Source organism: Vicugna pacos, chromosome 14 (genome assembly GCF_048564905.1).
Source record: "Vicugna pacos chromosome 14, VicPac4, whole genome shotgun sequence".
Taxonomy (NCBI): Eukaryota; Metazoa; Chordata; class Mammalia; order Artiodactyla; family Camelidae; genus Vicugna; species Vicugna pacos.
The window spans coordinates 17,873,753-17,939,809 of NC_133000.1; the positions used below are offsets into that span (position 1 = coordinate 17,873,753).

General features: G+C 37.8%; 1 protein-coding gene and 1 non-coding gene across 3 annotated transcripts; both read right to left on the bottom strand.

The window, feature by feature from the left end:
* Positions 1-3,540: 3,540 nt before the first annotated feature.
* On the bottom strand, positions 3,541-55,501 carry COG3 (component of oligomeric golgi complex 3). Of its 2 annotated transcripts, none has more exons than XM_072976278.1 (23): positions 55,187-55,501; positions 46,227-46,373; positions 44,507-44,568; positions 43,371-43,536; positions 42,636-42,710; positions 41,758-41,850; positions 40,991-41,116; positions 39,645-39,725; positions 36,703-36,746; positions 36,137-36,263; positions 35,437-35,528; positions 34,214-34,353; positions 32,628-32,788; positions 25,206-25,314; positions 24,402-24,532; positions 22,137-22,226; positions 18,868-18,988; positions 16,344-16,432; positions 16,100-16,234; positions 11,541-11,616; positions 7,746-7,873; positions 6,854-6,952; positions 3,541-3,917 (listed from the first exon to the last, which is right to left on the bottom strand). In XM_072976278.1, exons 1-23 carry the CDS (start codon positions 55,358-55,360, stop codon positions 3,888-3,890), a joined length of 2,496 nt encoding a protein of 831 aa, XP_072832379.1. In that variant the 5' UTR covers positions 55,361-55,501; the 3' UTR covers positions 3,541-3,887. The 2 variants fall into 2 exon arrangements, with proteins under 2 accessions (XP_072832379.1, XP_006209498.1); XM_006209436.3 differs by having other exon boundaries at positions 24,402-24,526; positions 55,187-55,500.
* On the bottom strand, positions 47,933-48,005 carry TRNAT-AGU (transfer RNA threonine (anticodon AGU)). Its single transcript has one exon. It is a non-coding gene; the product is annotated as a tRNA-Thr (tRNA).
* Positions 55,502-66,057: the final 10,556 nt, after the last annotated feature.

The window sequence follows — 66,057 nt, forward strand, 5'->3', positions numbered from 1 at the left end:
TCCTAGTGGAGGGAGGCCTCCAGGAGCCAGGGGGGGACTTTTGTTCTTGTGTCTGCAACACTCACGTTCTTCCAAAGGCATGTTTTCTGTGCATCTCGGTTCACACGGCTTTCTCTCCTCACCTTTCTCAGAAGAACCCCGTAGTCTCCAACTGACCTGGCTTGATCCGGAGGCCACTCTTGGCGCGATCATGTGGTAAGGGAGGTGGGGTTATGTTTTGTAAACACAGCTCCTAGCTGATGCCAAGCATGGTCGGGGGTAGTCTCTAGAAAAGGGAGACTCGGGAGCTGGTTGGCCTCCTCTAGTGTGACTTATAGATTCCTGAGACACTGCAGGATTCCCAGGATGGCTTCCACTGCAACCTGAACAGAAAGAGTGTAGAAAACTCCTTCTTAACTCAGCCCAGCAAACCAGCCATTCCCTGCGGTGAGCAGACACCCGAGCCCCATGTCGCGGCCCTGCTCTCCTGATCTCACACTGCCTGCCACCAACCCTCACCAAAGTCCTGCCATCACCCCAACCCCGAATGCTGCGCGGCTGCGGTGGTACCAGGCTGTAAGGCCGGTGGTGGAGGGGCGTTACACGGTCACTTCCCCTTCGGGACTGTCACACGTTGGCAAACGGCATCATCAGCTAAGACAACAGTTATTTTGTTGCCAGACAGTGAGCCACAGATGACCACTGCAAGAGCAAACCCTCACAAGCCAACCTTGACATTTTAGGGAGCGGGTTAGTTTCCACCTCTGCTCAGTGTGCGTGGGGCCCCCTCCCTTACCAGTTGCTAGAGACAAGCTCCGGAGTCGGGTCTGGGCTACAAACAAATCCTCCCAAGCTTGTGGCGTCTCAGAGAATTGAGCCCACCGGGGAACTGAAAGCACATGTGCCCTTGAAGCAGACAAGCCTGGTCTGCTTCTTGGATGGTCTTGGAACCATCACCACCACCTGCTGGCTGTGCGGCCCTGGCCAAGGCAGTAAGCCCCTCTGGGACTCAGTTTCCTCGTCTGTAACAGGAATACAAGCAAGGAACACACCTCATGGAGTTACGGTGAGGAAGAATAGGGGTGGCCGCGGTGTGCTCTCAGCTTACAGGGGGCTTAACCCACGTGGGCTCTGAGGTTCACCAGCCAGTTCCTCTCCCTGGTCTTTCTCCTTCCATAAAACCTAAACACGTGACTCCGTTAATGCAGAGGTTGTCCACAGGTGGCCTCAAAGAGGCATTGTGTTTGGTCGGCCCCGTTTTCAAATATTTTGTTGCCAACCCTTATAAGGCACGCTATTTCCAACCTCTCTTGTGGTTGCTGCTCTGTACAAATGTTATCAAAGACAGGACAGAAAACTCAGTGCCCAGGGGCTATTTCATAAGGAAAAATGAGTCACCTCACAGGTTGCGGAGTAAGTAGTGAAAGCAGCCAGATGAGCGGGAACTATAAAACTTCAGCACCCTCTGGCCTGCATTCGTTTGCTAGAGCTGCTGTAACAAAGGACCACACCCTGGGTGGCTCACACAACAGCAATTTATTGACTCACAATCCTAGAGGCCGGAAGTCCAAGACCAAGGGCCAGAGAAGGATGTGGTCAAGGCCCCTCTCCCAGCTTCTACCAGTACCTTTGTCTCGTGGCAGCATTAATTCAGTCTTCATGTGGCATTTTCCCTGTGCATGTCTCTGTATCAAATTATCGTTCAACTAATGAAGCATTAAGAAGCTTCAAAAAATGTCTTTCTACAATAATCACCTTGCCAAAAGAATCCACAGAGTACAAGGAAAACAGAGGAAGGCGGGGTAACGCTGATGGAGCCCACTGAACTCAATAACCTGCTTGTGATACAACTTGTTAACGTTCTGCAAGATGACATCACTGGGAGAAATCTGGTAACGGAACACGGGATCTCTCTGTATTACTGCTTACAACCGCATGTCAATCTACAGGTTATCTCAATAAAAACTTCAGCTAAAAATTTTTTTTAAAGAACCCACACACATAATGGACCCATGAGGACAAGGTAGGAAGCAAAAATCTTTATTTAAAAAAAAATTCACATTTATTAAAAACAGCAATTTCTAGCCAAATAATATAAGGCATTTTAAGTTAATTATTTGAAAGTATGTACACTCTGTATAAGTAAATACTTGAAACTGTACAGATTTAAACAAACAGTCATTTAGCAAACAAACGGGATCACTATCACCTAACTCAGCACTTCTGTCAGGTGTTTGAGTGTTTCAGACATAAAAGATTCAAAACACAAGAATGAGTGCCGTCAAATATTTTTATCCTTAAGAACAGACTCGCTCTGTACACCAAATTAGTCACAGTACTGTACAATAATCATGCCCTCATTTCTTTGGAAAGGCGATTAAAAATCAAATGTACATATAATATACAAAACTGGATATTTTACAGTTTATTTCATTAAACACATATTTAAAATAGTAAAAGTACATATAATCTTTCTAATTCACTCATTTCCTGTCAGAGAATGAATATGGACCCTCTTTACCTTTTAGTTTCCCAAGATCCAGAGTATTAAGCTCTGTCAAGCAACATCCATCACCAAGTTAAACCGAGCTGAAAAACAAGTGACCTGTTTAAAATGACAGGCATCACAAGATGTACACACGGCGGGAGGAGAAATGCTAGTCGCACAGAATGAGGCCTGCTGGCTACCTTCCAGAACCCTTGTTAGCGTTCTATCTCTAAACTAGTGTCTGAATAACTCAAAATCCCTTGTGAACCAAAACACAGGTTACATTTACTGTAACATCAGAGGCAAAACCAAACCAATCCAAACAGGAAACAGGTATTTGTAGGAAAACTCATAGACGTGCATCATTTATCTGATGATCGCTGATACCCTGTGGTGGGTGGGTCTGAAGGGATGGGCGGTCTTCATCACCCTCTCTGTTAGTAAAATGCATTCCGCAGTAGCAGGGCTGGCGCGGCACAGCCACTGTGAAGTACAGGACATGAAAGTGTTCACTTTTCAAAGAACCACGGAAACGGAAGGCAGTGTGCAGAAGGCAGGCAGCCCGACCTCCGTGCCAGGTGCACCATTCATCAGGCTTCCTTCCCTCCTTCCTGCGCCAGACTGAAGATGCCTTAATTGGTATTTCCCACTCACAAACACTGCCTATTGTACCGTGAAGATTCTCATTAAAGATACGACACATTTCTATCATAAGGAGGCTGCTGCTCCCTGCCTGCTTTTCAACGCCCTGCCCCTAAGCAATTCACGGAGTACAGATCCCGGGACTTTACGCCAGGTCCCTGCATCTTGAAACTCCCTCACATCAAACACACAGAAAGATAACACCCTGAATTCCCAGAAAAGCAGAGCGTGTTCTCAGAAGCATCCAATCTACTCCCAACTAAACTTCAAAGTGATAGGAGAAACATTACATTAAATAGAGTGTAAAGATAACATTTCTGGAAATAAAAAAATTAGTCACCATGGAATGTTCAGTGGTTAAAAAGATTGCAGTGTTTCACACTTTAACAGACCTTTCTCTTAGCTTTCTAATTAGCTGTATTTCCATAAAGTTCTTCTTTGCACTATTTATTGTCACCTATTTTCATTGCACACTTTTTCTTAGAACCATTTCACTGAGTGCACACCATAAATTCCTCTTAACTTACACTGCTCGTGACCATTTAAATGAGACAGTTATCAGCACTCATAGATTAATCTTTGGCATTTTGATGTTTTTCAGAGGGAAACATCAATCATTTCACTCTTTGCTTCTATGTCATTCTGCAGTCAGCACTGAGCAGCACGCCGTGTGGTTCTCGGGACATCCTTCGTACAGTTCCCCGGGGGGTGCAGGCCGAGGGACACCTCAGCCCGCTCCCACCAGACAGGCCTTTTACACACAGCCCGACAGGCCTGGTTACTTGGAAACTGACAGCAGGAGGTTCAGCTGAAAAACAAAGAGAAGGCTATGTTAGTTCTGCTGCAGAATACCATACTCAAGAAAACTATTTAGATTCTCAAAAACAGAATGAGAGGGAAAGTCCAAGATTTGTAAGAGACCAGTAAACATGGCTGCAAGGTGTAAACTGGACCTGCAATGCTGGTCTGATTTCTGAAGCAGCCTCTGGGTGCAGCACATCATGGAGGCCTGTGGGGAGTCACACCCCATCACAAACCTAGGCCCTCGGCTCACTTAGAATCCAGTGAGGAAGACAGAAAAAAAACCACACACCAACAATGACAAATTAAATAATCAATCTCACCTTTTCCTACGCAGAGTGTGTTTTGGGGAGAATCCTACATAGCCGAATTCTTTAAATGAATTCCCCTCCTTCCCGGCTGCCCCCCAAGGACAAGCCTCCCCTGCAGCCTCCTCAAGTGATAGGATTTTCTCTTCCACACGCCTGGAGGTGGGATCAGAGGCCCCCCGTTCCTCACTGGCATTTCCAGCCCATTCTCCTTCCCTGTCGCAGCACCTTCCACAGCTTTCCTGGCCCTGGTATCAGACCATGCCAGGCTTCACTTCTCCATCTGAGACCCCTTGGCCATCAGCCTGCCCTGCATTTCGGGCAGATCTCAGAGCATGATCACTCTTTTCTGCAACTACTCCTGCAGGAATTCTTGATGATTTCAACATCCAGACAGATAACACTTCCGGTGTGGAGGTCTCTCAGTCCTGCAGCTCCTTTCCTCCCACAGTCTCGTCTTCCATCACCCACGTCAGCCAGCCATGCATGGAGACACCCTCACCCTCGTGACCCTGACTGCAGCCCCTCCGTCAAGCATCTCACTCTTTGATCACAATGTCTTCCCAGCTCATCCTCTCCTCCTCCAACTCCAGTGACACTCTGACTCCGCCAGGCCTAGAATCCATGGTTCCTCCTACCTCTTCACACTCTTCCCTCAGCTCCCTCTTGCTCCTCGTCCGCTCAAGTTCTGTGGCAATGGTTTAAATCACTCCCTTCTTTAAACACTTCTCTCTCCTGCCCCCACGCCCCTCCCCCTGGTCCCTACTGGCAAAACCACAGTCCTGATGACTACAACCCTCCAGCCACCCTGCATCGACCTTCACACAACTGTGACTGGAGAAAACAAATGAGACAACTATGTTGAATGGTCTCTATTGGGCTCATAACCACAGAACTCAACAGAACCCTTCTCCCAAATCTCTAGCACCTTTCACTCTCAGTGATAACCATGCTTCCTGGTTCAAAGAAGAGCGCCCGGGAGCTCCCACCACACCCACCAGCTCCCTGCATGTGCGCCCACACACCTTGCCTTCTCCCCTCTTCCCACGCTGAACCCCGCAGGCATCCAGCAAAGGCCCCACCCTCCAATTGTCCCTGAGATCCACCCCCACTTCTCTTCTCAGGAACATTTTCCCAGCAGCAATTTTCTCCTCAATTTAGATCTTCCCCATGAATACACAAACATGCATTCCCCCAACTTAGAAAAAAAAAAAAAAAAAGGAAGGGTAATCCAATAACAAATACAAGTAACTATCTAAGGAGGAGAGAGGGGAAGGCTGGAGGGACTAGAAAAGGAAGCAAGACCCCTTCAAATTCACCTTGTTCCATAATTCTGACTCGGGAACCATGTGAATATCTCATATAATTAAAAACAAAATTAAATAAAAACAAGAGGGGAAAATCTCTAACTACTGAAAACAAACCCAACTATGTATTAAGTTAATGGTATAATTACATAGAGTATAATCACTGCAAATGACTTAGAAAAAAGGATCTTGACCATACATCCCTAGAACTACAGAGACAGTTTATCTTTTTAAAATACAACCCCCAGAGCCATCCAAAGACACACACACAGCCAAGAGGGAGAATGAAGCCCTGATACACACTGCAACACAGATAAGCCTTAAAAACATTATGCTGATAGAAAGAAGCCAGTCATGAAGGCCATGTACAGTACAATTGCACCTGATGAACTGCCTGGGACAGGCAAATCCAGAGGCCACAGCAGATGAGCAGAAGGCAGGTGCGTGCGCGTGTGTGTGGAATCTGCTAATAACAGGTAGGGATTTCTTTTGGGGGATGAAAATGTTCTGGAATTAGACAGTGGTGATGGCTGAACAATGCAGTGAATGTACTAAAAACCACTGAATTGTCCACTTTAAAAGGGGGAATTTTATGGCATATGAATTATATCTCAATTTAAAAATGACCCTATTTCTCCTCCAGCTACCACCCCACTTCCCCTCTCCCCATGTAGTAAAACTCCTCTGAAGACTCACCACAGTCCCTGCCTCCGGGCTCCCTCCCCGCAGGCTGCACCCACTCCACTAGCCCTCACCACCCTGACCACAGGCTAACCTCCCGCACTAAACCAAACTTAAAACCGGAAATAAAACACCCTCCACGGCACCAGCCTACTCCTACTCAATAAAACACTTGCCGACTGAACTGAATAAATGAGTAACAGTAAACACAGACTGAGCTCTCTATTTAGTTTCTTTTAATTTAAGAAGAGAGAAAACAGAAACACTGCTCTCTGGGGTCTATCTGAATCCCTCAAATAACTTCCATTTTTTTTTTTTCATTTGAGACATGTTCCACTACCATGCATGTTGCAAATAAATTATTCAGCAATCTAAGGATCACTATTTGAATCCTTCACAAATGGCTTATTCGTCTTAAACACAGCAACCTTCAATGTCAGAAAGCATTAAAAAGCAATTAAAAATTCTAAAGACATCAACAAATATTTGAGAGAGCAATTCAAAGCTTGAACTCTTGCTCATCAAAATAAAACAATGTACAATTTTTAAAATTACATCTAAAAACATGGTTACTCAGAGACATGGTCTATTCAAGTAAAATAACTAAGAGGTTATAAAAGTAACAAAATCTTCAGACTATGGATTACCTGTTCCATAGAAGGACAAGCAATGATCTGGATATCTTCAGGGCTGAACTCTTCCTTTAACAAAACATGGAACTTCTGGAAAATCTGCTGAATATTATTCTTAGAAAGAAGAGGCAATCATATTACACGAGTCACAGAAAACATATGCAGTCACCTCAGACATGAAGCACTAATAATGTTAAATCTTACTATTTGCCAAAACAAGTGGAGGAAATGTATCTTCCGTGGAGTCACCAAACACTTACAATTTACACTAAATATTTCACATGCTAGCACAACCTAAGACTTATCAGACAGTACTTCCTAAAAAAACTAAACTCTAGCAAGCTCTGTCCCCAACAGAGAATAATACGAGTCTTCAGCAGCAATTTCTTACACAAAAGATAATAAAGTTCCAGACACATAAAATGTACTTTAAAAATCAACCAACACCGTGTGAGCTCAACACAGCACTGGAAGCTATGAACACTAAACTGGCCTTGACATTTAATTCCTCGGTGGCCACTGCCAGCCATTTATTTCCACTGCTCACCAGCAAAATGGGGCATAATTCTTGAAATGCTGTCCTCTCAAGTGTTGGGCCACATCTAATGTGAGTCTGATTACTTATTTATTATTAATTTCTACTTGTAGGTGGAAATTACCTTCGTGCCAAAGGTAATGGAAATTAAGGAAAAGGAAATTAAGATAAAGTGAGGGTAGGGGAAAAAAAGATACAATCAGATGATTGTAAGTTTTGTAAGTCTTTCAAGAATCATGGTGATTTTTAATCAACTGCACTAGAAGAGCATACCAACATTTCAAAATGTTTACAGGAAGAGAAAGATGGTAGACAAGGCAAGAACACGTGAAGAGACTGCCCAACCCTCAAGCAGATTATCACAATACTCACCCTAACAGGTTTAAAAAGGATGAACTCAGTATCTTTGTTGGATAGGTACAATGACATACTTCTCAATGTCAGGGGCAGCTTTGCTTTTATTGTCTTGTAGGCACTTGCCACAAGGTCACCAACCTTTGCTGGAAAGAAATTAACCTCATTAGTGTCACAAAGAAAAAGAGAAGAAACATTTCCATTTTAATTCAGAGGGGAATAAAAGGAGAAGAAAATAGCAAAATAAAATACTCTTTATTTCCCCAAAGAATTTCTTTCACTTGTTTATTTATCAAGTTTAATCATAAGCCCTATAAACATTTATTAAATTTCTATTATATACAAAATTCTAATCCTAAGGGATAGGGCAACAAAAGAATTCCCCCAGCATGGCTCAGGACACTCAGGGGCTGTAATACGGTACCTTTGGAATCTGGAGTAAGAGGTAAGGTAAAATAAAAAGTCATTTGCAGTGAGACACTGGTAAGAATTACTTTATAATGAACAAGCTTATTCATTTGCAGAACCAACTCACAGTAAGAGATGCTGTCTTATGAGATCATTCAGAAAATACCCACACATACTTAATGGGAACTAAAAATCCATTTGTACATTCTTATACTGTATTATCAGAAAGGGAATAGAATTCCAGAAAATTGGAATTGAAATAATTAGTAGCCCAGGTGTGCGTCTGAAAAGACGTGCAAATGGAAAAGAAGAGCAGTAATCTGTATGAAGTATTTAAAAGAAGAAATTACCTAGAAAGCTATAAAGGAAAAGACTGATAATTTCGAAGATGCTCAAACTCACTCATAATTAAAGAAATACATATGAAAACAACTGAGATATTTCAGATTGGTAAAAATTACTAAGATTGTGAATATCCTTATTTGGCAGGGGTGTAGGGAACAGGTACCCTCATCCACTGTTGATGGGAGTATAAATTGGTTCAACCTCTTTGAAGGGATATTAGGCAATGTCTAGCAAAACTGAAAATACATGTACTCTTTCACTTAACACTTCTACTGCTCGGTAGAGCTGAATATTCTGGTACAGAAAGGGCTCCTAGATGTGGAATTAAAAAAAAAAAAGCAAGGGATATAGTATAATTGTATTTGTATAACATGCCTCAAGTCCATATATGCTAGTACATCCATAAATAATTTGGGGAAAGCAACCATTAATAGTGGTTACCTTTGAGAGGACTAGTTCTGAGGTGGAGAATAGAATTACTCCTCATTTTATACTTTTCTACAGTTCAAATTTAATATCATGTTAAAAAAACATTTGTTTTAATTGAGGAGGGTTGTGGTAGAGCAGGGTAAGAAGGCGCAGATGCTCTCAAGAAGAAAGAACAAACAATCTAAGAATTGCTTCCTTTTCATAAATAAAAGAAAACTCCTTTAAGACAACGAATTCCACAGGCTGTGGTCCTATCATCACTGACACTTCAGGGATCAGTAGGTCAGTCTTCAGAGCCCTTCATATTTAAAAGTTATGTGTGGAGACTGCTAGTAAAATATCCTAATTCTTAAAAGGGTACACTTCCCAGAGTAAATTAAACTGGCGTTCTAATTTATAACTCCATCTCCTGTGAGTTTATCATGAAATGACCCTGAATGTAATCAAGTCTGCATGAACCAGTAACCCTGCTTTTCCAGGGGCCCAAGACAAGTTCCTAGATTGTTCCTGGTGCTCCCACCCCAAAGGCCCAAAAACTTTTGACATTTAAGTGTGGGCTTCTCATATTACAGATCAAGAAAAAGCAACTCCATAGCTCCCTGGGGCTAAATGGCTCAATGGGACAGAAGATACATCGAGGTAAACTGAAGTGTCACTGCTACAATCACCAGGATCTCCTTGCTTAGAAAGAAATGAAATGGGCTAAATGACAAACAGCAAGCCCTACTTCATCCAGGCCTTGTGTCAGCCTCCTTTCATCTACTCCTACTTTCTAACAACAACTCTAGCAATGCTCAAGAGCACAACACACCCACCAGCGGGAGTTCTACTAGGGTTCCACTTGAGAAGATGACAGCCCCCGTTTTGAGTAAGAGGATCTTTCCAAAGGGGAAAGAAAATACATTAATTATGCATCAAGCCCCTGGGCTTAGCTGTGCTAACTACGCCTATGCCAATTCAGTGGTTCCTACCTATTTTAAGAAAGATTTATTGCACCCAAGAGTTTCATTTACACCAACACTTGAAATAAAATCAGTTATTTCCAAGCTCTGTAAGTGGCTGAAACCTTGAGCCAAAAGCCCAATTAATCCAAAGATGATCAGAATTCCTTCTAGAATCGATGCTGAGTTACGGACCAACAAGCCTGCTCCTGACCCTGAGGGGTCAGAATAAGTGGTCACCACCAGGCTGTGGTTAGAATTTCCAATCTACGTCCAGCACTGTCTGTCCTTTAGTAAAATGGTGGAGATTTCAATCTCATACATGTACAAAGGCTTAAACTAATAAAGACAGTGTAACATTTACTGTCTCCACCACAGTAAACAAAAGGCCTATTAAGCATGTCACAGATTTTATTTACAATGAAGCAAATCAATGCAAACCTATACTGACATCATCAAAGTTCACATGACAAACTTTTGCATGAAATTCTGCCTTCCATTCAAATACAAGTGGTAATTCTCCACATTTATCTGTCTTCCTAAGAGACACATAGCTATTCTTACAATTTCTTCGCTCTACTTAATCTTCAAATTAACCTGAGGCATTAATAATAATAACTGAAAATTTTAGAATGGCTCCAATTCTTTTTCCCAAAAGAAATAAATACCTGGCAGACATATATTCTTCCACTATGGAAAATCAGTCAAGTTAAAAACCTAATTCCAGTTTAGGTGCCTGTAGACAATTTTCTATGACTGCTAAGCCAGAATCATTCTTTGGATCTCTCTATGAGCAAAAAGCTTCCCTATCAACTTGGACACAACTTAACCATAATTAAAACACTAATTCTTTTGCCATCTTGCCTTTCCAGTTTCAAAAGATCTCTGTCACAATATGGGCCAGGGAATGGCCAGAAATACTAACAAAATGATTTACTCTGGCTTAATGGCAACTTAAAATGTCACAAAATGTACCAAAAATAACCCACAAAACTAGTCGTGATTTTCAGTGTCTAATGTCTAATGCCAAAGAAGGAAAAAAAAAAAAAAGAAGAACCTAGCAGAAAAAAATTTACATTTAGGAAAGAGTTAGGACTGGAAACATCTCAAGCCTTTCTGCCAATTACATGATGATATTACCTGCCAACTGCCAACTGATACCATAATTTTTTTGATATTGCATTTTTTTATAATTTTTTTCAAACACTTTAAAACATTAAAGAGGATGTAACTTGCATAAAATGTAATGTGTCCAACATTTCTTCATATAATATTTGAAAACAGTAGCATCCCCTCCATAATTTCAGACTATCAAACACAGTTTTCACTACAGTTCTCAGACAATGAAAAGCAGGTGTACAGAAACCAACAGACTCTAAAGTGTTTCCATCTAAGCCACATTTTATTTTTAACCCTATGTGTGTGTATACATATATGTATGTATGTATGTATATACACACACACACACACACCACACATACGTAGTTTTTATTTCTTCTTCCTTGGAATGCTTGTTGAAACACAGGTAGCGTTGGCCAATTAAGACCTATCAGCTCCAAACTGAATCATGTATTAACCTAAACCACAGCAGGGGTAGGAAACAAACGCTAAGCTATTAAAGCAGGACTATATAAATGCAAATTAACTGGCATCCTAAAGAAAAAAATCCCAAATAGTAAAATGTGGATACCTGGTTGTGCCCAAGGCTGCTGAGAGAGAGTATACTTGGGTCCTCCCTGACTGGCCATTGTTTTTAATGCGGAAACCTAGCAGAGGAAATAAAAAGTTTCATTTCACTGATGACAAATTAAACCAGTACTGCTCTCATAGGATACACCATTTAAACCTATGAAAACATAATGATAATCAAATGTGCAGCCCTGAAAGAAATCCAACATATCTCTCAGTCCTTTACAACTAATAAAATATTTCAGCAAAACTTTTGTGATTTCAAGGCGTATGTTGTTTTGCAAAACAAACAGAAAACAAAACAAAACAAAACAAAACAAAACAAAACATACCAATATCCCAAGGCATTCTGCCTGAAACATTTCAGTGTAGAAAGACAAGAACGAAGACAGAGAAACATCAACACAAAACAGCCCTCTAAGTAGACGTTGAGGTTAACATTAAATTATTACTGTATAGTATTATAAAAATGTCACAGCAGCAGGACAAAATCTCCTTTATATGCCTAGAGGGTTCTTTTCTTCATTATAGGCAGAGAGAATGTTATTTAAGGGGAAAAAAACAACAGACTTTCAGATAGCATCAAAGGGCACATTTGCCCAACCAGTGCTATAGGTACAGAACTGGATGCCCACCCTCTATTCACCTTTCTCTTCATCCCTCAGCATCAGTACAGGGAAGTAAAATCAAGAAAGTACATTTTGTTTCTTGGACAAGAATGTTCTTAATATGGCAAATTACAGTGGGGCTAAGGTGTAGCCAGGGAGAGTGAAGGACACAAACTATATAAAACATTAAAAAACAAAAAGATTGCTAGGTGCCAGAAGTCCAGGCCATGACCTTGGCCTCACTAGATAGTCTCCTTAGGAAAACTTGGGCACCAACTCTTTAGATTTCTCATAAAGAAGGCCACACTAATATTTAGGCAAAGGATGGGCACAGACAGGATATAATGTTAACTCAGCCCTCTTCAGCCCTCTCTCTGTTTCTACCAAGTTCATATTCCTGGACCACCTAAGACTTTTGCTCATGTTGCCATGTGTATAAAATCAGCCCTTTTTACTGTCACTCAGTTCCTCTCTTTGTCTATTTTTTATTGTGAGATGCAGCTTTTAAAAGTGAGTCAAACACACAATTATAGACAATGCTAAAAAAAATTTATGTTTAGTATGTATTATCCCATATATTTCCCAGTGTAAATATATAAACACACTAATGTGTCTACATTTACAAAAATAGGAACACAGTGCCCTGAAAACTTTTTTCTAAATCTAAATCCTGGCCATTTTTCTGTATCCAACAGTTATGTTTTAATAGTAATGGCTGCCTGTTAGTTCACTGATTGCGCCAGAATTTAACCAATTTCATAATAACATATACTGTATATGGTATTTTTATATCAAAAGCAAATACAGACTTGTATGTTCATCTCAATTTACTATCTAATTTCCTTATCTTTAAGTTAAGCCTCAAGGAGCTTTTTCTTCGAAAGGTTTAGCCCCACCTTTTTAAAAAAAAAACCCTACAGGATAAAGACAGATCATTGTCTATAATGACACTGCTGTACACATCTTAATGTCTACATAATTTTCTATCTTGATTTCCCATTAGGTTATAACTCCTTGAGAACAGAAATTAAATTTATAGGTCAAATTCTATTACACAAACTATGTCTCAAGAAAAAAAAATTAAATTTATAGTGTTGCTGAGGAAATTAGTAACTTCAGAGGGAACATTAAAAATAACCTTGCAATACTTTAGCAAATTGCTTGAGAGGAAGTGATATTGCTAAATACAAGTCTGCATAAACTTGTCCCACCTGGGGAAACACTTTGAGCTTAGCTATAAACTTGAAATTATACTTCCTTTAAAATGTTTTCATTTAGACTTTTTGCTAATGCAAAATCTTCACTTCAAACTTGTATTTTACTATAAAATAACATTTCTGTTGCACTTACATATGAGATTGTCTTTTGGTCCTCATGATAACCTTAAGTGGGGAGGAGGGGTGTGATGGCTATCTCCACTGCAGAGCTTAGAAAACCGAGGCTTGGAGAAACTAAGAGACTGCCTACCATTCCAGGCAGGAGGTGCGGAAGGTGGTCTAGAGCTCAGCTTTCGTGGCTCAAAATGCTATGCTCCTTCAACTACACCCATGACTACTCCAAGCCCTACTTGTCAGATTGTTTCAAGCAATATTCAGTATGATGAAATTCTAAAACAATAAAAAAAAGCAGCTTTATAAATATCTGACTTAATGTTTTAATATGAACCTCTGCTCCTAACACTTAGAGAATAGTATTACACTCCCTAGGGCTGTTCAAATACTGAGAGAAAAGGTTATTTTTCAAGGAGCAGAAAATAAGGCAATAGTTCTTCTTATATTGTTCTCAAGAAATTTCATTAACTGTGCCAAAAAATCAGGAAGGGTATTTACACCAGACAGATTAAGCTGTGGTAGAAATGTTTACCTCGTGTATAATGGGTCACTCTGCAAAACTTGAGCTTCTAACTTTAGCTTTAGTCTCTGAAATGAAGATGTTCTACTTACTCCAGGTACCAGGGATGTAATAAGAACTAATGAAAACAAAGTATCTCAACAGAGAAAGCCGGAGGAAGGAGCTACATAAAACAAAAAAGGCAATTCACAACAAGTCAAAGGGCACCAGAATCACATCTGGAGTCTTAGGGCTCAAACACAAGTCTTCTGACAACCTAAGAATGTCTTCTACACACTCTGACACTTCGTTTTATTATGCAAACCATGTATACTTTAAAGATCAGTCCAAACTTAGAAACAAGCTGAGGACATTTTGTTGGTAAGGCTTACATCCAAAGAGTAAGTACTAAGACCTACAAGCACACACTCAAATGGAAGGTAAAAACTGGTTCCTTCCAGCACCTATGGATGCTGGTTTTCCTGCAATCATTTACCAAGGTACAAGAACCGGCTGCCTTAAAATGCCAACTATAATAAAAGGGGTATATGATTCTGCACTTGCAGAATTACCCTTAAAGAAAATCATTTTAAACTTTTAAAATCATTTATTCTGTTTCTGCTGTGCAGAATACTAGTAACACTGACCAGGTGAAAAGTGAAAAATGTTTGGAGAAAAACGTTTGTTCAGAGTCTTCCAAATGCACAATTACAGAGTCATACCAAATTTACCAAGCTTATGCTAAGGTCGATTTGGACAACTGCATCAGTGAATTTTCATTCTCTTAAAACCCCTTTAATCCTAGATTTCTTTATAACCAACTTGCTTCTATCAGAAGATTTGTTCTGCTGCTGTTATTGGAGAATATTCATCTAAGATATTTCCCACCAGTATTAATGTGGATGCCCTCCCAAAAATATATACTACAATCTACACGTTGGTTTTCCATGAGGATAATTTCAGTAAAAAGTATAATGACTTATTTGTAACTTATAAACTATCAATATTTGCACCCTTTTTAAGAAAATCAAAACCTAGTAGAAAATATTTCCACCACCCTCCTTTTACATTTATGTAGTAGGGAAAAAACACACATACACATACTCCAAATACCTCATGAATGGACTAAAATCCAGTAAACAAGTAATGTACCCCAATGATAAACAAAGGAATAGTTTGTTCTAACATTTCTATATTTACTTTTCAGGGGGTATCATTTATAATTTTTAAAAGCTAGTATCTTCTGTCTTTATGACAGGACCTAGCAACAAGTTACTGGTGCACAATCTCCTTAGCTGCCTCTTGTCATTCCATGGATATAGTACACTTTGTCTCCCCAGTTAAGACTTAGATAAGTAAATCTGAGAAGAAAGACTGTCAAATTCTTATTCTTTTTTAATGTCCTTTAACACGAGTCTGGACAGACAGCAGAGGCTTAATAAATGAAAGTTTATTTCAAGACGTTTTAAACATCTTTATGAGGTAAGTCCTTAGTAACACCACTTATTTTTTTTAAAAAAATGGTTATGTTGAAACAGGAAAGTCAAAACCTCCACGATCTGATTTTTTCATTGCTGGCATTTCCAGTTGACGGTTTTTAGATAGGAGACAGAAAGACAGACTATTATAAATCCATATATCTTGTGATTAACAATGTCATTATGTAAAATCTTCAATTTTCAATTACCTATACAAAATGAAAGGACGGGATAACACGTAAAACTAAGAGGAAAAATAAATCACTCATTTAAGTAACAGGAGAAACCCTAACAGACAGGACTATGATTACCGCCATGCAGGTCCTGATCCAGGGAAAGCTGGAGTCCCAGACCACATGCAGATACCTACTATGTGGATAAAGAGAACAGAGCTAACTGGAGGTCTGCTGTAACTAGCTTTGCAGTATCTGCACACTTTCTCTTTAAAACTGAAAAACTCTGCAAGCATATCTGAAAGTCCAAACCAGAAAGCTTCCATAATTGGAAACAAGGTGATTTCTTAGAATCATTAAGATGTGTGTTTTACTATCTCCTTCTGTCAGAGTTTTCACAAGAGCATAATTCAAAATGAAATCTAGAGAAGAATTCAAAATCACTTTACCAGACATCACCAGGGTCTATACCTTTGTCATGAACTCCTCCAGCTGCTCTATAAACAGCGTGGTCTGCTGCTGAATAAACTGCTCACAGGCCGATTTCAGATGACGATCTACGTCTTTCTTAGAATCAAGATAATGTTCTCTGATCTCAGGAGTACCCTTAAAAAGAAGATGACAATTTCCTCCTGTTTTTATGTGCCTAGAAATTACCAGACATGTAAATAATGTCGTTTATCTCCCACCACCAAGGAAACAGACTCCGTCTCACCTCCAACAAGAACTCTATCAAGGCATTGTTGCTATTCAGCCTAAAAAATCTTGGAACAGTCATAGGATTCAGGATTTTAAATGCTGCATCTGTGAAACAAAATTACTCATCCAGTGAACATGTACAGTTTCAACAGAAAAGCCGAGTTACTATTTCAGTGTGTGAACATACGCTAGTTCTCTACAGCACGAAGCCAAGAGCGCTTTGATTTTCACCAGCTCACCTCCATGAGTGGGTGAAGTCAGTGCCAGTGATGGCTACAGAACTCACACATGATTATTTGCTAGTAGTCAGAAATGCAAAATGACTATTAATCTCAACTGTTCATTCAGAAAAAAAGGAAAAAGGATAAATGGTAATCGATACCTTAAAATTTCACTGCTTTACTTTCATGATGACAAATAGGTTTAAAAAAATAATTCATATACTTACCCAACTTCTTTTGTTTAAGATCCAGCTGTCACAGAAATTTACTCACATTTGAAGCAGAGTAAGTAAACTAATGTGTCAGCCAGAAAGAAAACACCAAAAGGACATATTTACCCCTTAACCTCCAGACTAACTAGAATCTATGCAAAAGTACTAACAGGTCTCATTGATGTTCAAATGCAATAAGATATAACATTAGTCGTGAGAGGTTAGAGGCTTAAAAGTAAAGATAGCAAATATTATTAAGGGATAGAAAAGACCATTTCTTCGCTTTGCCTTGCCAGGCTGAAGAAAGCAAAGCATGAAATGCTTCCAACCTTGGTTTTACAAGTACACACCACGTCGTACTTACTGGCTTGACCCTGATCTTGCTGGAAAAAACTCTCTATTAGATTCAGGGTATTCAGAGTAAAGCTTTAGTAAATGGCTCTTTGTTTCTGCTGTCTTTTCTACAAGACACATGAAAAACTGTAGGTGATTGAATGGTAGGGTTACATAAGCTTCATAATGTTTTAGGGAAAACAATACTTCCAACCAAAATTTGCCAAAAGTTTAGAGTATTTCATTTTCTCACTCCTCAGGGGCTCTGTAGTAAAATGAAGCAGCAACAAATCATGAATTAGAAAAAACATGAAAGAAAATAGATCAGCTGTGCTTTATTCCATCACTTAAATAAAGGACGGACGACAGTGCCTGGCAGAGCACCATCCCACTGAACACTGAAAGGAAAGCGGGAAACCAACGAGAATGGCTGGGCGATGGAAGCCTCTGATAAGAATAAGCTCTAAAAACATGACACATTCTATAAAGGCAAAGGCCAGGAAATCTGGCTGCTGTGGAAAAAAAAAAGAGAAAAAAGATTACAAAGCATGTGAAGAGCACACAGGCTTACTATCCAAATTCCACCAGAACCAAAAGGTATTCTCTGCGGTGAAAAGGAGAGAGTGTTAGAAAGAGAAAAAGATAAGCTGTTTTAATATGACTCGTGATGAGACCACTCTGGCTCTCAGGTGAGTTAAATCGAGCCGACTATTTTATAAGCACAGTCATTAGGAAAGTAACAATCCAGCCCCCTTGGAAATCCCACATTTGGAGTTCCTCTAAACCACAGAATACAGAAAATAACCTGAGTGACTATGAATTTTCTTAATTCCCCCAATTCATAAGAGAGAAATTCATTCATTTTAAATGGATGGTTTAAGGCATTAGAGCTTAATTCTCTTGGGAATGGTTAAGAAAAATTAAAGTTAAGATACATTTCTAAGTAATGAAGGGAGACGGACATTTATGGTGTATCCTTAACTGCTTAAGATCAACATCTTAGAAAATGACTACGTTGATCTTTTAGAAATCAGATTCGGAAACTTAATTCAGTCGGAAACAAATCACTAGGATGGATGAAGCATCCTTCTCAAGATGATAAAATGCTTGTTACCCACTCAAAGATCCTGTCTACAGGATTACTTAACCACCAGCTGATTTAATAATACAATTTAAACTTATTTAAGCACGTTAATAATATATATTCTTGTTCATTTTCATTCTTAACGATCTTGGTAATCTGGTGAAAGCATCATGACAAGTTGATTCTGCTCATCTGACCAGGGGTAGGAAAGCTAAAACACGTACCTAAGATCCTAAGAGCCAGGAAATGATGGGCCAGGAATAGACCCTGATTCTTTCAGACTCTTAGATTAGTACTCTTCCTGTTTTACGCAGCTGGCTTCCTGAGTTTCTACAAACTGACAAACTCAACCCAATGTTTAAAATCACTCCAGTTAGCTGACACTCTAAGTAGTTATTTTACTGATTTTTTATTTTTTAACTGGTTATGGTAATAGATGGCAGAGTCTAAAAGGTAATACTGTGTTACAAGCTGAAATGCTCAGATACAGTTCCCTTCATAAAGAAAATACAGCAAGTTAGATGTAATTAGGGTGTTGCCCAGCTTAGTATGAACAAGAAACATGCTTAGTTAGCAAGCACAGCATGCAAAAAAAAATTGCAGATGAACATAAAATAAACCTATAACCTGTGCTGACACATTTGGACAGGTCAAACACACCCAACTGTGCCAGTCAGGACATTAAAGTACCTCTAGTTTTCTTGAGGTCCAGGGAAATTTCCTTAATGGTGAATTCAGTGTGAAATGGAGCAATTTGTTCACGAAGAATCAAAAGGTGTTTTATTAAGAAAAGTTGTCCATCAATCGGAGTCTAAATTATAAGATAAGAAAAATGGATACTATCACAGATTAAATAAAAATAGGAGCGCATAACACATACACATTATCAATCAACATTTATCTATCTAGGTCAATGGCCCTTAACCTAACTATACAGTACCAATACTCTCTTGCTATGCAAGGAACTCTCCCCATATTTCCATGTTAGAATTACCTGGAAAAATCTTGCTTCAGATCCTTACTAACTCTATCACATGCTCTACTTAGTAAATCCAAGGAAGTAAATCAAACGGTTGTAAAGCAACATATTTAGAAAGAGAAGTCAAATCTATCCTAAGTTGGTGCAGGGACAGAAGAGATGCTGTGGCCCAACACCAGCAGAGAGCAGGAAGTGAAAGCTCCAAGTGCGAGCACAGTTCTGCCCTCCCACGGCTTTCTGGTTTCTCTCAGTAACCTGGCTTTCACTCTTTGGTCAAAGTAGTTTCAATATCCAGAATATCAGAAACATTCGTATTTATACAAAAGTACAAAAGGAGTCAACAAATGTAAAATGATTTGGGGTTACTATTTTGGATTTTCCTGCCAGTAACAGGGCACTGACTACCCAGAGCCCCTGGGAGTCTCTGCATTTCCCTCTGCCCTCTCAGGACGCATCCACAAGAGTCCTGTGACTCAAACTTAGTTCTCAAAGCTCTGACCCAGTTCCGAAACTGTGAATAATCATAGCTCTCATTTCAGAAGACAGACTGTATATTAAGAGAGCAAAGCTGTGTTTGCTGTGCTACTCAAGACAGAATCTTACTTGGAAAATATTTTCAATGAAATTATACTGCATTAGGAAAAAAATAAAGCTGTCCTTGTAAGCAATACAGGCATACCTCAGAGATATTTTGGGTTCAGTTTCAGACCACTGCAATCAAATGATTACTGCAACATAGCAATTCACAGGAATCTTTTGGTTTCCCAGTGCACACAAGTTACATTTACACCATTCTGCAGTCTATTAAGTGTAATCATCTTTTTGCAATAGTAACATCAAAGATCTGCTCAGTGATCACCATACCAAATATAGTAATAATGAAAAAGTTTGAAATATTAAGAGAATTACCAAAATGTGACACAGAGACACTAAGTGAGCAAATGCTTTTGGAAAAATGGTGCCAATAGACTTGTTCCATGCAGGGTTGCCACAACCTTCAATTTGTGGGGAAAAAAAAAAAAAGCAGTATGTACAGAGCGCAATAAAATGAAGCATATAAAATGAGGTGTGCCTGTATAAACTTTAACGAGGTTATTAAGATGATTCCTTTCTGGTCTCTCTTCCTCCCTCTAAATATACACACAATCAATGTACATAAGTATGACTTATATGATGGAAACTCACTTGGCACTCTGGAATACAGAGCATTAGATAAGGAGAAATGCTACACATTTTGAATGCTTGCTCTATTTTTAAAAGAACAACTCTGATGGGGTAAAATAGTATAAGACAGATTTAATTTACTTAACTGAAGCTGTTGTAATCCAGCAGATAGTATCATGCTAGTTGACTGATACACTAGGTGCTCAACTTAAGTATGTAAGAACAATTTCTTGCCTTAAGAAATTCTAAGACATTAAACCATTTTCACTGATCACTGTTTAAAAAGTCTGAAAGTCAAAAAGCACACGAGCTCAGCTATGAAAATAAATTTGCTAATTCTTAACAAACTGAGGGCTTCTTCATACATACTTAAACCTCTTATAATATGTAGGAAACAGAATTAGGTAAAAAAAAAAAAAAGAGTGGCCTTATAGGCAATGAGGACAAAAGACTAATCAAAAGGCTTTTCATTCCTCCCTTTAAAAAGAGGACAGTGGTACAAAAGGACATAAGTATATGAACTTTTTCTCTTAATTAGGTCATTTTTTCCCACTAATAATCCAAGAAATACATGCTCACTGTAGAAAATCTGGAACATAAAGAAAAGTGTAAGGAAAAGAAAGAAAAATCACCCATAGTCATGTAAAAGCTTTCCCCATTACTTTTTTTTAATGCGTATGTTCACTACATAAAGTCACAGTGTGGTGATTTGTATCCTGCTTTTTTCTTTCTTTTTTTGCCTTAACATATTTTAGTTAAATTTTATCATTTCATTTTTAAGAAATTTAATGACTGGGTAATATATTAGGCACATGTTTCCTAAATTCACCTCTCATAAAAAAAATGTGAAAGCTCAGACTTGGAAATACTCTTTAAAGTTCAATCTGCCTGTCTGTATCTTAGCCTTCCATCCTCTTCTAGTCCCCATATCAAAATTTCATTTCAACTCTCGATTCCACAAATGAGAGAATACAGTGGTCACAGACAAAGGTAGAGCCTTTCTAGCAAGAGGATCCCAGCTAAATTCCTTTATGAGGTTTTTGTTTTGTTTTGTTTTTCAGTTTATCTAAAGCCTAGAAATTAGAAACCAACTTTGTAAATATGGAAGTCCAGAAAGGTTCACAAGGTTTGAAAACTCCCAGCAGCTATGAAATTCTGGTTGGAAACAGACCCCAATGCTTCCTCCCTACAGGCAACAGGTATTTTTAAGCAGAGAATTAAGCAGAGCAACAGTCTGAATCATGCTGTACTTCTTGAGGAAGAAAACATCAGGGGCCATGGAAGAACAAGGGCCAGCAACTTTTAGGCCCAGATCCCTTCTTGATTAAAAACTTAAAGTCACAAAATCATGGCCACTACCTCTAATCACACAACCCACAGGCCACAACTGCCTGTCTTCCAAACTGACTGGCTGACTGCCTCCAAGTGAGGTTATTCGACTATTTAAAACCTCATTGTAGGGATGATTATAAATTGCTACGTCTCCTTGAAAACAACATTTTGGTATTCCAAGGGAACAGCGGTTCACTGCCTCCCCAGCTGCTAAGGCTCTAACAAGAAACCTTTATCCTACAGATTTCATAACCTAAGTATCATTTTTGGTACTTCAGCAAAGCTGGCACTCTCTTATACAACATAGTCTTTATTTAGCACTAAAATGAAATACTAGCTTCTCTCAAAGGACCTCAAAATTAAATCATATTACATAAACAAATCCTACTGCCCAAATAGCTTTAAATTTCTGTGCCTATAAATTAATGATCAAGTCCACAATATTACTGTAGGTGACAAGACTTCACCTAACACTTCATCAAACCTTGTTTTTGCTGATAGACTCTGATGCTCCAAGTAACGACTGAATGCAGGCAGACAAGGCTTCCTGTGATAATCCTTGGAACACTGCCCTCTGGTGAAATAAAAGAGAAACATCACCTTGTGGCGCTTCACAAAATAGAAAAAAGGAAATTGTAGGCTACAAGTACAGTGAACAATGCTTGCTCGCCCTCATCTGATGAATTAATTTATTACTGGCAATATTACTCCTGAGTTTCCTATTCCCATGTAACCTTTCTAGGCCAGCACGTAGTTTCCTAATTTGCATCCTTCTAAACACTCATGTGAACTCTTCAACAGTATTTCCTGAGCACCTGTTTCATGCCAGGCTCTGTGTTAGATGCTGGAAGTACAGTGCACAGGAGACGCAGTTCTGACTTCACGGAGTGCTCACTCTGGCACAATCTCACATTATAGGCTGTCTTTTAAATATGCAAAATCAACTTTAAAACAAAGCCTCAGCAAATCCACTTCTAAGAATGTATCCCAAGTAATTAATCAGTATTGTATTCTAAAAGTCATGCACATGGCTCTTCATCACAGTATATTTAAAGCATCAGAAAACTGTAAATAACTTAAATGTTCAATGATGGGGGGTGCTAACAAGAAAAATACTAGTAATCTAAATTACAGAACACTGTGCATGAAATCAAAGAATGCTAAATAGGCGGTGACGAAGTTCTTACAAAATATAACTAAGTAAAAGCAAAATCAGGTTACAAAATGGTATGTGAAGTATGATTCCTCATTTAACTCTACCATTTCTATATCTTCCTAGAGGTGCAGCCTATTGGTCTGGGCAGGGACTCCTGTCAGTTCCCTTGCAGAATTCCTCTCTGCCTCCATTCCACCCAAAATGGAACTGATGTGGATGGATGTGAGCAAAATATTTATTATTGGCCACAGTCCTAAGCTCTAGTCTCCTACTTGATATTATTCTCTTTCTGTACTGTTTCTTCTCTTTTGTTTCCCATGAGGTCACTGTATAGTAAGAAGAGATTAGAGCTGCCTCTTACTAGGTCCCTGACCATTGCCTTAGGAAGACCAAAGGTGGGCCGCTCAGACTGAGGCCCTCTCTTTCTCCTGGTCAGCCGTAATAGGGTTTTCATTGGATTTGTCTTTCCTTACGTCTGGTAAGACAGAGAGGGATAAGAGTTGGATGCTAGGTGAAAATGGAATAGGCAGATCTAGGGCACAAAATAAAAACAGGTAGAGTGATGTCCTTAGGCCTACCCTGTTTGGCTAAAATCCCTGTTAAGCACCTAAGAGATTTCACCAGGGTCTGTGATGACAATGGGTTCTATGTGGAATACGGTTCCCGCATACTTCCCTTGGGATCCTGCTCCACTGTAGGAAGTTTCTGAATCCCAATCTAATTTCTAAGAAATAGTGGCATCTGGACAATTAATTACATGACTATTGCATTTAATCACTTCTCTCTTTATATGCTGTTTCAGCTGTAACAATCAAATTAATTTTTTAAAAGTGAATTAAAATCACTGAATTTTATAAACTATTTTGGTTTAGCGGCAAACCACTGACAATAAATAAACATAGACAAATCTGACCATTCAGGGATTGATATTCATAACATTAAACTGGAATGCTTAAAATAACTGTTACCTAAAACCAATGTACAGTATAGTTGGGACTAAAAGATAAAATAAAATAAAAGGGTATGGCTAATTTCAGGAAATTAAAATTAGTCCATGGGTAGAAACTCATGTAACCTCACTACTTCTTAATAAGGAAGCTAATTTAAATTGAGTGCAAAACTAATTTAAAGTAGCCATATTTAGTACTAAACGAATATTATACCCATGTGACGTTGGACATATTACTTAACCTTTCTGCACCTTTTTCTTCATCTACACACTAAGATGAATTAATTAGTAGTTTCAAGGGTACCTGTAGTCATAGGCCCTGTGAGAAGCAATAAAAGCTATAGCTCTTTCCCTCATAAAGACACAAATATAAACATACATATAAAATTTTACCCACAACTTCAAAGTGTTCATAGATTATTCAAAGCCCATTAGAGGATTCTAAGAGGCTACAGAATGCTCAGGTTCAGAATCTCTAAATTAGGTTGATCTTAAAGTTATTTCTGTATCTAAAAATACTATGATTCTAATCAAATACCAAACTATATTGTATCAAGATCTTAAAATAAAATTAAAATTTAAAAAATATTTTAAGTGAAAGAGCAAGCAATTTACAATAAAGACACAAGACTTTACACACGTACATCTATGCATCTGTACAATTTGGAGAGACAGACGAGAGTTCGTCGAACTGTAGGATACCACATCCCATGAAGATCTGCTGGGGAAATTGTGGTCTGTGATCTGGCATTGAAAGATTCTGTTGAACCTAAAACTCAAATGGAAAAGAAGACATTTTACACGCATGGAGGTCTGTCTTATTTGCATGACAATTTTGCTCAGTGCGTAACATGAACCCTATTCCAAGCTTTCCCATACAGTTCTGCCAATTTTTTGCCCCAGACCCAGGCACTCAGTACATTTACAAACTGCAAATCTGATGATACAATTAGCTAGACATTCAAACTCCATGAGATTATTACCTGACACCTATCACAATCTGGCCTGATTTACCTGCTTCTTCTGTACAAATAACCTGTGCCCAAACATACCAAACCACTTGACTTTCCCAAAGCAACAATGATCTTCCATTCTTGTATGCCTTCCTCCATGCTATTCTATCTTAAACAACCTCATTTCACCTGGCTTTCTCATATTCATAAACATTACAGCTTTCAGGTGCCACACCTCTCACTGAATCTGCCTTCTTGTACTCAAAGTTCATCTTCCTTCATAATTTTGATGCCCTTCTTCCATAGTCAAGAGTGCCCTGTGCATACTTTACCCTGTCACCACTGAATTATGCCTTGGCTTGCCAATCTCCCCTACTAAAAGTGTAGGCTCTTCAAATGTACAAGCTGTTTTTCAAGCCTGAGACATGAAACGTCCACAATAAAAGTTTATTAAATGAAAGAGCAAAAGTTAGAAGTTAAAACATCATAACATACCAGATTTTGTTAAATTATTAGGAGATTCTGCTTCTTCTAACCGAACATCTGAAAACGAAGATTCTGAAGGTACCTTCTTCTGTTCATCTTTTAAACTCTGTGCAATTTGCTATATAAAGAAATCAGAAATAACATTAGAGTGTAGTTTTCAGCAGTGTTTAGCAACATGATCATTTTTTATCTTCCTATAAGGTAAAAAATATATATACTAGTTAATAAATAAATGGACTAATCAAGAGAAATATGCCAAAACAACACGTAAAAATGAAAAAGTTAAATTGGTATAGAGTATTTCTATTCTCTTAAACACATACATAGCTTTTTCTGAACCTCTAATTTCAGAACCATTATAAGATATCTGCTGAAGGGTCAAACATACAAGGCTCAGATAAGAAGTTTAATTTTCGACTTTACATTTAGAAACAAAGATTCAGTAGGGAAGGGTACAGCTCAGTGGTAGAGTGCGTGCCTAGCAAGCACAAGGTCCTGGGTTCAATCCCCAGTATCTCCATTTAATAAATAAATAAATAAAACCTAATTACCCCCCAACCCCTAAAAAAGTACACAGTGCTATATGTCAACTATGTCTCAATAAAACTTGTACGGAAAAGAAAGAAAAGAAAAGAAACAAAGATTTAGATTTAAGACTGAATGCATTCTGAATGTCAGAAATGCTCTTATCAAGTTGCTGGCCAACCTGAACCATAAATTTTCTCTTTATATGAGAACAGCTACAGTTTGCCATTTTTTAAATAGATTCTTTAAAATTATCTTATGGACTGAAAAAAAAATTTTTTTAATTATCTTATGGCCTGAAACTATTTAACCCTTCTTCACTGCCCAAAGAATATCATCAAATATACACAGGTCACTAACTACTAAGTTAGTAATGAAAGTCCCACTAATTCATGTTGGTTATGAAGGTGGAAATATACAGAAATGAAGGCCTAACAGATTCCGAGCTACTGCCCAAAGAATGGCCCAAGAACTGTATGAGAGACAAAGTCTATATGAATCAGGCTGGTCCTTTCATTCTGTGTGCAGAAACCAGAAAGTATAGCTAATCCCTAAATGGAATACAGATGTCATATTCAGCTCACATCTCTCACTAAAAGAAAAACAAAGCAAGCGTATTTACTGAAAGCAGTACCGTTAAATCAAGAGGTCTACACAAGAAAGCATTCAAGATACTGGCCATGTGATGACTAAATGTACCACTAAATTAAATTGCGGAGGGGGTGTACAGTAAACTTGATCACCTAGCATCCTATCAGACAGAAATATTAAATCAGGTATTCTACCCAGAATATAAAAAACTGATATTCACAAAGACAAGTCAAGGAGCGGAGGAAGGGGAGAGAGCACAAATGCCTGGATCAGGCCGAGAAACAGACCTAGTTTTCATCATATCCACTTTGTGGCCTTCAAAGTCAAAGTAACTCCTGTAGACAGACTATCTATCTGCTCTCTGAAATTATTAGCAATACCCAGACACCAAAAGAATTCCTACCATGAGCCTGCAGAATAAGAAAAGTTGAACAATAAACAAACAGCCCCAATACTACATGTCCTTCCTACTATATACCTGATCCCTAAAGGGTGATTTCACATATTATTTTTAAAGTATTAGGCAAATAATTAATACAACTATCCAAAAAATAATAAATTTAAATAGAAGTGAGGAGAAAGGATTAAAGTTGAGGAAAACATTCTTAAAACAAAAGGTAAGGACATCAATTAAACAGGGTGGTGTATTTCAAGCCTATTAGCTTTAAAACAAGCATATCTATTACTACGTATTTATTAGTGTAAGCACTGAAATAGGTTAAAATGCTGGTGAGGGTGTGGAGCAATAGGAATGAGCTAGTATACACACATATATTTCTTTGCTCTGTCAGCTGAGAGGACCCAGAAGCACCAATACCCCATAGCAATGAGCATACCAAGAACCCAGATCTTGGTTTCTAATACCATTCTCCAATAAAAGAAGCCAGGACTCCTTGAAAAAAACAGCTAATTCTAGGGCTGAGGCAGGAAACAGACAAGGTAGGTCTGGAGCATCCTGTAGTGCCAGGAAATGGGAAGTGCTCAAAACAAACAAACCAATCTATATAGAGGGAATTATACATAGGGACATAGGAATCTACTGGAAAAGCACCCACTGGCCAAGGCTAGAGGTATTTGATCAATAAAATAAAGTAGCAAAAGACTATAACCCAAAGTATAAAATAAACATCCATGAGTTCACACTGATATCAATAAGTGATTAAATAAAAAAATACATAAATAAATGGAAAAAGGGCAAATCTCCCTTGCAGAAAAAATAATTTATGTAGATACTCTGCTCTCAAGAAGTAGCATAACTCCCATTCTTTACATATGGGTTACACACAGTACAGAAAAGGGGAGGAAAAAGTAACTTTTCAGTGGAGAAACCTGATAGTACTACCTCAATTAGGTGATCAAGGTCAATATCAACGTTGATAAGTCATGTTGAAAGTATGCACTTTTGATATAATGTGATAAAAATTGTACTTTACCTCTACCGTTTTCCTTTCCAAAACATGTAACATCAATCTAATCATGAGAAAAATATCAGACAAATTCCAAGAGAGAGGCATCCTACAAAATATTCAACCAGTTCTTCTCAAAACTATTAAAAATCATCAAAAATAAGGAAGTCTGAGAAACTGTCCCAGCCAAGAGAAAACAAAGAAGACACGAAAAACAAATGTAACACGGTACTGTAAATAAGATCTTGGAACAGAAAAAGACACCAGATAAAAACTAAGGAAATCTGAATGAAGTCTGGACTTCAGTTAACACTAACGTATCATTACTGGGCCACTAACAGTGGCAAATGCACTACACTAATATAAGATGCTAATTAACAGAAGAAACTAGGTGTGAGATATATAGGAACTCTCTGTACTAAATTCTCAATTTTTCAGAAAATCAAAAGCTGTTCTAAAAAATAAAATCTATAAAAAAAAAAAAAAAAAACTTCTATTCAACACTGCACCAGAGGTTCTAGCCAGGGCAATTTAGGCAAGAGAAAGGAATAAAAGGCATTGAGATTAGAAAGGAAGTAAAACTATCTCTATTTGCAGACAACATGATCTTGTAAAGAGAGAAATCCTACAGAATCCACAAAAAAACTATCAGAACTAATAAGCTAATTTGCAAGGCTGAATGATACAAGATCAACATAGAAAAATCAAATATATTTCTATACACTTGCAATGATTCAAAATCCAGAAATGGAATTAAGAAAACAATTCCATTTACTATGTAGCATCAAAAAGAATAAAATAATTAGGAATACGTTAGACAAAAGAAGTGTAAAATTTATACTCTGAAAACTATAAAACATTATTGAAAGAAATTAAAGAATATCTAAATAACTGAAAAATATTCCAAGCTCATGAATCAGATTTAACACTGTTAAGATAGCACTGCTGTCCAAATTGATCTACAGATGCAATACAGTCCCTAACAAATCCTAGTTGTCTTCTTCATAGAAACTGATAAGCTGATTCTAAAATTCATATGGAATTTCAAGGAACCAAGAACAGACAAAACAATCTTGAAAAAGAAGAACAAAATATGAGAACTCACACTTTCTGATTTCAAAATTTATTTACAAAACAATAATCAAGGCAGTCTGGTACTGACACAAAAACAGACATAAACATCAATGGAATAGAATTGAGAATTCAGAAGTAAACCCATTAATCTGTGATCAACTGATTTTCAACAAGGGTGCTAAGATTATCTAACAGAAAAAGAATAACCTTTTCAATAAATGATGCTGGGACAACTGAACAGAATGATGGAACAACAAGCAAATCAAAACTACAATTAGACATCACTTTACACCCACTAAGATGCCGAGAATCAAAAAGTCAAATACTAATCAGGGTCAGCTGAAATGAGAACTTTCATACATCTCTGATGGGGATGTAAAATAGTGCAGCCACTTTCACTAACAGTCTGGCAGTTCCTCATGATTAAACAGTTACTATAAGCCCAGCAATTCCACTTCTAGGCACACACACACAAAACATAGGTACACACAAAAATGTGTGCATGAATGTTTATAGCAGTATTGTTTACAATAGCCAACAGGTGGAAGCAACCCAAGAGTCCCTCAATGGACAAATGGATAAACAAAATGTGATATGTCCATACAATGGAATATTGTCTAGCCATGAAAAGAAATGAAGTATTAATATATGTCACAACATGGATGAATGGTGAAAACACTACACGAAGTGAAACACATCACAAAAGACCACATATTGTTATTATTACATTCATATGAAATTTCCAGAACAGGGCAATCAATAAGAGACAGAAATTAGTGTTTGCCCTGGGCTGGGGTAGAGGGGGATAGTTAAAGGGTACAGGGTTTCCTTCTGAGATGATGAAAATAGTCTAAAATTGACTGCAGTGATGGTTACACATACCTATGAATGTATTAAAAACCAACGAATTATAAACTCTAAATGGATAAACTGTATGGTTTGTAAACTATATCTCAAAAATTAAGAAAAAAAAAAAAGAAGTACTCTAAGATTATGGGGACATGCCAAAAGGACAAAGAAGGCAATCTAAAGGGGCTTCCGCTAGACAAATATTTTGAACACCAAAAAAAATAATGACGGCAATGGATTATAACTTGAAAAAAAATCTGCTAGTCTACAAGAGATAGGAGCAGGGAAAAGAGGAGTTAAAAAGGGAAATTAATTCCTTACAGCAAAATGCCAATTAATCACTGAAGAAGAAATGGCAGATGGGAAAATCACCACTTGCTGCCCTCAACATAATAACTGGTTTAGGCAAGGATCATTAATGTTTACCACTGGGTGAGATAATGTTGGGGAACCACATAATTTCTAAGTGTCGTTCATCATTACTTATTAATTACAAAGCAGGGAGTAGATTTTTATAATGAACAGAGTTAGCAATCACTATCTTAACCAACAGTGGAACAACCTGCCATGTGCCTTTGATGTGATGAAGTAAGAAGTACACACATCAACTACATACTATTCTTGCAAAAAAAAAGTTTAACCTGAATCTAAACATACTGAAAACAATCAGACAAATCGAGAATGTGACACATCCTATAAAACTGGCTTGGTCTCTTCAAAAAAATCAGTATCATAAAAAAAGGAGGGGAAAGACAGCAACCTTGACTGGATCCCACTTTTTAAATTTTTTGATCTGGTTATAAAAGACATTTGAAGGAAAACCAGGGATATTTGAATATGAATGGTATATAAATAATACTGCTGAATTAATGTTCTTTTTCACATATGTAAAAATGGCATTATGGTTATGTGGAGAATAAGAACTGAAGTCCTTAGGAGTGAAGTATCATGTTTGTAACTTACTTTCAAATGGTTCACCAACAGAGCAGACACAGACACATACACAAAGAAAAAGTAAATGCAACAAAACATTAGTGAATCTGAAGAAATTTTAAATTCAACTGAATATTTGGTGATATTAAGGAAGTAAAATAACGTTTTTAGGTGTAACTATATTGTGGTTGTGTTCAAGATAAAAGTGCCCTTATCAAAATAAACAACTAGGACTACATCACACTAAAAAGCTTCTGTACAGCAAAAGAAACCATCAACAAAGTAAGAAGACAACCTATGGAATAAGAAAATGTATTTGCAAATGAGTTGTATGAGTTCTTTATATATTTTTGGATTTTAACCCATTATGTATGTAGTTCTGCTCAAAAAAACAAATAATCCAATTAAAAACTGGGCAAAGGGCCGGAACAGACATCTCCAAAGACAATACATGAATAGCCAACAGGTACATAAAGAGATGCTCAGTATCTCTAGCCATCAGGAAAATGCAAATTAAAACCAAAATGAGGTTATCACCTTACACCTATTAGAATAGCCATCATCAAAAAGACAAAAGATAACAAATGTTGCCATGGATGTGGAGAAAGGGGAACCCTTGTGCACTGTTGGTGAGATTGTAAACTGGTGCAGACACTGTGGAAAACAGTATGAAAGCTCCTCAAAAAATTAAAAATTGAACTATCATATGATCCAGCAACTTCACTCCTGGGAATATATTCAAAGGACACAAAACACTAACTTAAAAAGATATTTGCCCCTCCATGTTCACTGCAGCATTATTTACAATAGCCAAGACATGGAAACAACCTAAGTGTCCATCAATGGATGAATGGATATATACACAATAGAATATTATTTAGCCATCAAAAAAAAAGGAAATCCTACCATTTTCACAACATGACTATAATTAAACTGCTGTATGATATACAGGAAAGTTGTTAAGAGAGTAGATCCTGTGAGTTCTCATCACAAGGAGAAATTTTTCTTTTTTTTTCATTATATCTATATGACTGATGAATATTCACTAAACCTAGTGTGGTAATCACTGTACAATGTATGTAAGTCAAGTTATCATACTGTATACCTTAAACTTATACAGTGATGTGTATCATTTCTCAATGAAACATGGGGGAAAAAATGCCTTTACCTTTTAAAGTTACCTACTAAAGTATTTACTGATGAAAGGATATTTGGAATTTGCTCCAAAATAACTAATGGTAGGGAGAGGGAGTAAGGGAGGTCTAAGCGAAACAAGACTAGCCATGCTGAATCTGGGGTGGCGATACATGAGAGTTCATTACATTATTCTCTCTACTTCTGCTCCTATTTGAAATGCTCACTTTAAAAGTTCTAGGTTTTAGGGGGGCGGGGGTATAGCTCAATGGTAAAGCGCCTGTGTGGCATGCATAAGGTTCTGGATTCAATACCCAGTACCTCCATTAAAAAAAATTAAAATAAAAAAAATAAAATTTATTAAAAACATTAAATTTCTAGGTTCTAATTCTGTTCGAGCACTAATATCCCAGGCATTATTTAAACTTTTCAGCAATCAAAGAAAATGAAGACACATATCTAAGTGAAAGAGCAGACTGATAATCTAACTCTTCAAACTATAAATTGGACATCAATGTAATTTTGAGGAGACAGCTTCTAGTGTTTTTATGACAGAGCATGACACATGGTTATGAGACCATTACATGGTAGCTCATATGTTATCAGTCCTCTCTATGCCACTTATATAAAAAAGAAATCATAGAAAGCACTAATTCAAATTAAAAACTGGGAATGCATATTTCCTGGAAAAGGGGAGAGAATTGAATAAAATGTTTATAAAATACAACTTGAAGGAAAGACAACCTAACAAATTATTTCTGTTCAATATTTTAAAAATTTTATTTCCTACACCTTTATAGCAAGTTTATATTGATTTTACATCTTGAATGAGAATTAAAAAGAAAAATCCTATTTTCACCAGTATAAAACATCCAAAAGCTGTGTGGGGGTGGGGGAAGATCAAGTAGGAAGACCCTACCTCCATCATTACTAACTTATCGGGGTACGCCAGGTCTCCAGGAGCTGGTTTGTAGCCCGTGATGTCTGTCTGAATGTAGATGTGGGTTCGGTAAACAAGCCGCTCTTGTACATCTTCCAACATCTGCTTTACTCCAGCTGCAAATGCCCCCAGTTGTTCAGCTGATAAAAAAGGAAAGTACAATCATCTACTCCTTTAGATTTAGAAAATACTTTAAACAAGCAAAAAGATTACAAAACTGTCTAGGAATAGTATGAACCACTTCAGCTATATTCCCTGTTGGTATGACTCAATAACCTTAGAAAAACTTATGTCTTTCAATTTCCTCAAATTCAAAACTGGGAAATGAATTTGCCCTTACATCTTCTTCCTGGGACTCTCTGAAGTAACTTCTATTATGAATATGAGTAACAAAATATGAATTTTAAAGTGCTTTACGTTTTTTAAAAGCTATCTCATAGAGCTTCGGACAAAACCGAAGACACAGCTAAAGCAACTTATTAATTGGGTTATCATCTCCATTTTACAAATAAATTGAGTCTCAGATATTAAGTGACAACAGTCTTACGAAGAAAAATGAGTTAAAAAAAAAAGAGGTATGTTTACACAGAACTTCTTCATATCTGAGATGCCCTCAATGTTAAGACACCCCAGTAATTCAATAACAGGGCTGGGGAGTTGAAGACACCACATACTCATATAATATTTACATTAATTTGAAAAATCATCTTTAATTCACAAGCATTAAATGTGAGAAAATGTGCATCTTAGAATGAACTAAACGCTAGCTGGGAAGGGTATAGCTCAAGTGGTAGAGCGCATGCTTAGCATACACAAGGTCCTGGGTTCAATCTTCAGTACCTCCTCTAAAAATAAAATAAATAAGTAAACCTAATTACCTCCTCCCCTCCAAAAAAAAATTTTTTTTAACTTTAAAAATAATAAAAAAAAAAAAGAACTAAATGCAATAGAGTAAGAAACTCTGGAAAAGTAACAAAACTATAGTGTCTCTTGAGGAAACTCAAAGTAAGGATAATAATTTCTTCTGCCAGTGAAATGATCACCTGAAGAGTATTTTTTAAAGGTACTTAAGTATCACCAGGAAAATCATGTTTTTTATGATAATCAAATCAAATACAGAAGAACATATTGGATGAATAAAGTAGAGCTATTTCAGAGAACTGTTTTTCTTTACTTGTAATTTCAAAAAAGATGAATTATTACTAGGGTTGTATACTAAAATAATTTCTGTTTTTTTAATTAAGACTATGCAATATAGTCAATTACTTTATGTATTCTGGTAACAGTGTACTATAAATGCCCAACCCAAAACTGATGTTAATTCTCTCTGGATTTCAGATGCCAGAAATAAAAGCAACTAACATTATTTTTTGCTAAAAAAATTTTCCATTATTACTTAGTCACAGAATAAGGTGCATCTTGATTCAAAACGAGACAGGGCATCAACCCAGGTTTCAAAACTATTAAATTTATATAGGGATGTAGGGGCTAATAGTTTTCAAATTCACTGGACCACAGATATAATTGAAAAGACTTTTAAATTATCATTTCTGCTTATCACTTACCATTGTTCTGTACATGATCTTCAAGCACCTCATTTTTAAGAATCCCACAAAGTTCCGATAGCGTCTCTAAGTGAATAACATGAATGATCAGTGGCCTGAAGACATCATACAATGACACACACAGTTTCTCCAAAAGTTCACTAAAATGAAAGAATAAAATGTGGTTGTCAGTAATAATCTTTTCAGGATTTTCTAATAGTTTAAAAGGCAGCCTTGATTACTTCCAGTCAATAAAAATAATAAAAATCTACTGGAAAATAGTATGTGGGAACATTACATAATGAGAAGTGAAAGGTTGAAAGTAATTTCGTAAACTGTTTTTTCTAGAATCAATAATCCAGCTCAGAATCAATCAGCAATCCTCAACTCAAACTAGCTGGCTGCAGTCAAATGTCAGCAGTAATTCTGTACATGTCCTTTCAAAAATAATAAAAAATATTTCATTAGACTTAATTTTCCTTTTTTAACCTACATCACTGTGAATCAAATGATGACATTCTCCCCAAGAAAGACAGGTTCAAAATTCTTGCTTACAGATTTGGATAAACAAAACTCATAGTATTCTGCGCATACAGCAAGTATTTCGACAATTTTAAACTCTTCTAAAATTTGAAAAGAAAAAACTAGGTTGTCTATATTCTTCATATTGTCAATAGTACTCTTCTATATATAGTATTTCATCAAAACCGTAAGATAAATTTATCTCTTCCCCATTGCAAGAGTTATAATCTTGGAACTTTAATGAGTCAAAATCGTCAATATGAAAAAAACCAACAGTGACTAACAGTGGGTGTGAAAAACACTTTGAGAAAAATAAAGAAAAGGATATTAAATAGTGTCTATATTTTTAAATATCTTTCATTAGTTAGAATCATAGAATTTTTTAACCAGAAGGAGTTATCATACTTAGTGGAGATAAAGGGATCTAGATCTCAAGACAGTTCTCTACACAGGATTCTTACTATCTTACTGCCACCATAATTGTATTATAAACAGTATGACAGCATGTTGACCTTTAAACTGCACATTTATTTCAAAATAAATAACCACTGACTCATCCAACAATAGTCTATTCACACACCCACAAAAGTTAAAATACTCCACAGTTAATTTTAGAATACTCCTATAACATAATAAGCCATTATATCATTAGCAAATTAAATCTTTTAAAAATCTTAATTAAATCTTTAAAAAAAAAGAGTTAGATTCCATGTACCACCTACTCTAATTTTGATGTTGGTTTTGTGAAAAATTCATTATAAAGTTGGTGCTCATCCTGGCATACATGGACCATAAAGGCACAGCCACTGCGAATCTGCAGGAAAAAACACACACCACCTATAGTTAAAGACACACGGTGACTCCAGCGTTTATGAGATAAATATTTTCTTTACAAAGACACGATGCGCATATAATTCATAAAACAACTTCCTGACAAACAGAAAATGGTTTTCAATGGTTTATTGCATAATGGGAATATGGGTGATCTTTATTTTCTTCTTTATGCTCTCTAAGCTGTTGATAATGAACATTAGTTACTCTTCTAGTTGAAAAAGAAAGGGGTGTTTAAAAAAACAATCTATGTATTTTTTTTACAGTCTGAATTAAAATCCCACTTAACAAAAAAGCACTTCTGCAGCAAAAGCTAAGATTAAATTGTCAATATAAATCCACAAACTTCGAAAATTCATCTTTCAAAAAAATACTTTATTTGTGAATCTTCATGCCTCAAAAAACAGATCAAAATGAGACTATTTCGAAAGCTGAATGCTAATTACTAAACCACATTTGTCATAACTGAAAGAAAAATTCTGAAGTTTGCTGATATGGGGACGAAAACGTATTTACTCAAGTATAGCTTCCAAGGTATCAAAAGAGCTCAGAGAAAGATTTAACACTAAGCCAAAATAAGCAGAAACTTACCAAGGCACAGTGATCTCTGTTATTCTGGCTGGTTAACTCTGTTACAGTACAAGTAATACTAGGGCCCAAAAGAAGCTCCCGCTGATCAAGATAACACTGGTGGATGTCATTTAGCAGTTGTTGATATCTGATGAAAAGCAATGAGAGTGAAGCATAAACTTTTGATTTCAGATATATAAATGAAATCTGATCTTAAATCCCAAAATAAGCTGCCACTCCTTTAAAGCTGTATGGTCACTGCTCATCTGCCAACATTAAATACTAGAAATATTTATGTATATATAAATATTTCTTTATTTTTTAAAGAAGGACTTATCTTCCAAGAGTAGCGATCTTATATCTACCCAAATGAGAAGGAAATCCTGCTCATAAGGAAAAAAGATGCCTTGCAAACTCGCCGAGTCGGTCTATGACCTTGCTTCCCAAAATAGGTTTTTTGCTACAAAAAAAAATCTTGTACAACATGCAAGGTAACTGCTCAGAAAAATATCAGGGACATATAGACTTGGAAAAAAAGCACCTCAGGGTAAAATAACTTGGAAATTGAAGAACTTATGGGTACTCACTCTGGTATTCTTTCAGATCGTTGTTCTATTTGTTCAATGAGAGTCTGGAATAAAAAAAAAATCCATTAACCCCATCTGTTTTAATTATACTTTTAATTAATTTCTGATGATAACAACACAAGCTCATGCTAGGATACCTTTTAATACAAAAAAGATGAAACATAAAAATCACCTATAATACTGAAAAGTAATCACAGGTAATATTTTAGAATATTTTCTTTCAGTTTTTATATATACACACAGTTACTATATTTTTCTTTTTAAACAAAATCAAAATTATACTATAAATTTAGCTTTATAATCTGCTTTTGAAAAATTAACATTTCAAAACATTTTCCTATTAAATAATTCTCATTATCAGATGGAAGTGTATAGAAAGCCTTAGCCTAGTGCCTGGCACCTAGTAAACACTCAATGAATCATCATTATAAATACTATTTAGAACATTATTTTAAATGGCTACATAATATCCTACTGGGTAAATGTCGGTAAGTCAACCATTCTTCTACTGTTAGACATCTAGATTGTTTCTTAAGAGTAACAGCCTGATGGTTAAGAGCTCTAGGCCTGGAGCAAAATTAGAGGGTTTGAGAGCCAACCCCTAGTAGCTGTTTGAACCCAGGAGAGATAGTTCACTTCGCTGAGATTCCATGTCCTATCCTGTAAAGCTGGTATAATAATAGTACCCACTTCCCAGTCAGGGGCCCCAAAGCTGTTTCAAAAGAGAGAAATATTTTTAGAGACTTTTGATCCATTCTCCTAAAATGTTTTTGAGAAAGGGATTAATTTACATCCCTATCAGCAGTATTGCCTGTCTCACCAAATCCTCAAAAGCACTGATTATGAAACCTTAATCTGTCAATTTCTAACAGACAAAAAAATGTCTCCTAACGCTAAATTGAATGTATTCTCTACTGAGGCTAAACATGCATTCATATTTATTAACCATTTATATTTTCTGTGAGTAATCTGGTCATTTTTATATGAGATATTCATCTTTCTTACTGGCTTACAAACTCTTTTTAATATATTAAATATATTAAACTTCTTACTTATCAGCTGCAAATATTCTCTCCAATTTCTGCTTTTTCTTTTGCTGTGTAAAATCCTGAAAATTTAATTTTTACATCCTTAAAACTCTGTAATTTTTTCCCAATAATTTCTTCTAGTTTTTTTGCGGTTGTTCTTGTTGTTTTTGGCCTGCCTATTATTTTTACATTTAATTCTTTAGTTCACTTAAAATGTATTCTGGTAACATCATGAAGTGAGGAGCTTACTTTCCCCCCCTCCAAATACTTAGCAAATCTTCCCAATACAATGTAGAAAACTTCAGCCCTTCCTCTTAGATTTGAGAAGCTTCTTTATATACAGTTATAGAATTTTCCATTCTAATGATCCATCAGAATTCTTAAATCAGTATCAATTTATTTTTCAAATTTTTCTTGTTTAGTCTTGCTTATTTAAACTACCAAAGGAATTTTAAGATCAACTAAAAGGAAATTCCATTGGAATTTTTGACAGGATTACATTTAACCAATAAATTACACCAGGAGGAACTGACATTTTAAAAACTGTCTTAATACAACATTGTAAATCACTATACTTCAATAAAAATTTTTTAATTAAAAATAAATAAAAATTAAGTCTCCCCAACCAGGAACACAACAGGCTTACCATTTATTCAATCTTTTATGGTTTTCTTTCTAGTTTTGTTATTTTCTTCATACTTCTATTTCCATTAAGGTTATTTCTAGGTAAGTATTTTATGCTTTCTGTCACTTATATAAATGGGACCTCATCATATGTGCTAACTGGTTACTAATGGTATGCAGGAAAGCCACTGATAACTACATAATCATTTTACATTCACCTACCACTGAGCCCTCTTATCTACATCATTTCTTTTCTAATCAAATCTTTATCACTGCTACCTGACTAATAAGCAAAAGCAACCAATCTGGCATACTCTAAACCTCAAACCATCAACTAACCACTGTATCTTTTCTAAACATGACCCAGTTCCTACTTCAAAAAACAAAAACTCCTTCCCACTGACTTTCAAGAAGGAAATAAGGAAAGAGTGAGGTCAGAGTCAGCCAAAGTAGACTACTCATGCTAGTAACTTCATAATGATAAAAAAAAAAAAAAAAAGTACCAGCTCCAGTCAGCTGTTATCTCGGGTATGTCATTAACTATTCCAATATATAACACATATATCAAAACTCCATTTCCAATCACTTAATCAAGTTAAACACTTTGTGCATTCCTTTATGTACCAGACACTGTGCTCAAGAGGGTGAATAAGGTACACAAGCTCTACCTGGACCACTGAAAAATCTTCTTGTTAATCAGGCCTCTATTTGTCAAATCTCTCTTCACCATAATCCATTCTTCATTCTGCATCCTTAGTCTTATTAAATGGCACGCCTGACCAAATCACTCTCCCGTGTAAAATACTGCACTGGTTCTCCACTTTTCCTGAATTGGCATGACCTGTAACACCCCTTGTGAGATGGTCTTTGTGGTCTTTCCTTTCTTCTTTCCCATCATGCCCTAGTTAAGTCTCATGTTCCAGTCATGCCAAATTACATGACTCTCCCAAACTACATGTCTTTTATGTCCCTACAATCTTCCCTATAAATGCTGTTCTGTGTAAAATATCCTTCTCAATTCCCTCAAGTCCACTACAAACCAAGCCTTTTAAGCTCAAATACCACCTTCATCTGGAAACCTTCCCTGAGCATCACAGGAAGAACTAGGTGTTTCCTGCTTTGTGGTCCCAAGCACCACAACATACACTGCTGTAATGTGGAAGGACAAAGCCTACCTTTCATTCATATTCATTTTCCTGGTATAGGCAAAGGATCTAACACACAGTAGTACTTCAAAACGGTTGGCTAAATAAATTTCATAGAATACCCTATTTACATCAATAGACTTACTCTGACTTTGGGGGCAGCAGCTCGAAATTTCACATAAAATAGTGTGAAAGCATTATCTGCATTAGGTACAGATGAAGGATCCTGAAGAAATATGGGGAAGAATAGAGAAGAAAGATAATCAACAAACAAATAACTATTCAGAACATACGACACAAACCATTTCATATGTCTACTGCTTGGCCTACATAGCAACCAAAAATTTATGGAGAAAAATCTCAAAGAAAGACTAAACATTATTATCGCTATAAATGAGAAATAATTATGTGGAACTGTCATCTCTCTCCTCTTTATAATTAAAATTTATCCTAAATTACATGAATTTTAGTGGTAAAAAGACTTCAGTTTCCTACTCCGCCACTTACTGAGTGTAGGACATTGGTCAAATTAACCTCCCTGAGATTCAGTACATCTATTGAATGGCAATATTATACACTTACAAAGGTTTTAAAGCACTAACACATACTAAGTACAAGTATTTATTAGGTATTAATTTCCCAAACTTATTCAAAATTTTACAAAATAGAAAAATTACAGTCTGTCTTTACATCAGCTAAGAACAATGTGAAAGGTAAATACAATCCAAAAACCAGTGGCTTTGAACTGAAAGCTCAAAAAGATATTCCATGTTCTTTAGAAAGTAAGCTTAAAAAATAAAATAACATTATTTTTATGGATCTATTTTCTTAGGAAAGAAATGTGCTCAATGACCATCCTAGCTAGCTCCACTCTTATTTTCTGAAACTCTGCTAATTTTACACCTAGTATCTACTACAATCTGTAATTGATTAATTCATCTGTTTCCTTCGTTAGTGATTATTTCTCCTGCATATAAGCTCCATGAGGGCAGGGACCTTGCTAGCTCCTTTCATTATCATACACTTCCTAGTACAATATCAAGCATTTAGGAGGCACCCAGTAAGAATATATTTGCTAAATACAGAAAATTAAATTATCCATCATTTGTAAAGAAAAAATTCAAATTATCCACCATATATAATCCTACCACACAAACAGAACCACTTTTATTATTTTGGTGTATTTCCTTCCAGTATTTTCTTGAAAAAGATAGGCAAAGAAAATTTTTAAGTGACAAACAGTTTGTATCTTATTTTATCATTTATCATACAGTCCTGAACATTTCTCACACTGTTAAATACTCTTTGAAAATAAGACTGTGATGGGCATATACAATATAGCCTTTTTTCCTGTTATAAATAAAATTAGAATGCATATTCTTATTTAACAAAATGTTAAAAAAAATTGGAGTTACTAGGTACTAATCTCAGACTAAGATTATGGAAGATGAATGAATCCAAAAAAACTCAACACCTCACCAGTTAACTCACCCTTTTTAATAACTGATTTGTGAGGTTCTGTAGTGTGTTCACAGTGTATGTCTTCATGAGGTGCAAAGCTTTAGAAAGACATTGCTTAAACTTCAGTAAATATACAGGATAATCCTTAAAATTTGGCTGTAAAGGAAAGGGATAAAATTACAAAGACGAAACAAACATTAACAAAGCAAACTTTTGATGAAAACCAACTTGTTCTTTATGTAAAGTTATCTATAAAGTTCAAAAGAAGGTCCTATGTAGATCTTAAACTCCTTGAAGACAAATACTGTGACTGTCTTGGTCACAGCCAAATCCCCTGTGCCTGGCATGTATATTTTCAGTACCCCGTAGACTTCAAGGCTAATACATGAGGCCCAACTAGGAAAAGTATAGGAGTTCAGTGAAATAAATACAGCTATAAATCCTTGGAGGAAAGAGAGAGAGATGGCGATTAAATCAATGGACCTGTCCCTTTCTCCCACCCCAAGCAATATTTTTGTTTCCAAAGAAGTATCTAGCAAAACAGGAAGTCAACAGTCTGAAAATCACTCGTCGTTTTAGATAGAATAAACCTGTGTCATCCAGGCCCTTTCTCTATTCCAGGAGCTGCCTCAGTAGCTCAAAGTACTTTTTACATCGCTACTGACAATGACTATGAGTTCACTACAATTTTTCTTCAAGTATATTACAGATATCTCTTTCCCTTTGGAAGAAATAATTACTCTATATAATAGGGATGTTAAGATTTCTTAAAAACATACAGAAATACCATGACTTACATGAGATGATATATACGTTATACAATCATCTAACTTGGCCAGCATAGGTATAAATCCTTCACTATTCACAGACAATGTGGGAGAATTCAGTTTCTTTAAGGAAAAGAAAAATTTTTTTTTACATTTTAAGAGTCACCAAATATCCTCAAACATAGCAATACAAAGAAGAAAGGACAAATTAAAAAGAATATGGATTTAACTCAGTTTATTCCTAATGAGCTTTAATGGGGTCCTTCATGAATTAGCAAACATTTTATACTCTACTGTACAATGTTATATTAAAATAATACATCAAGGACCTAGATTTCCCATTTTCTAGTCTTTACAACATAAATTTTCCACTTGCAAATGCTGGCTATTTTCTCAAGGGTAAAAGATTAACTAGCAGTCATGTTTAGTAGTCGCTATGAAAGTAAAAATACAATATATACAGGTAAAATGCAAGTAAACTTATATAAGTAATAATAAGCATAAATATAGGTAATATATAATATAAATATAGTTAATAATTTAATATAATAGGTAAGTTATATATAAAATATTAAAATATATAAAACTATACAATATATATAAGTAAAGTCAAATATTTCTTATTTTGATATACAAATAGTTTGGGAATGAACTATTTCCCACTGCATTCCATTGTTAACTGGCTACTAATTTTATTTCTATCTCTTTAGTAAACTATAATAATTAAGATTAATAAATTTAATAACAACTCATATGTAGTTGTGATGATTAATTTACGAGCCAGAAACACATAAAAAATCATTAAGTTAAAATATCACTCAAACCAATTTATAAGTTTAAAGATTATACTCAGAAAGGGAAATAAATATAAAGTCACTAATTTAAAAAAAAAAAAAAACAATGCTTACTGTGCTAATAGTCTCCAATTCATTAAAATAGGAAAGCTTTTGTTGAATATTTTCAGCCAGATCAACAAGTTCCGACTTGCATTTTTTAAAACAGAAAAATCAATTATTATGAGAACATAAGAATCAACACTTCAGTCTCAAAATTACATTGAAGAGATTTATATTAGACATACAGGTTTATATTAGATATACAGTTTCAGAATAATGCTCCAAGACTTCTGCAATGATGGACTAAAAATAAAGCAATGATTATTACAGTAAATTATCTATGATCTTTTTATAAAATAAAAGATGATTACCTTTAAAAAACACACACAAAATAACACATAGAGAAAACTCTGACATATAGTATCTTAAATATTATATCTTTAAGTCACACATTTAAGTGCAACCTAGATCAGTTCATCTTTTCATAAATCCCACCATTACTACAACCACTATGCCTTGTTTGAAAAGTGTCAATAATAAAGAGCAGACAGAGCAAATATATCCTCTTCACTATGAAACTGTATTGAGACGTTAACAGCTCAAAACACAGGAAAGCTTGCCCTTGCCCCTGCTCACATAAGCTTAAAAGGCTGTCAAAGTAATCATCTGCATGCTTAGCACAGGGCTTCATACAGAGCAATGTTCAAAATATACTTGGAGAAATTTTTTAAATTACAATTAAATCATATTTATCTACTTTAAAATAAAATACTAAATATAATCACTGACTTTCCTATTTCAAATTACCTGTTCTTTCAGGAGCTGTTCACAGGCTTCATGTAGGGTTCCTGTCTTATTGGACACAAAAAGATACTGTTTCTGCAATGATTCCAGATGCTGAAGAGCACTGTTTACATCATTCAATATAGCATCACACTGCTCCTGAAACCCAGACAAGTAATCCCTCATCTGTCTAGAAAACAGAACCAAAAGGGGATTGGCAATAATATTTTCCCCCAATAAGCATACACAAAAAACAACAAGGTCTCATTTTCCCCCAAATGCCTGAATTTCAGAAGGAAAGTCTGACATATTCACAAAGTTTATTACATTCAGAAATGTACCAAAAACTATGTCACAAACTGTTTCTTATGAAGAAAAATTACATAAGAAGGAAAATACTTAAGAAGGAAATTGACTGAAACAAGACTGGAACACCAGGGCCAGCCCAAGATATCAAGTAGGTCCATCCTTCTGCCTTTGAAAGATGGTGTGATGTCATGGAAAGAATTTTGGATTTGGAACTGGAAAACCTGAGTCCAAGTCCTAGCTCTGCCCAAGTATCCATGACATTAGGCAAGTACAGAATATTTCCAGGCCTCAGTTTGCTCATTTGCAAAATGGACATAGCAATACCTTTCCTCATAGGGCTGCTATAAAGATGAAATGGAATCACACATCAAAGAGCCCAACACAATGCCTAGCGATAGTAGTCACTTAATTAACGTTAATTAATGCAAATATTCAACCCACAGTCCCCAAATCAGCTAGAAACCATGGTTACTTCCTCCATGCCGACAATACACACAAAGAGAACAACACAGTTAACACCGAGCCTAGCTGGCCATCACTTAAGTCTCTCTCCCTCCAAAGAAAGACAACAAACACCTCTTAAAAGTTCCTGCAAAACTCCCACTTGATCCCAAGAATTTCTAGAGTTATCTAAAAATCAATGTCTGCCCCCTTAACCTATTAATTACAATGTAACTTTTTTAATCACACAACTTCCAATACCAGTTGTAATGACCCAAATCCTCTCTAGCTATTCTTAAAGAAAATGTTCAAGCTTTCTCTGTCCCTTAATTTTATTTAAAGACACAGATTACAAAATGCTTCAGAGGATCTAAAACAGAGGATAGCCGACAAATGCAAGAGCCACATACCTATATTTAGTTTCTTCGTCCTGATCCATCTGAGTTTGCAGCTTTGCAAACCATGAGAAGAACTGGAAAAAGAGAGTATTATGTTGTCAAAAAACTAAAACAGACAAAATGAAAAGTGGCTACATGCTAAACAGCAAGTCAAAAGGGTAGGCACTAAGTCTTATTGTTCCAGGCTCAGACATTAATAGTTTTAAGCCAGGAGTTGATAATTTAATTGCACAGTCAGTACCTACATGCTAGGAAAGGCAAAGGATATTAAAAACACTGGCCATTTTCAGAGTCAAATAAGGAAGAGTATTAACAAGATAATATGCAGAAATAAATATTTCTTCCTAAGAGGCTAATGCCTACTTGCTAGTTTGCCAAATTTGAGTAGGTGACACAGGGCTTTGGGTAAATATTAATATTAATGTTATGTAATAATAATTGCAAAGATAAACACTCAAAAATAATACAAAAAAGTGGTTTAAGAACACGGACCTTTGCATCAGCTAAACCTGGGTTTGAATTCTGGGCCTACCAACAAGTCGTATACTTAAAATGAGTACATTTTATTGTACGTAAATTATAACTCAATATATTGGATTTTTTTTAATTTAAAGAGAGATATGCAAGTGCAAATTTAATCCAGAAGGTTTTTTTTCAAATAGTTCAAATAAATTCAGAGACATAGTGCAAGAGTATCTTTTATAATTCTCAAGTGCGATTCGAAGTTAAAGGTATGCTTCATTCTTTCAAGATATTAGGCATGCCAAGTATCTGGGCTTCCGTTTACTGAACGCTGATTGTCTGCCTGCTACATACTGCATTTACATGCATTACCTGATTTAATTCTCACAAAAGTCCTATGAACTAAGTATATAATTATCCTTGGTTTACACATTAGGAAACTAAAGACCTGAGAAGTAATCTGCCTAGGCTCACAAAGATGGGAAGTGATGGAGGTGACTTTCAGATCCAGGCCTAACTCAAGAGCTGACGGTCTCCACCACTTGGCAGCACTGCCCCTCTCGACTTACTGTATATGCAATTCAGCACAGTTGCTTTGTGGTTCACTTGACAAATGTCTCAGCTTTGATTCTTAACAGGACAGAAAGAGGAGACAGAGGAAGTGGCAGAAGAAATTACTGCATATTTAAATTTATAGTTAGGAATAAGCAAAAACCAAGAGAAGATTACACACTATAAATGACTGAAAAATAACTCTAAATGTTCAGCTAAAGAGAATACTGAGGTTTTAAAGAAATCATCTAGCAGAGAGGCATGTGCGTGGGGGTCCACATGTGTGCAAGTGCACATACATATGTATACTGGGAGGACATGTTCACACAGACACACACTGGGAGGAGGTCAAAAGGATGTAAGATATCAAAACCTTAATAAGTATAACAAGTCTACCAACATCCAAAATGGAATATCGTATTTTCATCTGCATTGCAAATAAAATTGGGCAACAGGTTCATTTTAAACACTTCAGAAATAGTGTATATCGATTATACTTCAATTTTAAAAAAGTGGCTCACAACTAAAAAAAAAAAAAACAACCAAAAACTCACTTATGAAACAGCCACAACACAAAATCAAGAATGTTCTGTAAAGATTTAATTTTAACTATAATTTCAAATGTTCAGAACTTTTGATTAGGACCTTTTTTACTAGCCTTATTTTACTGAGACATTTAAAATAATCAAGCATCTTTAGAAATAACACTGCCATTCACCTGCTGTGCAGTTTCGATTCTTTCTTCTTTCATTTCTAAGGAGGTGAAACCCTTCAAGAGAATGTCTTCCGTGGATTCGGGCACTATTGAAGAATGTGCAATGGGCAGCGACCGGGATGTTAAACTGCACAAGTCTTCAATTGGGAGCTTGAAAAAAAAGAAAAGAGAGCCACAAAGATTAAAATAACTTGAAAATTCTCTGAACTTAACAAGACTGGTATTTCATCTCAGGTGTTCTGAAAAGAGAAAGGAATGCTTTCTATTAAATCATTTAATAAATGTCATATAACAGTTACAATTAAGCTCTCTCTGTATTAAATGCTAGTCTCAAAGTGTACCCATGACACAAATATCCCATCATTAATAAAGTATGGGGGCTTGTTTTGTTTCTTTTGTGCTTTCGGTTCTTTCTTTTTAAGTAAAGCATGGTTTTTGAGTTACTTTTCTAAAACTGGTGGTGAGTCTGTACTAATTCACACACATTTTCTTACTGGACCCTCTTGCAAACCAGAAAAAGGCAAAACCTGCATGCTAATGCAAGTAGCTTGCCCTTTCTAGTATCAAACACAAATACATAACCTTATTAATACCAACCGGAGAACAAATTGCACCCAAGAATTAACTACCAACAACTGTTACCTCCTTCTACTATTTCCACTGCTGGCACACTTCACCCACATATTCTTGCTGACAGATTGTGAAATTACAACTGTAAAGAATATCAGACTCTCCCATCAGTTTCAGAAGAACCTGACTTTGACACCATCAGACCTGCAATACTTTCTAGATGTCCACTACTAAAGATAGTCCAGCTGTTCATTTACCTAGAGTCATACAGACAAGCTATTTTCAGACCTAAAAGAAAGGAAGCATAGATGCTGGGGAAGGTACAAGGGCCGATTGTTTCATTTCAATTCCAGTTTTCAGCCCTTATGGCGTGACATCTAAGGTCCAGCAATATCAGACCTTGATTCAAGGCCTTAGGAAATTGCCTCCTATCTATTTTTCTAGATATAGGCATTTCACCCAAAGATTTCATCAGTATTTTCTCTTCAAAGCTAAAATAAAATAAGCTAGATGGAACATGCACCATCATTGATTTAGAAACACAACCCTTCAAATATAGGGGTTTTGTACCTGGGTTCAAGCTGTACCTTCAGGCACGGTAAAGCACATCACAACACAGCCTGGATTGAACCCTGCTCCTGCTCACTTATGAGCTGGGGGACAATAAGCAAATCACTTAATGCTTCTAAATCTCAATTTCTTCTATGTAAAATAGGAAGCACATTATCTGTATCATGAGGTCATTGTGAAAAGAAGAAAACACAAGTGTGGGAAGAGAACAGGCTTCTTGGACCACTGGGAAGTTTCAGGCAGGAAAAAAAAACATGTTCAGGAAGGTCCTTGATCTGCTTTCTCCCCACAAATGAGTCTGACTCAAGAGCCAGGAGGGTCCTGGATGTACATAAGTATGTCTTATTAAAGGTATCACTTGTTCATGTAAACTCTTCCTGAATAGTGACATAATTCCTGAGTACTAAAGGACTGCTGGGCAGTAAGAATGAGGTTTCTCAAATCTAGTGAGAATCTCTTTTTTTTTTTTTTAGGTAAAGGTTTTTTTTTAATTATTTTATTTTATTTTTAGGTGGTTTTTTTTTTTGGTGGGGGGAGGTAATTAGGTTTATTTACTTATTTATTTTTAATAGAGGTACTGGGGATTGAACCCAGGACCTTGTGCATACTAAGCACACACTCTACCACTGAGCTATACCTTCCCCACTCTGAGAATCTATCTTGAGTCTACAGTGTCACCAGCAACTGTGCTGCCACCAGAGGTTCTGGAGGACAGAGGAAGCTAAGTCCACCTGCTCATGCTCTGTGCAACCACCCCAGTTACCAACAACAAGCTGTCTCCCTGGGGAGGGGAGGTAACCCACCAGACAGAATATTACTTGTACTCAGCCTAATGCCTACCAAATAGGAAATACGATAAATGTGAGCTACTGCTATTTATCATATTACTACCATTATTCCTATTTATTAGCAGCAACAGGATAAGTAAATTTATGAATCAGAATCTATACTGCTTCTTGGGAACAGAATAGTCTGAAAGCTATCTTTATACAATTATATTTTATTAGTAGTAAAATTTAGTTATATATGAACAGATTATGAAAAAACTCAAACACATAGTTCTATCAGCACTGCTTATATGATACCTAAGGAGGAAAAGGGAAGGAGACATGGATCAGGCACAGATTTGAAAAATATACCAGAAAGGGCCTGGATGCTAGGTTAAAATAAAGAACAGTAGACAGGGTGTTGTTTGCACCCTAATAATAAGAAAAAGACAAATAATGTACGAAATCATATTCCTGAATCTATCAGAGAGCTGAAGCTCCAGAGTAATCAAGTAGCTTAAAACCTAGAGAAAGATGGGCACCTTCAGGCAGAGACAGTGTGAGCAACTGGTTCATCACAGCAGATGATAGGAAAAGAAATGACAAACGCCATATGAACTGGTAAGAACTGGGCTAAAATTTCTTACAAACTGCTAAATTCTGGAGGGTGGATGAGTACAAAATGCTCCGGAGCCACAGACATGGGAAGTTTGCACCCACTCAGATGGTCTTCATGGACCTCCACCAGGTGCTCACAAGAAAGAATGAGGATGGGGCGGTGCAGGCCTAGAGGAGGGAGCTGTAGAAAGTGGGGCACAAAGCGCCATCCAGACCCTTCTCCCCAGTGGAACAAAAGACACTCTAAAAGGGCAGCAAACCCTATCAACCCTAGGGCACAGAAGACATACTACAGCTGGGGAAAGGAAGAACAAACGACCACAATCCCTGGAGGAGAGGCGAGAAACCACCCAAGCCCCAGAGCATTAGAGGTCTCTTACTGCCGGAGGAAGGCCGAATCAGGAAGAAATTCCACCCCCAAGCCCAGGAGCAAAGGGCCTGCCTAAGACTGAGACTGGACTTGGATGACAGAAAACTCCCACCTACCACGCCCAGGCTACCCGGCAGCAGCAATCCACCGCCATGGGAGAGGCAGAAGCACAGACACCCTGAGACACAGGCACGGAGCACACCAAAAGCTGAGGGTCGAGGAGGAGGGTTAAGAACACCCTGCAGCAACCCAGCCCCAACACCAGACAAAAGGTAACAAGAGGGAAGTTTGAAGCCACTGGTAAACTAAAAACACCCAGAACAACATCAAAACCCTAGCTCAACTCCTAACTAGGCTGATTCAACTCCCGACACTAATAACCAAACAGAAGTGTACTCACTTCCAGCCATTCATACTATTTTTCTCATTCTCAGATGTCCTGCATAATGTCCAGTATTCAACCAAAAGGCACGTTAAAAAGGGGGAAGAAAACTCACTGTCAAAAGATAAAGCACTTAACAGACCCACATCTATCTTTAATTCAATTTATTTTGAGAAAAAAAAGGTTATAAACATATCTTAAAAAGTAATGTAGGTCATGTAAGGGACTATTACTCATTCTCAAATAAAGGAAATCCTGCACATGCTACAACATAGATGAACCTTGGAGTCATTATGCTAAGTGAAATAAGCTGGTCACAAAAGGACAAATACTGTATTTTACCTGTTATATGAGGTACCTAGAGTAGTGAAATTCATAGAGAAAGAATGCAGAATGGTGGTTTCCAGGAGCTAGGAGTATCGAGAGTTACTGTTTAATGGGTATGGAGTTTCAGTTTAGGGAAGATGAAAAAGATCTGGAGACGGAGAGTGGTGATGGTTGCACAACAATGTGAACGTACTAAGCGCCACTAAGTTGTACACTTAAAAGTGGTTAAAATGACAAGTTTTACTTCTGTATTTTTTACTACAATTAATAAAAGTAGAAAAAAGTAATGTAGATCAATGTCAAAATCCTGACTGTGATACCACGTACTATAGTTTTGCAAAATGAAAAAGTAATGTAATAATCATATTCTCCTAAGTTCATGAGGCCTTACAACGCATTAATTCTGGTACTACTTCATAATATATAACAAATTCCAGATAAAAAATTAATTCCCAGAATCGTTTGTAATATATATGGCAGTTTTTTAAAACATATTTATTTGAACAGGTAAAAAATTCAGGTGGCACAAGATACAAAGGATATTCAATGAAAAGTCTTCTTCCCATGGACCCATTCATTCCCCAACGATTCGGCTCCCTCCTCAGAGGCTCTTAATGTTAACTAGCACCTCAGGAAGCTTTCTTAAGGCAGTCTATCCATATACAAAGGAAGTGCACCTTTTTTTTTAACCCAAATAACAGCAATTATACACACTTTGCCTTTTTCATTTGATATGCAGCATTTTCAACAGAGCATAAGGAAAAGATGGAATTTACTTTCTTCCTTTAAATTCATAACTCTCTGTCATTAACCTATAATGGACCTTTTACACTAATAAAAGTCCAGGAGTATCGGATGATTAAGTGAAAACCAAGTCTCCCTCTTCCCCTCTTCTCTGAAGCAATACCAATGTTTATTACAGTTTGAGAAATATTTCTAAGGAATTCGAAGGCAAAATTAAGAACTTTAAAAGAAGAAGGAACCAAAGAGATAATCTGGAATTTTTATCAATCTTCTTTTATAGATATTATTCAAAACACATGAATGTATTTTTTTTCCAAATCATCAGAAGAGTTAAATGAAAAGTAAACTTCTCCCCTACCTCCACTTTCAACTAATTTTTTGCAAGATTTTTTTAAAGTACATTTATTTATTTGGGGGGCTTATTTATTTGTTTGTTTGTTTATTTAAATGGAGGTACTGGAGACTGAATCCAGGACCTAGTCCATGCTAAGAATGCACTCTACTACTGGGCTACCCTCCCTACCCCGTTTTAACTAATTAACTGTTTTCAATATTTTTGTTGGTTACTCCATAACTCGTAACACAGATTCAAAGCATTGTGTTTTAACTTATCAATTGATGGTCTTATCTACTGACTCCCCGTGACATAAAATGAAGAAATGAGTACCCCTAACATGTCCTTTTATGTTTACTCTCAAATATTGTCACCTATACCATCTCTTTTTTAGACTGTCAAAATCTGTAATATTTACACTTTGTTCTGTAATTAAGTCTTTAGATTCATTTTTTTAATGATACTACATGCTTCCTAACTCTTATAAATTTACCAAAATTGCAGATTTACTGATACCATCTGTGTTTTGGATGTGCTTCACATTTATTACTGTCATTCAAAAGGATCCCAGGGTGTCACACACGTGCTTAGTCTGTCATTCTGAACCAAAAAAAAATCTTCCAGTGTACTTTAGAAAATGAAATCATATGAAAACTCTGGCTACTTGAGAAGGCACTACAGATATTCCAGATATAATCTGCAATCTAGACATTGTAAGTAAACATGATAATTTGAATATATGAAAGAGCATTCTATTTGATTGGTTCATGCACAAATGACTACTTCCCAGTCATACAGACTTTCAAATATCAGAAGCAGAAGGCCTCCTGTTCACTTGCTTTAATAAAAAACCATTTTGTCTCAAGCCAAGCAAGAGAGAAACCACACTGCAACCCCTTCTAAGAAACAAATTTTTAAAGTAACAAAACAAGTTGCTTTTTAAGAGTTTATGAGAAGATGTCCCCCAGTAGGGGCATTTGCCCAGCTGTCTTCTCAAAGCACCTGGGATAGAATGGCAAGTTAAGAAGGGTGTGGTGGTAGGGGAGGATACAGCTCAGTGGTAGAGTGCGTGCTTAGCATGCACAAGGTCCTGGGTTCAATCACTAGTACCTCCATTAAAAATAAATTAAATAAAAATATAAAAAACTAATTACCTCCCCCCCCCAAAAAAATTTAAAAAAATAAAAAAGAAGGGTGCAGTGGTGTCACAAACTTCCCTGTTCTGACCTGTCATTCACTCCTGACTAGGAGATGACAATGCCCCTGGCTCACTCACACTGTCCTGGCTCCCAGATGGAGCAGACATTCACCACCCTAAAGAGAGGAGCATAGACCTCGGTTCCTGGTTGCTAGTCCCAGGGAGCTACTGTACAGTTTATACAAAAGGGGACAGCAACATTCTAAATACTAATTACAATAAATTATCAAGCCTTGCTTGACCAGCTGAGCAACTCCAGGAAAAAAACAATATACCTTTCTCTCCCAAACTTTATTTCTTACCTGATTCTGGGCTGGAGAAAATCACTTTTGTTATCAATCTAATTAATTCATTCCCTGAAAGAAACCTCAGGTTACCTTCTCTGTTTGGAGCAAATCACTGAGGAGGTAGAGACGGAGTCTCAGAACCTTTCACAAGGCAATTAACCTCTTCTTTCTTACCTTTGGTCTGCGTGACACCAATACCAGCTCAGGATCATGATTCTAATCTATTCTTTTAAGGTACTATTCATATGAGAGGGGAAAGCATATGAATAATAAAATACTAGCAGGTAGCTTGCTGTGTGTACCTCACATACATTATTTAATTCTCTCTTCTTCTGTGAGGCAAGTACTATTATCACCTTCATTTTATAAAGAAGAAAAGAGGCTCAGAGAATTTAAGAATCATGTCTAAGGCCACAAAGCCCTTAGAAAAACAGAAACTTGAACAGCAAATTACAGGTAAATTTCAGTGTAAATTACCTCAGCATTTTATTGAGAATTACTAAATGCAGTAGAAAGAAAAAGGCCCTCACTACTAAAAGGTTTGCCCTGGCTACAAGAAACCAGACTGCCTAATATTCTACATCAAATTCTCTTATCTAACACCAAATAAAAAGGTATAACTTCTTTCCAAGATATGATTAGTTCTTCAGAAAAAAGAAAGCTATTAACAGCTTCATGATGTTTGCTGAGAGCTAGCTGGCTTCCTGCTATTTAACTAACGTGTTCTGTTCCAGTTGTTCAGGAAGTAATTTATCTCCTGAAAATTGTGAAACTTCACAGAAAATCCTTCACAGATACACTGGTTGGGCAAAATAAAAATTGAGACATGCTTCCTCACTGTCGGTGTTAAAAGAGTGGTAACAGCAATAAAAAATTCAATTCCAGAGTCTTCCTACCAGCCATATAAAGGGAAATGAGGGCTGCAGAAAAGTTGAAAAGCAACGAGAACCTCCCTCTCAAAGATTCCAGGATGGGTAAATAACAGGCTGGTACTTCATTCTCATACCAAGGAATCTCATACCAAGGCTGCATGTACTGGAAGACCTTCACTGAACCCTTGAACTGGTGAAGTTCATCCCCTATCTATGACTCTGCATTGTTTTTTCCCTCCAGCTGGAAGCTTATTTTTCTCATTTTCCATCATGAGGTCTCACCTTAGACCGTTACTATCTCAGAAAGGCCTTCCCTCTTTATCTAAAAGGGCACACCTCATCCCCTGTTGTCATACCATACTGTTTTATTTTCCTTAGATCATAAACCACCTTCTGAACTTACCTTCTCTGCTCTTTTTAACCTGCTCATGATCACTATAATTATGTCAGCTCCAAGAGGCAAGAGATCCTGTGTTTCTTATCTTTCTATCCTCAATTCCCAGCCCAGGATAGGCACATAATTCATGGTAAGTGATTGCATGAGACTAATGGTAGATATTATATTGCATAAACAAATAATGGGGTGAAAATGAAGAGATTCCATTAACTACACTTCAAATCCTTTCCTTTGTGCTCAATGAGAATAATAATATTGTATGATTCAAGACAATAAAAAACAAATTGGGTTACTTTTCTTGTGGAATATGTTTGCCACAGATGCTGTGATGTCCAAGCATTCTGCTTTGGTAATAGGCCAAATCAATTATAAACAGACTCAAACATTTATAGAGCAAACAATTTCTATCATCCAGAGCCTAAAAGACTTTGACAGCCACGCCAAAGCAAATTTCCACCTGCTTCCTCATTTATTTCAAACCCACTTCCAGCACAGAATCCTAGAGGTAGACAGAGAAACCCAAGAAAAAACACCTGTACTTTACGGCAGAACGTGCAACACTGAAAGTGGAGAGAACTTTCAAAGAGTTCTTAACCTCTTAAGTGTGAAGGCAAGGGGGAAAAAAAAAAAAAGCTTAAGTCTGTAAACTCAATCTGCCTTTGAACACAACTCCAAATCGTAAAAAGAATGCTTCCAACATTAAAAAATAACTATCCTTATTAGTAAAACAATCTTCCTAAACCTGGCCCTCAAAACAAGAAACAGTTTGTAAAACATTTGACAATTGATAAAACGTACTTCTGGCTATTATAAGTAACTGAATTGAATCACACAAGCAGTAACATGCATGATGTCTCAATGGAAATTAGGATTTAAAACGTTGACACTAAAACCGAACACTAGCATTATTTAATAATGTACTGATCCAGCTTCTAAAGAAAACCCATTTTTATTATTGCTTTGCTACAGCAAATATGAATCGGATCTCCACAACCTGCACTTGATCCAGAGCTCACTGCTCAATGTGCGATGAATGAAACTATCACTCAGTATCAAGTTTGGTCTCCCCAAGTGCCCCTATGGAAAAAGGAAGCTGAGTTATTCATTAAACTGGTAAACGAATACTAGTAAGAGGCTGTCCTGAAGCAAAGCACTTCGGGTTCAGTGCCCTCTCCTTCCGGGAAAGGGTGGGCAACAGGACTGTGCCTCGCTGACACCAGGGACACCCGGGGCAGGACGCCCAGAACCATGCTCCGGGCCAACCGTCCCAAGCCGCAGGGGGAGGGCTGGGTGCCGGCGGCCTCCAGCCACTGGACGCCCCCGCAGCCTTCCCCGCGCGGTAGGGGAGAGTCGGCGGTCGCGGGCAGCGTGAGGCCTGACAGTCGGAGAAGGTGAGGGACCTTTCCCACCGACCCGCCACCGTGACCGGGGAGGAGAGGAGACAGACCCTGGACAGGGGTCTGCAAGGCCGGGGTTCGTCAGCGCGGCCGCAGAGCATGCCAGCCCAGCTCCCGCCCGTCACCTTACCTCGGCCGGCACCGGCAGGTCCTCGGCCGCCGCTTTCAGCTCCAGCACCGAGTCCGCCTGCCGGTCGGTCAGCGGCGCCGTCGTGTCCGGTCTCCTATCCCAGAGAGCCAGCTTCTCCCGAGCGTCCCGCTCCCCCGCCGCCTCGGGCAGCAGCAGCAGCGCCGCCTCCGCCATCGCCGCCGCCCCCGCTGCCCGCAGCAGCAGCCGGGAGGTCGGGACCCCGACAGAGAGAGGCCCGCTCCACTTCCGGGACAGTCGCGACTTCCAACACGGCACCGGCGGAGGGGCGGGCCGGGCTGGACTACCCTGACCCCGGAAGTGCTTCCCCCCTGCGTGGGCGGGACTGAGGCCAGGACCGACGTGGCTTTTAAAGGGGTAAAAGTATTTCCGGTCGGGGTGTAGATGGAGAGGGCGAAGGATATAAGCCCTAACGGAAATAGAGATACCCCTACCGGAAGTCTCTTCCTCAACATCAATAACTTTATTGTTACGTGTTGTTGACAACTGAGCACAGCTACCCTGCCGACAGGGGCCTTCGTGAGCTCCAGGATATACTGCCTGTCTCTGCTCGCAGCTGGGCAGTCTGGGTGGAGTGTATGGACTGTGATTTTCTTGTTACATGTTGACATTTTCCACAGCCTAGATAGAAACTTTATAGAGTATAAACTTTTCCAACATCCAATAATTGCGGTTGGAAACCTCAGCATTTTTAATCTACCACAGGTCCAACATTTTGTTACCATTAGAAGGAATGAAATATTTTATCAATTCTGCTTCTAAGTAATCCATGGATTACCTAGGGGCATGAGGAGCTTTTGAAAACAATGGATATGTTACCTTCACTGTGGCGATGGTCTTACCAGTGTACACATAATGTCAAAACCGATCAAACAGGGGGAACGGTATAGCTCAGTGGTAGAGTGCGTGCTTAGCATGCACAGAGTCCTGCGTTCAATCCCTGGTACTGCCGTGAAAAATAAATAAATAAACTTAATTCCACCCACCCCATCCCCCTCAAAAAATAAGGAAGGAATTCTTCCCAGACATTTTCCTAAAACAAAAAACAAAAAAACACCTGATCAAACTACATGTTAAATATGTGAGGTATATGTATGCACATACGATGTACTCAGTGATACTGCAATAAAACTGGGGGAAAGGGAGAATGAAGCAGATCTGTAAGTAATGACACGGAAGAAGGTACATCATGTATTGTTGAATTAAGAAAGTAAGCTGCTGAACAATATGGATATAGACCTGTATTTAGTTTAAAAAAAAAATGACACACACACAGGGGGAAAAAAAAGGCTGAAAAGATACATAGCAAATTTTGCTACTAGTAGTCATTCCACAGAGTAGGATTGGCAGAGCAGGTAGAAAAGAGTAGGACAATGTCTTCATTATTTTAAGACAGTTTATTGAAAAAGAATGAATATTGGATTGGGGATCAAAGTGAATTCTAGTTCCAGCTCTGCTGCTAACTAGCTCTGAACCCATACCTTAAATTTGCTATAACAAACTATACTTGTATATGGCAACACTCCAACAAGTACACTGTTCATATCCACCCGAATGACACAAATACTCCTCGTGTCCTGAGTCCCGTGCCTGGTGAGGACTAGGGCAGCTCTAGGCCAGTGGGCACAAGCAGTCACCTGCCGCAGGCAAGCTCTCTGCCGCTCCATCCTTAGTCCTGAGTGCATTCAGCAATGTGTGTTTTCCACTCTGCTGGGGCCTCTCTTTACGCCACCTAATTAGTGTGTTCATTCACAATGTTCTACAAAATATGTGCAACTATTATTGCGTACTTGTCAAACAGAAAAGTTTGTAGGAAAGATTAAGACATCTGTTTTGCAATGGTTTGAGCAGCCTTTCAGAAAAGGTTGCAGGGAAGGAGGTATCCTAACAGGGATGTGTGATTGTCTTCTGATGTTAAGGACACCGGCGTAAACATCACAGCAGCCGGGGAACCGAGCCACAGCTGTGCCAACAGCAGAGGAAAGAACAGCTGGAGGCAGGTTAGGACTTCAGGAGATTGACCAAGTGCTGGAAACCATCTCCACGGCCCTTTGCTGGTATTAATGCTGCATATGGTACTCATTCAGCTTGCGATCTCACTGCCAGGGACCAGAGGGTACTGCTTGTAAAACACGTAAATATGTACCAGCAGTAAATCTACGATAAACGAGCTCTGTCACAAGGTCTGAAGTGGTTCCCCGCTCCCCCAACACATCAATAACCAAAAGTAGATCCCTTTCTTTCCCCTCTGGGCAGGGATGAGGGGAGGGAAGGTAACTGTGGTCTCAGAAGGACTCCTGTGGGTAGGGGTAGGGTTTCCAGCCTTCTGTCCTAAAACGAACAGCCTGGTAAGTGAGTTCTTTGGTGAATTAGAAACAAAACAATCAAAAAGCAGAAATACATCTCTTCTTTTTTAAATTAAATAGCTTTCATGATGATGTCATGGCATAAAATACAGATATCCACCCAGAATGATCCTGGGTTTTAAAGTTTTCATCTGCAAATTTTATCAAGAGTGGCTGGCATTGTTTTTGAATCCAACTGGCAACTTTAAACAGGAGAAGGAATAGAAAAAACTTAAAAAATTTTTTTTACTTCTTCACTTTTTCACCCTCTTACTGGGATGTGAGCGTGCTAAAGAATACCCGTAAGTGGCCCTCAGGGCCACAGTTGCCGCGGTTTCTGTGGTCTTGGGTTCCCTGCCCTCTTCTGCCCCAAGCGTGGGAACTTGCGGTTCTGGCCTCTACGCTTAGGGGCGCCCCCAGGTGGCGGCCGCTGATGGTGCTAGTGCGCTTCTGGCCAGCTCTCCTGGTCACCGCGACAGCCTTGCAGAGAGACCTGGTTCTTTCCGGGTTAGAGCTACAAATCGGCCTCACGCAAGAGTAATGGGCTGCTTGGGGACATTCCTGTTCCTGCCGCAGAAGGCGGATCCCTGGCAGGCATGACCCAGCTCCCCGCTGGAGAACACAGAGGAGCAGTCAGCACCCCAGCCTAGGAGCTCTTTCCTTTACTCGGTCCACAATTGATTGTTGAGCTGTGTTGTTCAGACCCATAAGGCCTGCCCAAGGGTCGGTGGTCCACGGTGCTCAATAGCGCCTTTGCCTGTCCTTGTGTCTGTGCTGGCAATGCAGAAAGATGTTTAAGAGCCCGACTCCAGAGCCCAACCACCCAAGGGTGTACCCTGGATATCTTCCCCACATGAATGTGGGCAACTTGAATTTCTGTGCCTCAGAGTCCTGATGTGAAAAGGTGTACCAAATAAAATGATAAAAGTACTTGCCCTTAGAGGAACTCTAATTCAAAAAGATACATGCACCTCAATGTTCACAGCAGCACTATTTGCAATAGCCAAGACATGGAAACAACCTCAATGTCCATCAACAGACGACAAGATAAAGAAGCTGTGTTGTATTTATACAATGGAACACTACTCAGCCATAAAAAAAGGGTAAAATAATGCCATTTGCAGCAACATGGATGGACCTGGAGATCATCATTCTAAGTGGTCAGCCAGAAAAAGAAAGAAAAATACCATATAACTCATATATGGAATCTAAAAAAAGAAAGAAGACATTAATAAACTTATCTACAAAACAGAAACAGACTCATACACATAGTAAGCAATCTTATGGCTACCGGTGGGAAAGGGGATGGGAAGGGATAAATTGGGAGTTCGAGATCTGCCAATATTAACTAGTATATGTAAAACAGATAAACAAGTTTCTTCTGTATAGCACAGGGAACTATATTCAATATCTTGTAGTAACCTATAATGAAAAAGAATATGAAAACAAATATGTGTATGTATATATATGACTGAAACATGCTGTACACCAGAAATTGACACATTGTAAACTGACTATACTTCAATTTAAAAAAAAAAAGGATTTGCCCTTAGGATGTGTGGTGAGGATAAAATGAGAAAATATATGTGAAAACCTTAGAATCACACACGGTGGGTTCCAGTAAGGTTTAGGTATTGGAGCAGAAGGGAGTGGGTATAAGGCGGAGGATAAGGAAGAGGAGAAGAGGGAGAAAGAAGAAGGAGTGGAGACTTTTTTAGCCCCTCTAGAATTCGCCAGGCTGATTTGCCAAAGCCTCTAGGACTTGCTTGCAGCTGGACCTCTGCCTGTGGGAATCTTCCAGAAACACCATTCAGCACAATCCAAAGACAACTTTCTAAACTGCTTCCCATTTTTCTGTGCCACACCCCAGAGGATCTGATCCAGTGCCAGCAGCAACACGGTCTAATTCAACCTGGTTCTCAAGTGGGGTGGAGCTCCAGACAGGGAAGTTCACTGGATTGAGAAGCCCTGTTTCTGATGACACCCTACCCTCCCCAGGCCGCGTGACGGATCACTGCCACATACCAGGGACATCCAAAGTGTGTACCTTGCATCTGAGCCAACAAGAGTTAAGGAGGCCCCTTTCTGCTCCTCCATAGGGTCAGAGCAGCTAGAAGCAGCTTCGTGCTGATCTTGACAGTCTCTGGCTAAAATTACAATGACGTCAGGCTTCAGTCTCAGAGAACAAATAGCACAAACCAGTGCCTGGCTGCGTTTCCAAATAAGGGCTCCTGACCTTTGAAGAACAGAACTGAGAACTAGAGGAGAATCTAAAGATCACACAGTCAAACCCTTTCATTCTACAGATGAGCAAACTTGAGGGATACAGAGGTGAGACGACCAGTCCAAAGCCCTACAGGTGGTTACTGTCAAAGCTACACTTAGAACTTAGATAACCTGACTTCTGGAGCTGATGCTCTTTGTACTACCCCGAGTTTCTCCAGTGATGTACAAAGTCTCTTAAAAAAAATTGCAGATCCCAAACATTGACGTAAATAACTGTATTATGTTGCTTAAGAAAAAAAGGAAAATTGACCTAATCTTTGTATGTTTACATCGAAATAGATTTATAATTTACATACCAATAAAAGTATAAAACCACTAACATTCAAATTAACAACAATAATGAGATGGATGATACTGTCTTGCTGGAAAACTGCTGCTGGCAACATGAAGATGGTGCTGACAGCTGCCATACAGCTGCTTTGAGGTTCACGGTGCTTATGTTACACCAACAACATGCTCAGTTCCCCTGCCATTTGAATCACCAGGAAACCATCACTCAGGCTGGAATCCGAACATCATTTTGCCTTTAACTGCCTTGTGCATACTATTTGCATCTTAAATCAATCCTTGTTCTTTTATAGTAGCTTAATTAGAATAGTCTGCATACACAAATAAGGAGGGTGGTGAGTAGAAGCTGAAATCACATGGCAATCCTATTTTTTTCTTACTTCCTCTTCTGGGGTTCTTTCAAAAATTAATGATCTTCACTATTACTTTAAAAAACTCTGTGGAGAGATGTTCATCACAGGATACTAGCAAACATTTGGAAACAATTTAGTATAGAACTATGGTGAATTTAAAATCTTTTTATAAGTCTTTATTATTATTATTTGTTTAATTTTAGGAAGGGGAGAGAATTAGATTTATTTTTAATGGAGGTACTGGGGATTGAGCCCAGGACCTTGTACATGCTTAGGAACTATACCCTCCCCCACTAACGTCATTTTAAATTGTTTAAATTTTACTTGTATTTTGTTTTCATATTTTTAAATGAGTAAGTTATTTATAATGATGTACATATATTAATTATTCCTATGTTTTTATTTGTGGTTGGTGTATGTGTTTTGTATAGAATTAGGGTTCTCAAAACATACCCAATTACCCATTTACTCATTAACTCTTCCACTTATTAAAAATTTAGTGTGTACCTATTATGTGCCATGTTGTGTGCTGGTCTGAGCAATCAATACTAAATAAGAAAATTTCCTGCCTTCAGAAAGCTTACGATCTAGTAAGACAGGCAAATACTGGAAAGTGCAATACAATATAAGATGCAGTTATCACTGGAGTAGCATAAGATGATACTATAGAAAGCACAGAAGCAAAGCATCTAATCCATTCTTGGAAGATCAGGGAGGTATCCTGGAGAAAGGGACCGCTAAGCTGTGTTTGGCATGCATTAGATGCTCAATAAATGTATTCTGAATGAACTGGCATCTGAAGGGAAACAAAGAGAGGAGGAGAAATCATTTCAAGCCAGAGGGAAATAGCATGAGCTAAGGCTTAGACACGAACATTTTTAGGAAGTCAAAAACTTTACAATGTGGCTGGAATTCAGAACTGGAGGTAGAAAGGTGATGAGAGATGAAGCCAATGAATGAGTAGGGACAAGACCATGAACTCCCCGGGTGCCATGCCAAGGAGTCTGGGCTCTGTGCTGAGAATGGTAGTAAGGACATTGCCAGACTGGCTGTAGAAAGGTCCTGGGCAGACGGACACATGTACTGACGGGTCAGCCTGGAGGTGGGGACAGAGTGGAGGCTGTTTCAGCATCTAGAAAACCTGAACTCAGGAGTGTCAGGGCAGATGGAGAAAGAATGAAGGAAAGAGGTATCAAGAGGTAAAACCCACAGGGCTTGAGGTTTACTTAAAGTAAAATGGACAGAGAGGAGTCAGGGGTCCAGCACAAACAGAAGTAGTATGGTACAGACAGACAGCATCAAGCATGAGCAGGTGGCTCAGACTCCCCCGCAGGTGGTTCTACTGCATTCCTACCTTTCCCTCAACCACATCTATGGCATCACTGGGATTTCCCTCTGGTCAGCTGGCAGAGGAAGAAAAAACTTAGCCTGGTTTACAGATGGTTCTGAACAATATACAGACACCAGCTAGAAGTGGACTGCTGCAGTGTGACAGCCCCACTCAGGGGTGTCACCAGAAAATAAGGTAGAACACTCTGACTGCTCAGCCTTCCAATGGTACCTTTGTACTGCCAGGGCTGGAAATCTTGAATCCATGACCACGGTCCAGGTAGTAAGGCTCCATCAGGCCCCCAGAGCTATTACATCTGTGTTCTGCTCTATGCTTTTGAGTGATGCCATCCTGGATGTGGACTCCATTACTTAGGTCCTTTTACTCTCTAGTCTTTAGCTGGGCTTAGTCAGTGAAAACACCAGCAGGAAACTGGAGGTGGAGAGAGAACAGTGTATTTTTTTTCACTCTCCCTGTTTCACTGCAGTTCCCCTCTATGATCACAGGTCCTGCCCGCTGGCCAATCCGCCACAGCTTCAACTTTCACCAGACTCTGATCACACAATTTCCTAGCCTCGTCTTTTCAAGCCTAGGGGTGGTCATGGTGTCTGTCACTAGTCTCTAGCTGTCCCAACATCCATCGTTTGTCTCCTTAACTCTGCCCACACCTATGTAATTATTTCCTTCATTGAAGTCTCTTCATTTGAATCATCCCAGGTAAATTCTGCTTCCTGATGGGACTTTGGCCAGATACAACCTTTTCATTCTATATTCTGTGTCTCTCATCTTTTCTATCTCCTGGTCTCAAGCTGTTTTTGGAGAAATTTCTTAAGATCTGTTTTCCAGTTTACTAATTCTCCCTTCAACAATTTGCCTTATTTAATTCCAACAATATTTCAGTTTTAAAGGTTATATTTTTAAAATATCAATTTCTAAAAATTTGGTTATATTTATAATTTTCCTGAATATTTTTTATAGACATCTTTCCTTGTTTGGTTTATTCGTTCCATTTCATTAATTTATAATCACAAGTATCATGGTTTTACCTTTTTCTGAAAATTATCCCTTAACAAGAAGAATAGGGTGCCTGCCACAGGAGCCTATGAGGGGGGCTGGGCTGGATCTCACCCAGGGTGCAGAGAAGATCTCCCTGGGAAAGACATTATAACTGAGAACTGAGGAGCACCCAGCCTTTTGTAGCTGTATCCAAATTGCCAGACTCTCTCCAGGCCCAATTTCAACTTGTCTCTTCTACCACTCTGGGATGGAGAACAAAGTCAAGTGGCTGCCTGCACCAGGCTGGAGTCTCTATGAAGGGCCTCTGTGAAGTTGCCTCCAGGATTTCTCAGGTATTTCTATGCTGCTGTTTACATACAACTAGGACTTGGGAGTTCTCTGGGATTTTTCCTTTTTCTCTCATCACAGTTAGGAAGCAAGGGATAAGCTTTCTCTGTTCTCAGATCTCTCATGAGCCACTCTTACTCCACAAGCAGTTCACGGTGCAGCTCAGGTCGCGTGACCAAATGCTCAGTTTCTATCAGGGATCAGTAACAAGTGAAGAGCTGTTTTTTCTCAAAGGGAAAATAATTAGTTGCAAAAGAGGATACAGCTTTGTTCCCAAACCCCAGGGATCTGCACTGTGATTCTATCAGGGATTCCTAAAGGCTCCATACAAGCATCCCTGTCTGCCTGAAGACACCGAAGACACTTCAGCCACATGCCCCATGTGACAGAGCATCGCACACTCCAGCCCGGACTTACCATAGAACTTCTCTTGCTCTGGGCTCACTTCAAAACTGGCAACCTTCCAAGTTTCTTCATAAGTAGGTCAGAGCAGCGGACTCAGTCTGCTATGTGTTACCACCAAAGGAGCCCAAAATAATGGCCATGGGTTTCTTAGGGCTTGAGGGATGATTTTTAATACATGCTTAGAGCAATGTCAAAGGGCTTCCAATCTGTGAATTAGCTCAGACCTTGTAAATGGGTGAGAGGCCATGGCTCTACTACAGTGACCCAAATTAGATTTCTGCTTACCTGATAATTTCCAACTATGTACATCAATTTATGTTCTAGTAGGCTGACCAGCTACTTCATTCCCAGGGACATCACCAAAGATCTTAACTGCTGGTTTTTGGCTTTCTTCTTTATATAAAAGGGAACAGGATGCTTGAAAACATTTGGTTGACATATTGACATGTTATTAACATGACACGTTAACCCCAAATCCTAGGCAAAACTGTCCTTCAAAAGTGAGAGAGAAATTTAAGACATTCCCAGATAAACAAGAGCTACGGGAATTCACGACCACGAACCCTGCCCTGTAGGAAATACTCAAAAGGAGCCCTGCAAGGTAAAACCAAAGGACACTAGACAGCAACTCAAAGCCATGTGGAAAAGTAAAGATCTCAATAAAGGTAAATACGTGGGTAGTTACAAAAGCTAGTGCTATTGCAACAATGGTCTATTAACTGCAATTTTTGTTTTCTACATGATTTAAGAGATAATACATTTAAAGAAAATAAAAACAATTATTAGTGTAAAAGCAGTATGACTGTAACTTTGGTTTGTAACTCCAAAGCTTGTTTTCCACATAATTTAATGATGCATTTAAAAGAATTGTTAGTTTATGTTTTGGGGCACACGACGTATAAAGTTGTACTTTTGTGCCCTCAACCACCAAAAAGGGCTGAGGACAGAGCTGTAAAGGAGCAGAGTTTTGCACATTATTGAAGTCAAGCTGGTATAAACTCAAGTCAGAGTGCTATAATTTTAGGATGTTAAACGTAATCCCCATGGTAACCACAAAGGAAATTGCTATAGAACATACACAAAAGGAAATGAGAAAAGAATTTAAACATATTACTACCAAAAATAGTACCAAATACAAAAGATAGCATTGCAATGGATGAGAGACAGAAAAGCTACAAGGCACACAGAAAACAAACAGCACAGTGACAGAAGTCCCTCCTGTCAGTCATTTTAGTACAGAGGAATTAGACTCGCCACTCAAAAGACAGAGTTTTAAAAAGGCAGAATGGATAAAAACAGAAGATCCAAATATATGTTGTCTATAAGAGACTCACCTGAAATCCAAAGACACCAACAGACTGAAAGTGAAAGGATGGGGAAAGACATTCCATGCAAATAGTAACCAAAAGAAAGCAGGGTGGCTACACTATTAGATAAAATTGACTTTAAATGAAAAAAGGTTATAAGAGGCCAAAAAGACCATACATAATATTAACAAAAGGTTCTGTACAGCAAGAAGATATAACAATTATAAACTTTTATACATCTAATAGGACCATCAAAATACACAAAGCAAAAACTGACAGAATTGAAGGGAGAAATAGACAGTTCAACAGTAAGAGCTGGAAACTTCAAGACATCGTTACATATAAAATAGATAAACAAGGTCCTACTGTATAGTGCAGGGAACTATATTCAATGTCTTCTAATAGCCTATAATAAAAAATATGAAAAGCAATACACACACACACACACATATATATATATATTTCTCAAACTGGATAAATAACTGGGAAAAAATGATTACACTCCACAGCATGGGTGGGCTTCATTCAATCAGTTAAAGGCCTTAAGAGGGAAAAACTGAAGTTTCAGGGAGGGGGTGATAAACTAGGAGTTTGGAATTAACAGATACACACTACTATATATAAAATAGATAAACAAGGACCTACTGTATAGCACAGGGAACTATATTCAGTCTTGTAATGACCTAATGGGAAAAGAACATATATATGTATATATAACTGAATCACTTCCTGAACCACTGCACATCTGAAACACAACATTGTAAGTTAACTATACTTCAATTTAAAAAATGACTACAGAAAAAAAAAATTTTTAAACACAAACACACACACACACACACAATAAAAAACTGAAGTTTCCCAGAGAAGGAATTCTGGCTTAAGACTAACAAAAATCCTGCCTGGGGCCCATCTGCTGGCCTCCCCTACGGTGCCACAGATTTAGGACTTGCCAGCCTCCCACAAATCACATGAGCCTATTCCTTAAAATAAATCATGTATGTGGGCACACACACACACGTCCCATTGGTCTGTTTCTCTGCAGAACTCTTCATACACACCCTTTAAATCCATTCCCTACTTATATATATGTTTATGTTTTTTTTCCCTAAGAAATGAGTCATAATATACCTAAGAGTGTGCATCTTAACTTTTTCCTACAACATATTATGGACGTCCTTCCACATCAGCAGGCTGA

Bases quoted from the DNA above. Each gene is read 5' to 3' on its own strand.
- COG3 (XM_072976278.1), bottom strand. From the start codon at position 55,360: ATGGCGGAGGCGGCGCTGCTGCTGCTGCCCGAGGCGGCGGGGGAGCGG. The intron at 36,264-36,702 runs GTGAGTACCCAT...GCTTTTCATCAG, and splicing joins CGATCTGAAAGAATACCAGA to ATATCAACAACTGCTAAATG. The intron at 11,617-16,099 runs GTATAGACCCTG...TTCCTCTGCTAG, and splicing joins TGGAGGAGTTCATGACAAAG to GTTTCCGCATTAAAAACAAT.